This window comes from Hypanus sabinus (assembly GCF_030144855.1).
Source record: "Hypanus sabinus isolate sHypSab1 chromosome X2 unlocalized genomic scaffold, sHypSab1.hap1 SUPER_X2_unloc_17, whole genome shotgun sequence".
Taxonomy (NCBI): domain Eukaryota; kingdom Metazoa; phylum Chordata; class Chondrichthyes; order Myliobatiformes; family Dasyatidae; genus Hypanus; species Hypanus sabinus.
Genome location: NW_026778987.1, coordinates 742 through 72,830, shown reverse-complemented (window position 1 = coordinate 72,830; position 72,089 = coordinate 742). Strand labels below are relative to the sequence as shown.

The window sequence follows — 72,089 nt, the reverse complement described above, 5'->3', positions numbered from 1 at the left end:
CCGCACCACCACGTTAGTGCAAGGGGTTTTATTTAATGCAAGATGGAAAAAGTACAAAAGCTGCCAAAAGGTTGTACTGAAGAAAAGTATTTACAAAGAAACGAATGAAAACATTCTTATGTGGGAAAAAATACAAATATACAGCGGCTTGCACGACAACAAAAACTTTGTTTTTAACTTTCAGATATAACTTTCTCTAGGCTGCAAAGGTGGTCACAGCCGAAGGGTGGTAGCGGGGACGATTTCCCCCGACTAAACAAATGCTCTTCATGACGCGCGTTTCAAACAGCTTTTGACAACCAGATCCGACTTCTGGCCTTCACGTGGCGGAGCTATTCTCACTGACAGGAGAAGAGGCAAAGGAGGGCCACTGGCGCCTTGAAACCAGTTGCCCCGGCGGATGGTAGCTCATCTGGGAGAGGGAAAACTCCGATTTCACTAGCGGGGTTACCTGTGCAAGGTGTGGGTAACCTGACCCCACTAACCCATGTATTATTTCAGGACACCCCATACGGTCCCTCGGAACTTTGGGGCCATTCTACTGTCTACAAACTGCGGTAACCAAGTGAGTGACAATAAATTTTTATCATTTATAGTCCAGTAGAGCAGATTACCTGAAGGCCTGTGTCTCTCATGTCTCTGCTGCGGTGTTTATACCGGGTCATGTCGCCTTCGGACCAGCCTCGGCCTTCTCAGCCGATTCAGCCTGAGAAGTATCGGAGGACAGTGTTGAAGTCACTTCCTGATGATTTTGGCCATTTGGTGGCTGAAAAGGCCAATCGATTGCTCAGATTGGTTCTACCGGCCGCTAATGAAGCTGGAGGACGAAGAATATAGCAAGACGTGCATTCGATGCATACCGGGGAAGAGACTGTCTACTCGGGCAGCTCACTTGTCACATTTGTAGAGTGCGAGGCCTCTGGACCTGGTGTGTATGTATTTCCTGTTGATAGACCCCGATGCAGCAACGCGGCCAATGTATTAGTCATCACGGACCACTACACCAGATATGCACAGGCTTTCGCTACCAAGGATCAGAGGGCGTCCACGGTGGCCGAATTTCATTTATTATGGCCTCCCCAGGCTGATCCATGGTGATCAGGTTGGAATTTTGAGAGTAGGCTTATGAGCTACCAGGACTCGCCATGTTATCTGATGTCGGGCATGATCAGGAACAGTCAACGTGGATTTGTGCGTGGAAGGTCATGTTTGACAAACCTTATTGAACTTTTTGAAGAGGTTACGAGGAAACTTGACGATGGTAAAGCACTGGATGTTGGCTATATGGACTTCAGTAAGGCCTTTGACAAAGTTCCACATGGAAGATTAGTTAGGAAGGTTCAATCGTTAGGTATTAATATTGAAGTAGTAAAATGGATTCAGCAGTGGCTGGATGGGAGGTGCCAGAGAGTAATGGTGGATAACAGTTTGACAGGTTGGAAGCAGGTGACTAGTGGTGTGCCAGAGGGATCTGTACTATTTCCAATGTTGCTTGTCATATACGTTAATTATCTGGATGATGGGGTGGTAAATTGGTTTAGTAAGTATGCAGATGATACTAAGATAGGCGGCGTTGTGGATAATGAAGTAGGTTTTCAAAACTTGCTGAGAGATTTAGGCCAGTTAGTAGAGTGATCTGAACGATGGCAGGTTATCTTCCTGAAATTTGAAATGTCATCTGAAAGATGTCATTGGAGAGAGTCCAGAAGAGGTTCACAAGGTTGATATTGGGAACGAAGAGGTTAAAATGTGAGGAGCACTTTGCAGCTTTGAACCTGCGCTTACTGGAACTCAGAAAAATGCGGGGCATCTCATTGAAACCTACCGAATGTTGAAAGGACTGGATAAGGTGGATGTGGAGAAGGTATTTCCTGTGGTGGGGCACAGCCACAAAGCTGAGGGGCCAAATTTTCAAACAGATGTAACCAGGATTATTATTAGCCAGGCAGCAATGGACCTGTGGAATGCTCTGCCACAGACTGCGGCAGAGGTCAAGCGTGTGGGTATATTCAAGGTGGAATGTGATCGTTTCCTGATCAGTCAAGTCATCAAAGGATATGGCGATAAAGCAGGTGCATGGGTTTTAGTGCGATCGAGGATCAGCCATGATGGAAATGCGGCAGACTCGATGTGCTGAATGGCCTGCGTCTGTTCCTATCACTGAAGATTTCAGGTTACAAGCCCCCTCAGTCATGATGAATCTCCTCTGCTGTCTTCCAGCACAAAACATCCTTCGTACAGAATGCTCAGCAGAACTGAATGCAACTTTTCAAGAATGTTGGCAAGTGAGGCAACATCTGTTGAGGGGAATAGAGTCTATGTTTGGGACAGAACCCCTCCCTTACGCCTTGACACAGGCCCTTCGGCCCAACCTTTTCCAAACTGTCCCGGTGTCTATTTAAACTAATCCCTTTGCCTGCCCTTGATATAGAACATAGAAATGTACAGCACATTACAGGCCCCTCGACCAACAATGTTGGGCCGACCATGTAACCTACTCCAGAAACCGCCTGTGCTCTTCATTTAATATCGAACTCAAACAGTGAACAGACACAACACAGCCTCAGACATGAATTTAAAGGGCAGGTGTTGCAACAGTTTGAGCTTCATACCGGGGCCCACGAAGCAAGCAGGGTGACACAAAGGGAGGAATGTGGGAGTGCTGTATGTCTGAGCCCAGCTGTGTGTGTTTGTGTATCAGAATCAGGTTTAATATCACCGGCATGTGTGGTGGAATTTGTTGTTTGTGACAGCAGTATATTGAAATACATAGAAATAAAAAAATATAAATTACAGTATGTATAAAATTAAATTTAAATGTTAGTGCTAAACGAGATGGAAAATACTGAGGAAGTGTTCATGGGTTCACTGTCCATTCAGAAATCTGATGGAGGGGAAGAAGCTGTTCCTGAGACATTGAGTGTCTCTTCAGGGTCCTGTACGTCCTCCTTGATGGTAGCAACGAGACGAAGGCATGTCCTGGGTGATGGGAGTCCTTAAAGATGGATGCCATCTTTTTGTGGCCTCATCTTTTGAATGTGTCCTGGATGCTGTGGTGCCCATGAAGGAGCTGGCTGAGTTTACAACTTTCTGCAGCATTTTCCGATCCTGTGCAGTGGCCTCTCCACACCAGGCAGTGATGCAACCAGTTAGAATGCTCTCCACAGTACATCTGTAGAAATTTGCAAATGTCTTTACTGACAGACCGATTCCCCTCAATCTCCGAATGAAAATAGCCAATGTTGTGCCTTCATTGTAACTGCATCAATATGTTGGGCCCAGGATAGTTCCTCAGAGGTGTTGAGAGGGAGGAAATGGAAACTGCACACCCTTTTCACTTCTGATCCCACGATGAGGACTGGTGTGTGTTCCCTCGACTTCCCCTTCCTGAATCCACAATCAATTCTTTGTCTTCATGATGTTGAGTGCAAGGTTGTTGCTGCGACACCACTCAACTTGCTGCTCTATCTCACCCCTGTACTCCTCCTCGTCACCATCTGAAATTCCACCAACTATAGTTGTGTCATCTGCAAGTTTATAGATGAGCCTAGACACACAGACGTGGTGTAGAGAGAGTAGAGCAGTGGGCTGAGCACGCATCGTTGAGGTGTGCCAGTGTTGATTGTCAGCAAGGAGGAGATGTTATTTCTGATCCACACAGACTGGGATCTCCTGGTGAGGATCCAGTTGCAGAAGGAGGTACAGAGGCCCAGGTTTTGGAGCTTGTTGATTACAATTGAGGGACCGATTGTGTTGAAGGCTGAGCTGTAATCAGCAGCCTGACTTGTTTATTGCAGTTGTCCGAGAGATCTAAGGCTGAGTTGAGAGCCCTGATGTTCGACGACTCAACCCCTTATTCCGGGCAAACCCCCAAATCCGTCTGCATCCCCCAAAGTCATGTGCCTACAAACCACCAATCCATAGCTCAATCACCAACTCAGTGCGCACCCACACATGCTGATACCCCCCGCAAACATAACCCTCAGAGCAGGAATTATTTCAAAGAGTTCAGGAAATGGCGGTCTCGGTATTAAAAATCCCCACTCCAGATCGGCCGACACATCCAATTCTGGGTGTCACTCTAAATCCCTGTACAGCCACATGTGCACCTCCATATTGGACGACACGGCCCTCAGTTTGCACATTTCGAGAATCAGTGCACAACGTCATATTGGAGAATACACCCTGTGTCCGTGCGCAACCCCAGATCCCTAAATGTGCGCTATCCCCATTTCAGTGTGCACCCCAAATCCGCTGACACCCCAGATGCACTTTAGATTATCACAGAAACAGAATCGTGTGACAGTTCAGAAAATGGCTGCCTCGACAATGAAATTCTAATTCAATCCATATTCGCCATGCCCATCCCCAAATCTTTGTGCATCCCCCAAAGCCGACGCATCCCTACATGCACAACAGTTTATCCCAGGAGAACAATCATTTCAGAGTTCACAAAATATCTTACTCCGCAAGAAACAATAGCAAGAACAAAGCTCAACGTGCAAAGAGCAAAGACATTCCCAAACCAAAATCTGTGGATGCACCATGAGGTATATCGTCTGCTGACGCCTAAATCTGTGGCATTCAAATCCGCCGACACATGACTGTACCGGAAAACCAGGAATGACCTGCGCAGGGCTACTTAGAGCGAGTGAGACTATTTCGAACGAGAATTGAGGCGACATCGGATGTACAACAGCTCTGGCAGGGTTTACTTCCTGCAAAGCGAAACCTAATAGTATGCAAACACGAGGAAAACTGCAGATGCTAGAAAATTAATCAACACACACAAAATGCTGGTGGGACGCAGCAGGTCAGGCAGCATCTATAAGGAGAAGCACTGTCGACGTTTCGGGCCGAGACCACTCATCAGGACTAACTCAAATGGAAGATAGTAAGAGATTTGAAAGTAGGAGGGGAGGGGAAAATGCGAAATGATAGAAGATCGGAGGGGGGGGGGAAGCTGAGAGCCAGACAGGTGATTGGCAAAAGGGATACAGAGCTAGAGAAGGGAAAGGATCATGGAACGGGAGGCCCAGGAATAAAGAAGGGGGGAGGGGAGCACCAGAGAGAGAGGGAGAACAGGCAGAGTGAACAGAGAGATAAAAGAACAACTAAATATATCAGGGATAGGTTAAGAAGGGGAGAAGGGGCATTAACGGAAGTTAGAAAATTCAATGTTCATGCCATCAGGTTGGAGACTACCCAGCCGGTATATAAGGTGATGTTCCTCCAACCTGAGTGTGGCTTCATCTTGACAGTAGAGGAGGCCATGGATAGACATTTCATAATGGGAATGGGACATGGAATTAAAATGTGCGGCCACTGTGAGATCCTGCTTTCACAGGCGGACAGAGCATATGTGTTCAGCGAAATGGTCTCCCAGTCTGCGTCGGGTCTCACCAACATATAAAAAGCCACACCGGGAGTACCGGACACAGTATACCACACCAGCCGACTCACAGGTGATGTGTCGCCTGGAAGGACTGTCTAGGCCCTGATTGGTGGTGAGGGAGGAAGTGTAAGGTTAGGTCTGGAATCCAAAAAGAAGCGAAGAGCTTTGAGACCGTCCGCGTGGAGGATGGAGGTATATAGGGACTGGACGTCCATGCTGAAAATAAGGCGGTGGGGTCCAGGGAACTTAAAATCATTAAAAAAATTCAAAGCGTAAGAAGTGTCACGAACTTAGGTGTGAAGAGATTGACAAAGGGGGATAAGGCAATGTCAACGTATGCAGAAATGAGTTCGGTAGGGCAGGAGGTAGCTGAGACAATAGGTCTACCTGGACAGACAGGTTTCTGGATCTTGGGTAGGAGGTAGAGACGGGAAGTGCGGGGTGTGGGAACTATGAGGTTGGTGGCAGTGGATGGGAGATCCCCAGAGCTGATAAGGTTGGTGATGTGGAGACAGTGGCCTCGTGCTCCTTAGTGGGGCTATGATCAAGGGGTAAAAATTAGGAGGTATCAGACAGTTGTCTCAGTACCTCGGCCAGGTAGAGGTCAGTACGCCAGGCAGCAACAGCTCCCCTCTTATCAGCGGGTCTTATAGTGAGGTTGGGACTGGTGCAGAGGGAGCGGAGAGCAGAGCGTTCGGAAGGAGTTAGGTTGGAAATGGAACAGGGTGTGATGCAGTCAAAACGGTTGATATCCCGTCGGGACTTAGCAATAAAGAGATCCAGAGCAGGCAGAAGACCAGAGCGGGGTGTCCATGAAGAGGAGGAGGGTTGAAGACGGGAGAAGGGGTCATCGGTGGGGGTAGGAGAGTCGTTTCCAAAGAAATAAGCTCAGAGACGGAGCCGGCGGAAGATGAGTTCAGCGTCATGGCGTACGCGGAACTCGCTGAGGTGTGGGCGAAGGCGGACAAAGGTGAAACCCTCACTGAGGACAGAGCGCTGTGCCTCAGAGTGTTGAAGGTCGGAGGGAATGGTAAAGACCCGGCACGGATGAGAGATGGGATCAGATGGGGGAGGGAGGCTGGTAGTGTCAGTAGAGAGGGAAGGGTTGGGGTGAGAGGAAGATGGAGCCTCTGAGGGCCCAAGAGCTGACGATGGGATCTGAGGGAGAGGGGATTGCAGAGTGGTGGTGGGGGAAGGGGAGAACGGCCTTTAATAAAGCCCGTTTGATTCATAGAGATGATTTTAGTTCAAATATTTTCAGAATAAAGTGATCGAAAATTGGCGGAGATGAACAACAATAAAAATAATCCGGGATTCCATTATGGGGGTAAAAAAAGAAGAAAAAAACACCCAATTTACAAGCCCAGAAAGAATGTCGATATCTATCGACGCAAGCCCCAAGAAAAGCATCGATGCTGTCATAGCTCCGCCTACTTGACTACAAAGAAAGTAATCTCTGCCTCCCTCTTCCGGACATAAACCTCATTACAGTCGACATATATCTCAGTCCAGTTAACTTGAAAGGATAGTGTTTTTCCTATGAAAGAAAACGACAAAACGAGGTCAGTTATTTAAAACAGAGTTGAGGAAAAACTTCTTCTCCCAGAGAGTTGTGGAGGTGTGGAATGCACTGCCTTGGAAGACGGTGGAGGCCAATTCTCTGGATACTTTCAAGGAGCTAGATAGATATCTGATGGATAGGGGAATCAAGGGATATGGGGACAAGGCAGTGACTGGGTATTGATAGTGAATGATCAGTCATAATCTCAGAATGGCGGTGTAGACTCGAGGGGCCGAATGGTCTACTTCTGTACCTATTGTCTAATGTCTATTGACCTTCAACTTGAAAGTAACCTTCTCAGCATTAGATAAGGGAAGTAAAACCCATCCAACACAATTCTTGAAATATTTGAACGAAAGAAAAACAATCGCCATCTTTAAAGTATCCAAGCTATCTTTAAAATACAAGAAAAACCAAATAATTACTTAAGAAATCTTCAATAAAGCATACAGAATAAAAAAAACAATTAACTCATTTAAATGCTGCAAAAAGAAAAGAAAATGTTCCAGATAGTACAACCTTAACTACAGCCAATTACCAGTTCTCCCACTATACCTTCTGAGGTTTAAACGGTCCAAACCAGTGTTTTTCAGAAATAAAAATGAATTTGAAGCTAAAAACTTTGTGACCATCAGATCTTCTAGTCTTATCAGTGTTTACACCGCGAGACACTCAAGCCATTATAAATCATTCAAACTTCAGGCTTCAGACTCGTCGTGAACGAAATATTTGCACAAAAGGAAAAACAATCGCCATCGTTGAATTATCCAGTCTTTGTTTAAAATGTAAAGAAATCCAAGCAATTACTTAACTAAATAAGCATACAGAATTAAAAAAAGTTGGTTCATTTAAATGCTGCAGAGAGAAAAAAAAACTAGATGGTTCAGAATTATCTACATTCTTTCAACAGTTCTCCCGCTATATCTTCGAAGGTTAAAACCATCCGAACCAGTCTTTGTCGAAGCTAAGAATACATTTTAAAGTAAAAACTTCTATAACCATCAAATCTTCCAATTTCATCGCTTTACACCATGAGACAGTCGAATTATTATAAATTATTCAAACTTCTGATTCGCCATCGGACTCGTCAGACAAACAGTTAATAAAACGCAATGCTTCGGCTGGATCATCAAAAGTATGAACTCCAGAATTTTTAACAAAAAGCCTTAATTTGACAGGCTGTTGTAATAATGGAAAGAGCTTTTTTTGAAAAGCTAATTTCATAGAAGAGACAAATGCAACACGTTTCTTAACAATTTATCGTGGAAAATCTTGAAAAAAAAACGAACTTCTGAATCTTGAAATTGAAATAATCTTTGATTTCTTGCAAGTTTAATAATGCTGTCCTTGTCTCTGAGACGGAGAAAACACACAACGACATGCCTGTTTTTACCTTCATCCAAAGATTTTAAAGCACCGGTTCCGTGAGCCGATTCAAGCTCCGGGGGTTGCGAACAAACCACCGGAAGTAAAGACTGAAACATTTTAGCAAAATAATCCAGTGAGTCGGCAGATTCTGACTTCTCTTTTAATCCAACAATTCGAATATTATTCCGACGCGATCGAGCTTCCAAATCCACGATCCGTTGTTGAGCCTTTTCCAAACGAAAAGAAAGGTCAGCCGCATTTCGATTCACTTCTTCAAGATCGAGGCTCAGAGAGTCAATTTCTTCTTCAAATGTCTCTTTCAGTTGAGTTATTTCAGGGCAGATACCGGTGATTCGAGATTCCAATCTCTTGACCCAAGGGGCTTCTTCCGAGAACCCGTCGGCTTTCTTCAGATTTTCCGTTAGAGGGGTCGGGATTTCGACTGGTACTCTTCGAAGTAGCCATAATTGTTATTATTGTGATACAAATTCGACTGAATAGAGTTAAAATTTCAAAGTTTAAAACGGAAAAGGGAGAGATTAAAGACGGACAATAAGCAACTAAGGCTTAGATGTTCGTAGCGGGAGGCGGAGTCCGGAAGTACTTTGGATTGAATTATGGAAAGGATGGTTCCCATGGTGGGAGAGATTAGGATAAGCGGGCATAGCCTCAGGAGAGAGGGGCGCCGTTTCAAGACAGAGCAGCGGGGAATCTTTCAGACAAAGGGTGGTGAATTTGTGGAATTTCTTGCCACATGCCGCTGCAGAGCCCACGGCGTTGGGTACATTTAAGGCAGACATTGATAGTTTCTTGATTCGACATGGCATCAACGGTTCAGGGGAGAAGGCCGGTAGCTGGGTTTGAGGAGGACGGAAAGAAACGATCAGCCATGAGTGAGTAGTGTAGCAGACTCGATGGGCCAGATGGCCTGACTCCGCTTCCATGTCTTATGGCATTACGGAAATGAGGATTGAGCAGGAAGCTGCGAGACTTGCTCTGAGTTTTATATTTGGACGGTCCGTGCCGGAACGGGTGGGAACCCACAACGCCGTATTTGTAACCCTTTATAATCTAATGTTATGATTAATGATATTCTCTCTGATAAAATCGCTTCGGTGTGTAAATCTCTATCTGCAGATGATGGAGCTCTATGGCTTAGAGGCAGAAATTGCAGTTACACTGTATATTGGATCCAATTAGCAGCTAATAATTTTGAACAGTCGGCAATTATATGAGAATTTAAGCTTTCAGTCGCTCCTGAACAAGTTCTGTGTTTTATAAATGTGATTAATAGGCATACAGTTGATTTGAAATGATATGGTCAAACTCTTCAAGACGTGACAGCGGTAAGATTTCCAGGCATGTGGATGGATAATCAGCTGGAATGGAAGCGCCGGATCAGAAAATTATAACATTAAATATTCCTGGGGAGCTGCATGAATATCATTGTGGACCATGTTCATTTGTTTAATTGGATCTGTTCTTGATTATGGCTGTTTACTTGTAGATCAGCGTCGTCTTCAATTTTAAAGTGTTCGGAAGTGTTCTGGCGCAATAAGGTGGTCCCCTGTTTCAGCTTTATTGGTTGAAATGAGCCAAGTATAATTGCGGAGATTGCAGTTGATATTAACAAACTGGATTCATTAGAAGGGACAAATAAATTACCATCCTGTTGAAGTTCTGTTCGAGAACGGTTGGAAACATCACACGGGATGTTATCGCGCTGGGAAGATGGGATTGTGGGATTACGCAATGTTCCCCAATGTCACCTTCTCTGAAACCCCATCTTGTTTTGCCTCTGACTAGCTGATTTTAGGTCACAGAGCTTAATAAGTCTAAGAATTCTGCAATATCCGAGAGACTGTTGGTTCATCACTGTATTTTGGAAAACTATAATGATATTTTAGCTGTTGCAGAAGAATCAAAAGATAACGACTAATATGTTCCTCTGGCTGATTCTGTGCCTTAATTACAGGTAACGACAGGGAAACAACTTACTAAGCATTAAATCAGTATATAGAGTAACATTTTTTGACATCATTTTAGGCTTACACTGGGTGGAGGAAATTTGTCCGTGTAAAGCTCTAATTTATTCACATGCCTTTTTGGTTTCGATGATTTTTAAAACAATTTATTCTAGCGGGCGGTCAGATTTCCTGTTCGAAACTCATTGGCCCACTTCTTATGAGTTTTATGGGTCCTCTTATGGGTCTCACCCTGCACGGAGAGGTTGAGTTACAAAAGCTGATACAATTCCAGCCGTGGATAAAGACCTTAAACCCCGCAAATCAGAAGCTCAGAGTTTGGTGGGATTGAGAATTATTGAGATTGGAATTGTCCTGACGAAGGGTCTCGGCCCGAAACGTCGGCTGTGCTTCTCCCTATAGTTCCTGCCTGGCCTGCTGCGCTCCACAAGCATTTAGTGTGTATTACTTATAGCAATACTGTTTGGATACTGAGCATAAAGGAAACACCGCTGCAGAATTCATAATTGTTAGCTTTATGGGGAAACGGAGTAAAACAAGAAGGGAAAGAATTTTATTCAAAAAAGGAGCAGTGAAGGTTTTACTTTCTAATGCTGTGCACCAGTCCAGTTAGTGTCGGGAATCCGTCTTTAATTTGATCTGTCAAAGGCCTTTTAACCAAACCCCGCCCCATTTCGTTACATCAGCAAATCGTTCAAGGGGAAGGCGGAGAGTAGTGTGATTGACATTGGATTACGCAGCCAGTAATCGACTAGATCCCCGCCGTTTTGTGGGCTGTAAGGTCGATGGGCCGCAAAGGGAATAGATGGACATATGCTCAGATCAATGGCTGGACAGCGTTCCGGTGTATGTCTTTGACTGACATCTGGCAGGTCCATTGCGGTACTGAGTCTCCAGGACGGTGCCTTGCCCCTCACAAAACACAAACTATCCTAACCTTCCAGAGCTGCCGGTCGATGCGACAACCTGCCGGGAATAACACCTGGGTGACCAGGGGGTGAATGTGAGGAGCTGGAACCCTCACTGCAACCGCCTTTGGCTTCTGCTCAGGACGCGGCTTTATTAATGAACTGAAACACCGAGCTGACCGGATATTTCACCGCGCTGATCACCTGCTCCCTGAATTTCGACTGAGTCACCGCGTAAATAAATGTGTTCGTGCAGCAGCTGAAATTCCTCAGCAAAACCCCGACGAAGTAGAAGATCCATTCAGAATCATTGAATTCGAATCCTTTTCCTGAAATCTGATAATACATGAAATTTACAACCAGTGTCATCCACAGGAGGATGAAGCTGCCGGAGAGGGTGAAGAGTAAAATCACAGACCTCCTCCTGCTCTCCATCTCCGGGTCACTGCGGTTCTCCCCCTTGCTCTGACCCTTCAGCCCCTTACGGACCCGACTGGCCACTAAAATGTGCCTGACTGTCAGAGTGTTGAGCAGCAAGATCACAGCGAAAGGGAGGAACGGAGTTAAAACCGTATCGAGCCAGTCATATCCTATCCACCCGGGGTCAGTGAAAACATTGTCCCTGAGATTGCAAAACCACGGTATATTGTCGATTATTACCCTGGGTTCCCGTGTGAAGTATCGGGGAACGTTTTCCAGACAGAACAGTACACCGGTTGTTGTCAGAACCACAGCCGCAGTTTTCCCGGTGCAATATTTTCTTTTCAGCTTCTGGCAGCAAATGGCGACAAACCGGTCAAAGGTGAAAGTGACGGTGAACCAGACAGAACAGTGTGTGGCCGTGCAGCTCAGTACATCGATAACACTGCACACAGGGGTGATGTTCAGGAAACTCCTCGGGTAGTAATACACTCTGATTCGAGTCAAAATGACCTCGGTGACAATGGTCAGTAGATCGGCCGCTGCCATGGCCACCAGGTAGCGGGTGGTGCAGGTAGAGAGGCCGCACTTTCCCCGGGACAGGATCACAATCGCCACTACATTCACTGGAGAGACAGAGGGAGAGAAACAGACACTGGGAATTACTTGACACATTCTCCGGGAATTAACACCGGATCGATTTGCAGCTAAAAATGTCTGTGAACGGCTGCTAATCTAGCACCAGACACTGGTCACACTATCTCTGAACTGTTTTCTTCAGTGTGGAGATAAAGCAATATGTGGGCAATCGTCGGCGATATAAACGAGCTGAATGAACAACAACGATCGCTGCTGATCCCGATTCCAGTCGATGATGGGGCCGGTTTCACTGACTTAACCGTGACTGACCAGGACTCTGGAAAATCAGCATTTGATGTTTCCAAGATGAGATACAGAGGGGAGAAACACACTGAAAACACTGAAACAGTATTAGCAAACAGAGACTGAGTGGCTCAGTTGACGGATTAATTCTACACCGCAGATCAATTCGATAACACAAGCGAGCAGATCCCTGGACACCGAATCGGGCGACCAGACCAAATTATTGACCAAAAGGCAGTGGGTTACGATTGTGACAGACTCCACAGGGAGACGCGAAACACAGCACCAGGGGCTCTCTTTGATCAATAACTCAGAAACAGTGAACCTGACAATAAGCACCCCCCAACCCCTTCTAGTCACACCTTCTCGGAGAGCTACCTGTCCTCTGCACTGGGACAAATCTGGACAAGGTATCATTAAAGGGAAGAACAGCGTTTGAGTCGATACCGTGTTAGCAGAGAGACAGAGATTTAGTTCCCTTTGTCATTGATTATGAAAAATCGGAAAGTGGAATTGACAGGATCGATATCTCTGACGGATAGTTGTACAATGATCATCAAGTTGGAAGATTGTAAAATGATCATGAATAGGTTCACACCGGTAACAATCAGAAATTCCAAACATGAATCACTCTGCTCACTCACCGGGAACTCCAACAACGGCAATGAACACGTACGATATTTTCTGCACACAGCTGTACATTTCCAACAATGCAGACATTTTCTCTGTCCAGTGATTTGGCCCCCGTGTGTTACACGCGATCTCTCGGAATGAAATGCTGAGGCAGCACATGCCTCGGGTTTTTAATACAATTCAGTGACTCCACAGGGACAAATTTCAACAGATTTAAAAATAAAGTTTTTAAAATATTGCCAATCGATTACATCAGACACGTGAAATTCCCGCGGTGACGGATGGCGATTTAACTATTCAATTAATATGAAGAGCATTGGGAGCTAATTTGTCCCAATGCAGGTGACTGAACCGTCCGAGTTATCTTAGCAATTAAATGCTCTTCCAGTGTAACTATGTACTTCAAGTAACCATTTATCAGACACAAAATATTGAAGTAAATTATGCCATTGTAGCTCGTGAAATTGTATTGAATCACGAACACTCTGCCTGTAGGTGTTGTCGTGGGATCAGCGCCGGACCTCGGAGCGAAGGTTTCCGAGTTCGATTCCAGCTGGTTCCAAAAAAAACCTTTGTGTGTCTGTGTGTGGGTAGACCGACTGTCTCTGCCTGACCCTGCCGGACTATGTACGTGTCCATCTCCCATTCACTTAATCCCCTTGGTTTAGTCCCTTCTCATTTGTCTCCCCAAACTGCACAGTTCCAACACTTCACAAAATGGCTGCCTGAACAATAAACAAAGACAAGAACAGACGGCAAATTGCATTTATTAGTAGTGTATGTAGAAATGAAATGCAGCTCGAAATCAGGAGGCAACCCTAGATTGTGCCAGAGCATGAATCATTTCAAACAGTTCACAAAAAAGGTTGTCTCCGTTTAAAACATAGGAAGAACAATGGTCAAAGTTGACATTGCATTTTTATTAAAGTATGGACAAACGGAAAAACCTTGAAATCCGACACACCTCCAGATGCCCCGGCTCACCCAGGTTATTGTTCAACCCCAAATCCGCCAACACACCCAGCTTTGTGCAAATCAGTCTGCATCCACAAATCTGTGCTCTCCAGAAAACTCTCAATGAACCTTCAAATCAGTGTCCACCCCAAGGCATCCGACACCACGAAATCCTTGTGCACTCACACATTCGCTGACATACCCCTAAAGCGGAGCACATCCGCAAAGCTGGATGCTCCGCCAAATCCGTCTGCACCACTGGATTCACTGGCAAACCCCGAAATATGCCTGCATCCCCATTTATCTGACCAAACAATAACATGTATCATCCTGTCCTGGTGACGTCTGACCTACCAATCCCCCGCAATATTGTCACAGTATGTCCCCAGAAAATCTTTTTCGCAATCTTTACCATTTTCCTCATCACGGCTTCTGCCCTTTTATACTTAATAAGGTTGCTGGGACACTGATACTTCTTCACTTTCCTAAACGCCTTGTCCCACTCCCTAATCGCCTCTGTACACTCCTCAGTCCACAGTGATATAGCCTTTCTCCTATTAATTCCGTTTGTAATGGGAATCACTTTCATCTCAGTTTGCTGAATAACGTGACATAACATTTCATTGTAAAAATACACATTTTCGTCAACATTCTGCAGCGGTTCTAGAACTACTGCGAATATTGAATCTCCTACCCATTCAGACACACAAGTTGAAAAACTGTTCTTTAATCAAACCATTACCATCATTCAGCAAACAAATCCTCAGTGAACTGCGTTAAAATCTCAGCATCAGACAACTCTTCGTGAGCGAGAACAAAATATACTTTCTCACAACTGAGTAGAAAGATTCCCACAAGCGTTGTAAACCATAATCTGTTTTATACAACTACCTGCTGAATCAAATATTTCTCCAGCAAATGCCGCATACGGTTCATTCATATTCACAACTCTACACCCTGCCTCTTTCCTTATAAACTGTCAGCACTACCTCTCTATCAGATGGCCAATCACGCCAAACGACAATATAATCCTGCACAGTAAAAACTTAACTGTGAAAATAATCTCTTTTCCTGAATTCTCAAAACATTGGGGGATTCTGCCAAATGAGAAACAGGCTTCTTAATGTGTTGACGATGAAAAATCAGTCTGGGACAGACTAGGATGCAGATACTCCACCCATCAGATCTTCATTTACAGCTTCCAACATAACACCGGTTACACCGAGATACCTTTCTGCAGCTTTCACAATCATTTTATGTTTTTGCCAGTAGGACGAGATGTCTGATCAGTGCAATTCACAACATCCATTATAAGCATCACAAACTCTATTGAATCCAACAATACAGAGGTACTCTCTGACTGGGAATACTTTATTAAGTTTAGAAGTCAAAGTCAGGTTTAAATTTTTGCAAGGTCTCTGCATAATACACACCCAACTGTACTTTAACCTGTTGAACTGATCCGCCTCTATTTTCCAAAGGCAACAACGTCGCTGTTTTCATATTCCCACCTCTCTCCAAGACTGAAATTCACATTAACTAATCATCTCATTTGACCGACGCGTTCCTCTGCCAGTGACAGCAGGGGACAGTGAAGGGTCTGAACTACGATAGGCCTGATGGAAATCTGCCCCAAACTCAGACCCTCCTTGTCTGCTCTATCGCTATGGTGGTGTTCAGTGATACTATTGTCGGTGGTCGTCGGCCGCGGCATCTACAGGGACCGGCGTGGCTCTCCGTCCACAGCTCCAAGTGTCTGTCCCGGCGATGTTTGCCAGACCTCCCTCAGTCTCCGCCGATGCAGAGAAAATTGCGCCACCAGCCGGCAGCAGGCACTCTGGGAGTGATGAACTACGATCCTCACACTCCTGGTGAATCTCCTCTGGAGACCTCCTGCACAAAATATACTTTGTTTAGAATGCAACAGTTTAAGAAACATACCAGGTCAGGCACAATCTCCTGAGAGGAATGCTGTCGAAATTTCGGATGCAACCTTTCAGATTCAGCTTTGAGATTGGCCCTTCCAGGCTGCACTGCTGCCCAACAGAATTGTCCCATCTGCCTGCGTGTGAGCCATTTCCTCTGGGCTTGAGTTAGTTTGAATAGTCAAATGGGCACAGGTGCTGAAAGGTTATTTTCCCTGCTCCAGGAGTTTTTGACTAAACCTTTCCTATCCTATACCTAACCACAATGCCTTTTAAATTTGTATCAGTACAGGACCACAAAGGAGGTAGTGTTTATTCACTTATCGGGCAGGAAGGTGGGTTATTTACTCAGAGCCTGGTAGGATATACTGCTGATTATTGAGAGAGGCACGAAATTACATCACTAGTGACTTGACCAATATATTTGTGTTCTCTGTAGCCACGAGTAAGATCTCAGAAAAGCGCTGATCGATCTTATTTTGTTATTTAAGAAGGGGGATGGATAATCCTGGAAAATATAGACTCACGTTAGGGGTAGACACGTTTCTGGAGAAGATTCTTAGGGATTGGATGTAGAGTTATCAAACTCCTCACACATCAACATAACCATCATCTCCTGCAGAGTGTGATAGTCTGTTTCCCGACGGCACTTTCGGCCGGCACCAGGACCATCCCTCCTGTCCATTTACCTGTCCAAGTGTCTCAATGGAACCTCATTTCACCAATTCCACTGGCGTCTCATTCCACACTCACACTGTCCTCTGAGTAAAGAAGTTCCCTCACATTTTACCCTTAAACTCTCTTCCTTTTACCCGGAACTTATGACGTCTTATTCAGGCCTCACCCAACCTGAGGGGGAAAAGCCTCAGTTTAGGTACGACAAAACCCTTTGAATCTTCCTCTCCAACTCGGGCCCTCACCTCCCGGAAACATCATTATAAATGTCCGCTCTAATCGTTCAAGGTTCTTGATGTTTTTTTTCGTGTAGATGGGTGACCCTGGATAGATACACGGAGCTTAAGTAAATAGAGGGCTTTGTGTAAGCCTAGTAGTCTATGGTAAGGTCAGGTTCAGCACCGCAATGTGGGCCGAAGGACCTGTATTATGTTGTCGTTTTTCTATGATCCAAACTACGCACAATACTCCAGGATTGTCCTCAGTAACGTCCTTTACAACTTCAACATAACATTGCAATTCGTGTACTCAGCACTTTGAATCATGAAGGCCAATGTGCCAAAGGCTCTCTTCATGACCCTGCCCTGAACTATGGAACTGTATTCCCGGATCCCTCTGCTCCCCGCAGACCACAATCCCCGAACAGTCACTGTCTGAGTCCGACCCTGTTGTTCCCGGCAAAGCGCAACTCCTCACATCGGTCCTCATTTCATTCCAGCTGCAAAACCGTCAGCCCATTTATCCAGCTGCTAAACCCATCTCCATGTTTCGATAATCTGCCTCACTGCCACTCATGCTCTGTATCCAGGTGTCAGCTGCAAATCCAGTTTACCATATTCCTGTTGAAATCCAATGTTACGTGGAGCTGAGGAGGACGATGGCACCTAACGGCGACTCATTGTTTGCAACTTCGGAAAGAGCTCAGTTCTATTTTAATATCGCTATTTTCCCACTCATGATGCTTTTGAAGACCCCGACCTGGAATTACAAACTGACTTTGGTTCTTTGCGGGAACGGGACCCGTTCTCGGAGTCTGACGACTGGTCGTTATTCGATATACCAAGGACGAGGGCTAAAACACCAGCGCGCCTTCAGTATTCCGGGATTTCGTGACTCTGGAGGCGGGTGGAGACGAGGTCGGTGCCGTTGCAGGAAATCGGTGCGTCGTGGGAGACGGAAGATCGAAAGCAGCGAGCTGGCTGTTGGCCGATTTCCTCGGGCACAGAGCTCGGAACAAGCAACACAACAGTCATTTAACATCCTAAATCAGCGAGCTGTTTGTTCGGTCCCCCCTCTCGCTGTGAAACGGGGACAAACATTTTCCCTTATTAGAGGGGGAGAGAGAGTGGTGGGTGGGGAGGAGGGATATGGTTGCTTTGCTACTGCTTATGGGTGGGTGGGGTGAGCTGGGGGGAATTTGGGGTGCCAGCATTTAACTGTCATTCATTCTTTGGGGCTCTCCTCTGCTTTCGTTGATGGTTGCAAAGAGTAGAATTTCAGGATGTCTATTGTATACATTTCTCTTACATTAACTACACATTTGAAACATTTGATACCTTTGAAATACTTCTATATCCTGTCCCTCAGAATGTCTGACAATATGTTAACCGCTGGTGTCTGGCTCATCCGCCTCTACTTTCCCGGCTCATCGTCAGAGCCTTTCTGGAACAATGGAAGCTAATCTACGGCACCTCACAGGTGTCCAAAGACATTTTAAATACACCTGGAGACAGGCTAAGGCCCTTGCAGTTTCCGTACTCGACTTCCACAAGGGTCGATGCGGTGTCTTGTCACTAATTGGAAATTGATCTGCCCTGACTGAGCCCATTAAACTATAAAATACAAGAGCACAATTAGGCCATTTGTCCCTTCGCTTCTGCTCCGCCATTTCATCATGGCTGATCCATTTACTGTCCGCCACTGGCCCCCATTTCCATCCTTCTCTCCATATCCGTTCATGCCCTGAGCAGTCGAGAATCTGTCAACCTCTCCCTTAAATGTACGTACGGACAGCACTCACTGCTGCCTGTGACGACGAGCGAATTCTACAGATTCGCCACTCTCTAGCTAAAGATATTCCTCGTGCTTTCATTCTAAATGGATGCCCCTCCAATCTGAGTGTCCTCTAGTCTTACATTCTCCCACCAGAGGTATGATCCTCTCCACAACAGCTCTGTCAGAGGCATTCACCATTCGGTAGGTTTCAATCGGGTCAACCCTCATTCTGCAGACCACAAGAACCTTGAATAGCTCCAGACCGTCAAACTCCTGAATTCCCGACAGGCCCGTTGGGATTATTTTTTGGCCGGTGCAGGTTTACCTTTCGTCCGGGAACCAAGAACGGGAAGCCCGATGCTCTCTCCGGTCAATACGTTTCCGAGAAGGACCTTCCCAACCCCGAGACCATTCTTTCATCATCCTGTGTAGTGGCTGCCCTCGCCTGGGAGATCGGGTCCAGAGTCACGGAGGCCCAACGGACTCAACCTGACCCAGGCATCGAATCTCCCAATCGCCTCTTTGTACTCGATTCTGCTCGATCTCAGGTTCTCCAGTTGGGGCGCACTTCTCGTTTCGCCAGTCATCCCGGGACCGATCGGACTCTGACCCTCCTGAAGAGATATTTCTGATGACCCGCCATGGACGCCGACACCCGTTCCTATGTCTCTGCATGTTCCGTCTGCGCCCGGGGAAAAGCCTCGGTCAAAGCCCAAATACAAGGTGCCGAAAGATCTGGGAAGACACACGCACGACCCTGCTTCGCTCAGCCAACCGTAAACGAAAAATTGCCCACCGCCATCGTACCCCTGCTCCTGAGTATCGACCTGGGCAGATGGTGTGGCTCTCGGCTGGAGACATTCCTCTCAAGAACGAGCCCAAGAATCTCGCCCCCCCGCTTCCTGGGACCCTTCGAGTTTGAGAGCATTATCAATCCCACGGCAATCCAGCTCAAACTGCCTACGTCAATGCAGATCCACCCTACAGTTCACGTCTCCCAGTTTAAACCGGTTTCTGACAGCCCCTTGTGCCCTCCGACCGAACTCCCTCTACCCCTCCCCCCTCCCCCCGTATCGTCGACGACCATCCGGCGTACACCTTCCGGTGGTTATTGAATGTTCGCCGTAGAGGCAGCGTCTCCAGAACCTGGTCGACCGGGAGGGGTACGGCCCGGAAGAACGATCCTGGATTCCCCTCTCCTTCATTCTGGACCCTTCTCTCATCTCGGATCCCAATTGGGACCATGCAAACGAACATGGGGGGGGGGGGTCGCCTGGAGTCTCCCTTTGAGGGAGGGGTACTATCATGGTTCCGTTTGGTTATTCACCTTTTACCCTCCTTTATCCCTGACATATACCCTGATTTCAGTCATTAGATTTCCAATCGCTGCTCGTTTACTTAATTACAGTACACCTGGTTTTCATCAGCGACTGTGAAATAAGTACGATGGCGTTACTATCATAGGCTGCCAGTTTGGTGGTCTGTTCTCTCTCGTGTGAGACTTCGGTCCCTTGTCTGATTAGAACCGTTAGTTCTAAGTTCAGCTCTCGTTTCAAGATAGTCCCTGTTAACCCCGTCTCCTTGTCAAGATTCTTCCGGTTTGCTGTTCTACGTTCATGTCTACGCCAGCATCCCCAACTCAGTTGACGTGCCTGTGTCCCTCAGTAGCCCCATGCAACAGTGAATTGTACTGATCAAACACCTCGTCCTACTGGGGTAATTGAAATTATTGTGACAGCTGCAGAAAGATATCTTGGTGTAACTGGTGTTACCAGCTTTTCTTAGGAAAAGGGCAGCGAACAGAGTTGTGAATGTGAGTTAAACTTATGTGGCATATGTAGTAGAAATATATCATTCAACAGGTGGGGTATTTAAGGGGTTCATTTTTACAACTTGTGTAAAATGACAGTAGTATTGCCTATTCTAAACCCGGAGCTCCCTGTCTGATCCTTCCAGTTTTGGACCAATATGGTTAACCTCTCATTTATGTAAACTTATGGACGGAGAGTACTGGAACGGTTGAATTATATTTTTGAAGAGAGAGGCAATTTATCATTTTATCAGAGTATATTTTGGAAGGGGAGAATGACGTTGGATTCAGTTTTATATTTTGAATACGATATTAGGAAAGCACAGTTAAATTAAGCTGTTGCAATGACAGACTTTTGACATTGAAAAGGCATTTAATATTTATGGAAGGAAGGACTTTTGGAAATTAGGAGAGGGGAGATTGCAGCATTTCTTTCTGTTTCTTTTGTCATTTGGAAGGTTCCTGCAAGTAAGGGTGAGAAAAATATATCCTGGTGTGTATGAGATAGCGACTGGGAGCGTACAAGACTGTACTTGTAATCCTTTATTATTTAATAATATGATTAATGATATTTTCCGAGATAGCGTCGGTAAATTACTATGTACAGATGAAGGAGCTTTCTGGATTAGAGGCAGAAATTTGAATATTAGTGTATGGAGTTGTAATTATTTATTAATATCTTTGAAAAAAGTAAATAGATGACAATTTAAGCTTTCAGTAGCTAAACATAAGTTATGTGTTTTACAAATAAGATTGATTGATCTGCAGATGATTTGAACATACGATCAAACTCTTGAAGACCTGCCAGTACAAAGATTTTCAGGCATATGGGTGGATAATAAGCGGACATGGAAGCGCTACGTCGTTATAATAACTGATCAATAAAAAGGAACATTAAATATTCCCAGCTGTCTATGTGGATATTCTTGGGTGTTACACGAAAATCTTTGTTAATCATTTAGAATTGTTTAATTAGAGCTGTTCTGGATTCTGACTGTGTGGCTTATGTATCAGCTTCATCTTCAACTTTTAAATGCTTGGATGTGATGTAAGCATAGATTTTAAGATTGTGTTGTTATGCTGTAAAGTCACTGGGTGAACTGGGATAATTACCCTCACAATTGCGGCAGCTGAACTTGATATTAACATACCTGATTAATTTTAGGGGGCAGAGACATTATCATGTTGTTGAAAGTGTGTTAGAGGACGGGTGGGAAAACTCAGGAAGAGAGTTTTTGGTTTTGGATATCTGGACTCCTATCACGCTTGGAGTATGGACTTGTTGGATTATGCAATATGTCCCAGTGTCGCACTCTCAGTAACTCTACTTTGTTTTCTTTTCCCAATCACATTAGTCGATTTTAGGTTGAACAGTTTAATACAATGTAAATACCTACACAGGACTGCATAAAGTGCACAAAAACAGTGCAGGCATTACAGTAAATAATAAACAGGACAATAGGGCAAGGTGTCAGTCCAGGCTTTGGGTGTTGAGGAGACTGATGGCTTGGAGGAAGAAACTGTTACATAGTCTGGTCGTGAGAGCCCGAATGCTTCGGAGCCTTTTCCCAGACGGCGGGAAGGAGAAGAGTTTGTATAAGGGGGGCATGGGGTCCTTCATAATGCTGTTTGCTTTGCGGATGCAGCGTGTAGTGTAAATGTCGGTGATGGAGGGAAGAGACACCCCGATGATCCTCTCAGCTGATCTCACTATCTGCTGCAGGGTCTTGCGATCCGAAATGGTGCAATTTCCGAACCAGGCAGTGATGCAGCTGCTCGGGATGCTCTCAATACAACCCCTGTAGAATGTGATGAGGATGGGGGTGGGAGATGGTCTTTACTCAGCCTTCGCAGAACGTAGAGACGTTGCCGGACTTCCTTGCTATGGAGCTGGTGTTGAGGGATCCGGTGAGATTCTCCGTCAGGTGAACACCAAGTAATTTGGTGCTCTTTACGATCTCTACCGAGGAGCCGTCAGTGTTCAGTGGGGAGTGGTCGCTCCGTGCCCTCCTGAAGTCAACGACCATCTCTTTGGTTCTGTTCACATTAAGAGACAGGTTGTTGGCTCTGCACCAGTCCATTAGCCGGTGCACCTCCTCTCTGTAAGCTGATTCGTTGTTCTTGCTGATGAGACCCACCACGGTTGTGTCATCGGCGAACTTGATGATGTGGTTCGAGCTGTGTGTTGCAGCACAGTCGTGGGTCAGCAGAGTGAACAGCAGTGGACTGAGCACACAGCCCTGGGGCGCCCCCGTGCTCGGTGTCATGCTGTTGGAGATGCTGTACCTGATCCGGACTGACTGAGGTTTCCCAGTCAGGAAGTCTAGGATCCAGTTGCAGAGGGAGGTGTTCAGGCCCAGTGGACTCAGCTTTCTAATCAGTTTCTGAGGGATGATTGTGTTGAATGCTGAACTGATGTCTATGAACAGCATGTGACCTTTTTGTCCAGGTGGAGGGAAATGGCAATGGCAGCATCTGTTGAGCGTTGGGGACGGCACGCCAACTGCAGGGGTCCAGTGAGCGGGGCAGCAGTGTCTTGATATGCCTCATGATGAGCCTCTTGAAACACTTCATGATGATGGATGTAAGTGCAAAGAGACGGTAGTCATTCAGGCAGGACACTGAAGACTTCTTCGGTACGGGGACGATGGTGGCGGCCTTGAAGCACGTTGGAACGGTGACGCTGCTCAGGGAGATGTTGAGGATGTCGGTGAGAACATCTGCTAGCTGGTCTGCAGGAGATGTTGTCCCGTAATTGGTGATGTCCTGGATGCCCTTCCACATGCGCCTCGTGTCGCTGCTGTCCTGGAAGTGGCTGTGGATTAGCTGGGCGTGTGCACGCTTTGCAGCTGCTTTCTGGAAATCAGAGTGCCAGCAAGATTGTAATAATGTATTAACCATTCAACCATTCCCTCCTTGCCCAGGCGTGTACAATTATGTACATAATCTATCACAATAGGTAAGAACACAGAGGGAACACAGACCTGACCTGCAGAGGTCACCCAAAAATTGGTCCGAGGTTCAAGGTGGCAAACCATGTGGGACCTCGCTCTCCTTCAGGGTCGTCCTCCTGAAACTTACGTATCTCCCCCATGTCTGGCATGTCCGTCCTTCGATTTTGTCTGATAGGAGCTTGCTGGGTTCCCGAGGTGTCTAAACGTGTGGGATTCGAGGCTGTCTGTCTAGCTGCTGAATCAGCCCTGGTATTATCAATAGATATCTCAACAGATTCCCCAGTATGGGCTGCACATTCCATAATAGACATAACTCGAGGGAGCTGTAGAGTGCGGAGAAAGTTGTTGGCAAAGGTAGGTTAAAACGGGGTAGCCAAAACAAGTCAGGAAACCCTCAAAGCTCCGTAGTCTGTGCATAACGGGAGACTGTGTAAAAGTTCTCATTTAAATCTGTTGCTAGGCTACAGGCACAAGTCAGAGTGAGCAGCTCAGCCTTCTGGTCGGACACAGCTGTTTCGAAAGAGGCTTACGTCACTGTTCGTCATTATCACACAGCCAGAACATCGATTCCGTGCTGGATTACCAGAGACCTTCCATCCTCATAAAACGTTGCCTCGGGCTTGAGGGGGTAATGCGGAAGGGGTGGGAGAGTCTGTCCTTCTTTCACGTTGATCCAAACAGTGGTGGGGGGGGGCTGAACTTCGTGCAGCTGACTTCATGGACTGAAATTGTCCAGAGATGTGGTACAACGTCTTGGGTTTGGTCAATATCAAAAGAGTGTCTTACCAGATGTCCCGTCTTCACCTTTGACTCCTTCCAGTATCGGAGGTGGCCCGTGGCCAAGTCTTGCAAGTCCCCCTTGGTGCTAGAGGCTTGTTTCGTCAGGGAGTAGGAAGGAAACCCACGCTCTTTAGCTTGAACCAAGGGCAAATCCTAATGGTGGTCTGGGGAAGCACGAATCCTGTCTGTCACCAAAGGAAACCTGGAACTTCGGCCAGTAATGCACTGCCCACTTTTCCTTCAGCCTCACCAGTCACGGTGACTTTGAAATTCTGTCCCTCGAGGGGTGCATAATATCGGTTTCCTCAGTTTAGCACCACATAGGGGTCACATGAGGGTCGGCCTCCGGCAGAGAGGGTTCAGACGAAGTGGAGACCAGATTCAGTGCCCACCACTGGAGGGGGATTCGGTAACTGGGGAAGCTGTTGGTTGTTCGCTAGTCTGTGTATAGAATCTCCACTTGCAACGGACACAGCAAGTCTCAGTCTGCTAGATTACACCCCAGACTGGCGGTGGCTGTAAATTAAACCTCACACTGGGTCCCCCTGTAATTCCATATGCGTTCCGTACCAGTATTAGAGGTTTTGTCCCCTGCAAAAGTGCGTAGCCGGCCACAATTCTCTCCGATAGTCTGGTCCTAATTCCCCAGGGTTACGTTTGGACTCAAGCACTTTAGTGACGTTTACAGGTTGTTGGAGATCCCTCTCCAAGGCTTGAATAATCTGGTCCGTCTGTTCATTCTCATCATGGATTCCCGCCTGGAACTCCTGATAGGTTTGGTATCTTAATTCTGCCTTCCATTTCCGCCCCTCATCAGCTGAGAGAATCATGCAGCAGAGACTGAATGAACCTTGTGGGGTCACATTATACATTTGTATAGAACTGCGGACACACTGAGCAATCTGTGCTGGGTTTTCTTTTCTATCGGGGGCCGGATTCATGATCATTGTCATTTCTTGAGGCTTCCAGGGTGCATACACAGGAATTACTGAGAGCTGTCCCTCCTCCGCTGCTCATGGATTAGGCAGCATTCGGGTGGGTAATTGTCTCTGTGGAGCCATTAACTTTGGGCTTTTATTGGATTCTCCCCTCCCTGTCTCGGAATAATCCTCGGTATTCCCCTTCTGGATCTGAGGGTATAGAGAGCCTCCCCTTCCCCGCTGCCGCTGCTTTACCCGAGTGGCCACCGTATCTGAGTACTGGGCGGATTGGGGCTCGGGTGCACTCGGCCCCTGGTATGGTGGGGGGAGTACGGTGGGTGCTCATTCCTAATCATGGTCACCATCCTCAAACAGGATCGGTATCCCAAACATGGGATCAGGATCCCTTGTTTCCCTGTCAGTTCGAACTTTAGACTGACGTTCCTGCCCTTCTCTCCTATCTAGGCCGGCCTTGGTTTGCTTACGTTGTTTTTCCTGCTCTCGTTTTCGGCGCCCATTCACCCATTCACACTCCGCCTTTAGCGTCTCCCAACCTTCTGCAGTACGTACCTCTCTCCCTTTGTCACACGCATTATCCCTCCAACTTGCTCATCATGTACTGTTCAACTTTGCATCTGCCTTATCCTTCCATTGCCTTTTCAACAATTTCCACTTCTTCCCACAGTTCATCTTCCAGATCAGATTTACTGCGTGTTCTCAAGAGGTGATATCGCCGGCTCCCGCCCAGTGGCCACATTCTTTTCCCCAATCTTTTCATTCAGCGCTGCAGTCAAAATTCACAAATCTTTTTTCTTGTCTGGAAAACTCTCACACACGTTGTGTAGGGCTGCTCTTGGCCCACTCGTATCACTTGACTCCGTGCTCTCTAAGTAATTTACCCGGCACAAAGCCTCCTGCTCAATTAACAATAAGATAAATTTACCCAGCAGGCACCAGGTGCTGAGTTGATAAATTTATCCAGCACGTCCGTCTCCTGCCCAGTTAGTAAAATTCACCCGGTACCGCCTCCTACTCAATTAATAAAATTTGCCTACCTTATACAAGTCTTCCGACAGAGACATTCCCGATCCCGTCAAGATATGCAAGCAGCCTTCGGCGAGGAACCGTGCCTCCACAGGAACTGACGGTGAGCGACAAAAGGTGAAATACCCGTTGGGCACCTGGTCGGTCTCCACAGTCCCCGGAGTGGTCCGGCCGCTTACTCCGTCTGTCTGCTTCGCACTCTCTGTATTGGGATCCTGTTCGTGACACCCAATGTTAAACTCGGGAGACCAGTTTCCTCTCGGCACCACAGTTTATTGCATTCTCTTGCAAGAGTCTGAGACCCAGTTATCAGAGGGAAGGCATGTCAGTGCTGCCAACCATCTGACAAGTGGACTCTCTCAGTCAGGTTACAGCAGTATATTCATACATAGTAAGTCCCATACATCACTGTTGCAAGCTGCTATTAGAACTGGTACGCCCACCAAGTCTGTTGGTGCAAAACTTAATGTCTTAGATAACAGAGTGCACTAACTCAAGGCTTGAATATAGATGGATATACAGTCCAGTCCTTATCAGCTATTCCCTTTGCAAGGTCCTGACTTCATTCCAGACCGATGTTCATTGCTGACCTTATCGATGAGTCCTGACTCAAACACGAGTACAATATATATTATCAAATTCTCAATGTCCCTCTGACAATTAAAAGGAAACCAGTATAAGCCATTGAGTTTCTTAACTGCTGAAGACAGAGTTTACTTTAGTTCAAAAATTCCTGTTCAGTCCCAATTATTCTTTTATCTAGAGGTTACTTAGGTTCAAAATAATTTTTTATATATCCGCATTTCCTCAGAATGGTTTCTCCCCAGTGTGAATTTGCTGATGCCTCGAGAGCTGAGATGAACGACTGAATCTTTTCCCACAGTCTGAGCAGGTGAATGGCCTCTCCCCAGTGTGAACAAACTGATGTTCTTTCAGCTGAGCTGAATCGGTGAATCCCTTCCCACACTCTGGGCAGATGAATGGTTTCTCCCCAGTGTGAATTCGCTGGTGTCTCAGGAGTTGAGAAGAACGACTGAATCCTTTCCCACATTCAGAGCAGTTGAATGGCCTCTCCCCAGTGTGGACTCGCTGATGTAACTTCAGTTGAGATGACTGAGCAAATCCCTTCCCACATTCAGAGCAGATGAACGGCTTCTCCCCAGTGTGGACTCGCTGATGCTCCTTCAGTTGAGATGACTGTGTGAATCCTTTCCCACATTCAGAGCATATGAATGGTTTCTCCTCACTGTGATCTAACTGGTGCGTTAATAGACTAAAACGCCGAGTGAATCCTTTCCCACAGTCTGAGCAGGTGAACGGCCTCTCCACAGTGTGAACAAACTGATGTTCTTTCAGATGAACTGAATCGGTGAATCCCTTCCCACATTCTGAGCAGATGAATGGTTTCTCCCCAGTATGAATTTGCTGGTGTCTCAGGAGTTGAGATGAACGAATGAATCCTTTCCCACATTCTGAGCAGCTGAACGGCCTCTCACCAGTGTGAACTCGCTGATGTACCTTCAGTTCAGATGACTGAGCAAATCCCTTCCCACATTCAGAGCAAGTGAACGGCCTCTCCCCAGTGTGGACTCGCTGATGTAACTTCAGTTGAGCTGTCTGGGCAAATCGTTTCCCACATTCAGAGCATATGAATGGCTTCTCTCCAGTGTGGACTCGCTGGTGTCTGTGTAGATTGGACGAGTGAGTGAATCCCTTCCCACAGTCAGAGCAGGTGAACGGCCTCTCACTAGTGTGAACTCGTTGATGTAACTTCAGTTCAAATGACCGAGCAAATCCTTTCCCACAGTCAGAGCAGGTGAATGGCTTCTCTCCCGTATGAACTCGCTGATGTGACTTCAGTTCAGATGACTGAGCGAATCCTTTCCCACATTCAGAGCATGTGAATGGCTTCTCCCCAGTGTGAACTCGCTGATGTCTCTGTAGATTGGACGAGTGAGTGAATCCCTTCCCACAGTCTGCGCAGGTGAATGGCATCGCCCGAGTGTGAACTCGCTGATGTGACTTCAGTACAGATGACCGAGCGAATCCTTTCCCACATTCTGAGCAAGTGAATGGCTTCTCCCCAGTGTGGACTCGCTGATGGGACTTCAGTTCAGATGACTGAGCAAATACCTTCCCACATTCAGAGCAGATAAATGGCTTCTCCCCAGTGTGAACTCGCTGGTGTCTGTGCAGGTTGGACGAGTGAGTGAATCCCTTCCCACAGTCTGAGCAGGTGAATGGCCTCTCCCCAGTGTGAACTCGCTGATGTACCTTCAGTTCAGATGACCGAGCAAATCCTTTCCCACATTCAGAGCAAGTGAATGGCTTCTCCTCAGTGTGGACTCGCTGATGCTCCTTCAGTTGAGATGACTGGGTGAATCCTTTCCCACAGTCTGAGCATGTGAATGGCATCTCCCTAGTGTGAACTAACTGATGTTGCAGCAGGTGATTTGACTCCTTTCAGGAGCAGGAGAATGGCCTCTCCCCAGTGTGAACTCGCTGGTGTCTATGTAGTGTGGACGAATGAGTGAATATCTTCCCCTATTCAGAGCAGGTGAATGGCTTCTCCCCGGTGTGAACTCATTGGTGTCACTGTGGTCTGGTTGAGCGTGTGAATGTCTTCCCACCATCCGAGCAGGTCAATGTCCTCTCACTGGTGAACTTTAGGATATATCTTCAGCATCGATGACAGAATGTATTGCTTCCCGCTGTCAGAACAGGTGGAGCATCTCACTGTGGTGTGAACTTGCTGATGTATCTTCAGGCTGGATGATTGAGTAGTTCCCCTCCCTCACACAGAGCAGGTGAATGGCCTCTCCCTAATGTGAACTCACCAGCGTGTCTGCGGGTAGGCTGTGAGAGAATCCCCTCCCACACTGAGAGAAGGAGAATGATATCTCACTGCGATCAATTCTCTGCAATTCAGACAGTCAGACGTTTGAATCCCGTCTACAATCAATGCAGTAGAAGAACTGATCTCCAGTGAACAAATGCTGGTGTGTTCTCAGCACCCCGGTTCAAGTGGATTTCACTGAGTTACAACAGAATGCTTGATTTCAGTGACAGAACACATTACCAGATGTTATGAGATAATTCTTCATCTCCGTGGATCGACAACAGAGGTGTTGGTGTTGCAAAGAAAATATTTGGTCACTCCTTAAATATCCAGTCATTCAGCAAAACTGATGTGTTGTTGTGTTTGAGATTCCCATGCGCAAGTGTTCTGCCATTTCAAACCTGTAAAAAATATTTGCAAAAGACATCAATGGGAGAAGGAGAGTATTTCAGGAGAGATTATAGTCTGTGGTGAGAAAATAAGAAATAGGAGCAGGAGTCGGCCGTCCGGCCCGTCGAGCCTGCTCCAACATTTAATAAGGACATGCCTGATCTGGCGATGGGCATCTCCACCTACCTGCCTTTTCCCCATAACCCTTAATTCCCCTACTATGCCAAAATCTATCCAACCTGATTTGGAATACAATATTATGTTAGGACTCTTGGCAGTGTGGAGGATCAGCGAGATATTGGGGTCCATGTCAATTTTACAATTAAAGCTGCAGCGCTGATTGTCATTGTTGTTAATAAGGCCTTCATCAACCATGGAACTGAATTCACGAGTGGTGAGGTAATGTTGCAGCTGTACAAGACCTGATTTATACCCCACTTCGAGTATTCTGTTCAGTTTCCTCATTACAGGAAGGATGTGGATACTATAGAAAGAGTGCAGAGGAGATTTACAAGGATGTTGCATGGATTGGAGAACATGCCTTATGACAATAGGTTGAGTGAACTTTGTAGCGAAGGAGGATGAGAGGTGACCTGATAGATGTGTAAAAGATGATGAGAGGCATTGATCGTGTGGACAGCCAGAGGCTTTTTCCTGGGGCTGAATTGGCAAACACAAGGGGCATTGTTTTAAGGTGCTTGGTCGATTGGAATGTCATAGATAGGTTTCTCACACAGAGTAGCAGGTGTATGGAATACACAGTCAGCGATGACTGTACAGACAGATACTATGCAGTCTTTTGAGAGATTCAGATAACTTCATGGAGCTTAGAATACACAGAGTGCAATGCAGTTGGGAAATAGGAGGCAGTTTCTGGAACAGGTTACATGGACGGCACACTGTGTATTATATTGTAGATTTCCATGTTTCCATAAGCACTCATCTTCTAACAAGGCTCGGATCAGACACTCTGACTGACCATCAAATTATCTGACTATATCCCTGTCTTTATGAGAATGGGCTGTTTCTGACTACAATCAACCTGTGACTTGGCCCAATTTGTCTCTCTCCTTTGGGATTATTTCAAGTTCTGGTCATGTTCCACAATACTACAAAGATCACGTGTTACTGCATGTACGATCCTGGAGATTTACTAATTACTTGGATCGCCCCCCCCCCCCACCTGCTGATTGACAGTGATGAACCCATCGATGGCAATGCCAATGAATATATAGTGGAGGGCAGTGGTTATTCTCATTGGAGTGCGGCACCTTTGTGATCTGAAAGCCAGAAGTCACTTGTCATCGAGGCAAAGGTGTTTCATATCGTTATTGACCCAGAGAGAACTAAATCTGATGGAAGGTTTTATTTCCGTACAGCACTAATTGACATTATCACTGACTGGAAGGTAAACTCTTCAACCGAGCTTAACTGGGAACTATATTTTCGTTCGGCGTTCATAATCCTCGGATTTACATAGTGGAGCACGGCAACGTTCAGGAGATACATCCGCTCGCACTTCCTTCGAACGTACGGACCTCTTTACCCAGAAACCCTCACGAAGAGAAACCTCCCGGTGTTGTTGGGTTGGTTGTGGGCGGGGCTGAGAGGTTGGAAGGTGGTGGTGCATGTGTGAATGTGGTTTGGAACTTGTTGAGGGTAAGAGAGTGGGGAAGGAGTGGGAATTGCTGGGAGCGGGTTGCCTGGGTCTGGTAAAGGCAGACAAGGTGAGAGGAGGGGCTGAGGGAAAGAGAGTGGAGAAGGAGTGGGATAGGGATTTGGGAGCAGAGGTAGGCAGCTGGGGAGAAATGGATTATTGTGAAGGGAGAAACAAAAAGGAATAAGGAGATAGTGAGGGGATGGATGAATGAAAACCAAGACAAAGGGAATAAAAGAATAAGAAATGACAGTGGAGAGAGTTCTGAAAGTAAGGAAGATGAACAAGTTGAGAGGGGAGGTGTTGTCATAAATGGGTTTAATGAGAAGGCGCAAGGACACATGAAGGAAATGAACCCGTTTGTGCTAACAACAACTCTGGCAAGTAAGATAGAGGAAATAGTATTTGCAAAAGTCCTTAATGATGGCAATCTATTGGTAAGATGTGCGAATGAGGAACAACTTGAGAAAGCACTCAAGCTAAAAGAGATAGGAAAATGCAAGGTGGAATATACAGGGAGGGTGGGAGCATGAAATGGTGGTTGTAAGGGAGTGATCACGGGTGTACCAATGAGTATAAACATGGAAGAGTTGAAGAGGAATATCAAAGGGGGGAAAGTAATTAATGTTCGAAGACTGAAAACAACAAAGGAGGGAATGAAAAAGGAAAGTGAAACAGTATTGATTGAATCTGAAGAAGCAAGAGTGCCAAGTAAAGTTTTCCTGGGTTTCATGAGTTACCCAGTAAGGGTATATGTGCCAAACCCATTGAGGTGCTATAATTGTCAAAGGTTTGGACACATAGCTAAAAACTGTAAAAGGCAGAGGAGATGTGCTAGATGTGGGGATGTTCATGAATATGGAAAGTGCGGAACAGGAGTGCAACCAAAATGCTGTAATTGTGGAGGAGCTCATAATGTGGCATATAGTGGGTGTGAGGTTATGAGACGGGAGATTAAAATTCAAGAAATAAGAGTGAAAAGAAAGATCACTTATGCAGGAGCTGTAAGAATGTCCAGAGAACAGAATAATGCTCCTAATGACCAGAGAGCAATTGGGATGCAAGAGATGCAGCAAAGAGTTTATGCAGACAGGATTTATGTGTGGGAAAAAAAGCTCTGGTAACATTCATTGCAGGAGTCATTAATTGTACGGCAGAGGTAAAGTCAAAAAGTGACAAAATTCTGCTGGTGGTCAAGGCAGCAGTAAACCATTTAGTGTTAGTAGGACTGACATGGGAAGAAGTCAGGGAGAACCTCACTAATCAGTCAAGCCAGGACGTGTCATAGTTTGGTTAGTACTCATTATGGTGATTCTTTTGAATGGAATGCAGGGAGTTTACTGGCCAATGGCCAGGAATTTAAGGAATTTATTAAGGAAATGGTTGTAAAATCAGATGTAGTGTGTATTCAGGAAACTTGGTTGAAACCAGCTTTAGACTTTGTGGTACATGGGTATACAATGATAAGAAAAGATAAAAATCTAGGGGGAGGAGGAGGTTGTGCTATGTTAATCAAGCAAGGTACACCGTATAGAGTACTGGAAAAAGGAAACGATCAGGAATACATAGTGGTGAAAATATGGGAGAGAGGGGAGGGAGTGGTTATAATTAACTACTACAATCCATGTAAAAGGTTGGATTTGGACAGCCTACTAAGGATACAAGGACAAAATAGACATAAAGTAGTGCGGTGTTCAGATTTCAATGCTCACACCACAATATGGGGGGATCCGATTACAGATTCAAATGGAACTGTAATTGAAAATTTGATGGAAGAAAGGGATTTGGTGTGTATGAATGATGGGAGAGGAACAAGGATAAACATAACAACAAGAACTGAGTCGGTATTAGATATTACGTTAGTGTCTTATGTCTTGGCTGTCATCAGTAACTGGGGCGTTTGGACTGCTTCAACAGTAGGTAGTGATCACTACCCAGTTTTATGTTCAGTGGGTGAAAGAGGTGAAATAAGACCAGGTGGGGTAGTCCCAAAGTGGGTGTTTGGAAAAGCAGATTGGGGTAAGTTCCAGAAGTTAACTGAAGAAGCATTGACAAGGATTGACATTTCTGGAGATATAGATGAATTAAACAGTCAGGTGACTTCAGCAATTATTATGACAGCAGAAGGATTTATACCCAGGACTGAAAATAGGATGAATAGAAAAATAGTGCCATGGTGGGCAGAGGAATGTGGTCAGGCTGTAAAAAACAGAAACAGAGCATTCAGGCTAGTTAAAAGAACCCACATTATGCAGCATTTGCTTCAATATAAGAAGGCACAGGCAGTGGTGAGAAGTATACGTCAGGCTAAAAGGGCAAGTTGGAGGAGTTTTTGCAACAAAATAGAAAGAACAACGCCTGTGGGAGAGGAATGGGGAATGATTAAGAGGATGGGGGGCAATAGAAGGGATTGGGAGCATCCAGTAATGATATCTGAGGAGGAAACAGCAGTCTCCAGCAGGGATAAGGCTGAGATCATGGCCAAGTCATTTGTAAAGATACACAGTTCAGAAGATTTCTCTGAAGAAGTGAGAAGGAGAAGGGAAAGAACAATGAGTCAATACCCAGGTGCGTTAAACAGGAGGGAAGAAACAGATGATATAACTGATGATCCATTTACTTTGGCAGAAATGGTGAGAGCAATAAAGAGATCGAGACCAACCTCCCCAGGGAAAGATCTAATACGCTACATTATGCTAAAAAATCTAGGAGAAGGAGCGCTCTTGAAGTTACTGCATTGTTACAACAGAGTGTGGGAGGAGGGAAGATTGCCAAGTGCATGGAAAGAAGCAGTAGTAATTCCAATAAGGAAACCTGGCAAGGATCCGTCAAAACCCACTAGCTACAGGCCAAAAGCACTAACATCAAGTATATGTAAGGTAATGGAAAGGATGATAACTGAAAGGTTATCATATGATCTTGAGAAGAGAGGAATGCTGGAAAGTTATCAGAGTGGTTTTAGGAAGGGAAGGAATTCCATGGACTCAGAGATAAGGTTAGAGACTGAAATAAGAAAGGCCCAGGCAAGTAAAGAATCAGTAGTTGCAGTGTTTTTTGACATTGAAAAAGCCTATGATTATGACGTGAAAGGAAGGATTATTAATTAAACTGCACAAGATGGGGGTTGGAGGGAGAGTTTTTAATTGGATTAAAGATTTTTTGTTTGGTAGAAAAATTCAAGTTCGGATTGCATCAGAATTGTCAATACAGTCCACAGTGGGAAATGGCACACCTCAGGGTAGTGTGATTAGCCCGTTACTTTTCATCATCATGATCAATGATGTCTTCACAAAGATACCAGTGGATATTGGTAGGTCACTGTTTGCAGATGATGGGGCTTGTGGAAAAGAGGCAGGAACACGGAGCATATAATCAGGAAACTACAAGGAGCAATTGATTAATTGGTAGAGTGTGGTTATGATTGGGGATGTAGATTTTCAGTGGAAAAAACTCAAACTGTATTTTTCACTAGGAAAAGAATTGAAGTAGGGAAGAAGTTAAGGATGTATGGGATTGAATTAGAAAGGGTTGGATCATTTAAATTTCTGGGAGTTATATTTGATTCACGATTAACATGGGCAGACCATATCAGAAAAGTTGACGAGAATTGTAAAAAAGTAATAAACGTGATGAGATGTTTGACTGCTAGGGAATGGGGAGCAAGTTGTTCAGCATTGAAGAGAATGTATGTGGCTTTAGTAAGATCTGTGTTGGATTATGGAAGTGTAGCATATGGATCAGCAGCCAGGTCTCTTATAATGAAACTGGATGTGATTCAGGCTCAGGTTTTGAAAGTGTGCAGTGGGTCTTTTAAAACATCACCAGTATCAGCCCTGCAGTTAGAAATGGGAACAATGCCTTTGTAATTGAGAAGGACGCAATTGATGGGAAACTACTGGGTTAATTTGCAGGGACACAATGATTCTCACCCTTCTTAATGAGTGTTAAATGGGTAGTTACAGAGGGAAAACTTTAGTCGTGTAGGGAATGATATTGCTAGATCATGTGGTGTTCGATTTAAGGATAAGTCCTTCAGGAGTTTATCCAGTTGTAGCTCCATGGAAGCTGGTATGGCCTGACGTAGACTGGCATTTGTTAGAGGGAAAAAGGAAAGGAAAGTATAAAACTGATTTGGTAAGTGCATTTAACTGTTATGTGATGGAAAAGTACAGTGATTATACTCAGGTCTATACAGATGGTGCGAAGGAACCTGAGACCAGAGTGACAGGGTTTGGGGTGGCTATACCAGCAAAAGCAATTGCAATCAGCAGAAGAATATCTGATAAGTTAGCGGTGTGTCCAGTGGAGATGATGGCAGTGTTGGTTGCATTGTGATGGGTGGAGAAATCTAAACTAGTCAAAGCATTGATATGCTCAGATTCATCTTCAGTACTGGCGAGTTTAAGGTCTTCTCACTCAAACAGCCGGCAAGATGTACCTCATGAAGTCCTTCAGTCAGTCACAAGAGTTGCAAATCAGGGAGGTCAGGTTAAATTTCTATGGGTTCCAGCTCATGTAGGGGTTAAAGGGCAACAAAAGGGTGGATGAGTTGGCAAAGAGGGCAATAAAGAAAGAAAATATGGAAATGCACATTAGTATTAGTAAAGCAGAGGTTAAGTGTGTAATCGGGGAAAAAATTAACCGAATGTGGCAAGAAAGATGGGACAGGGAGGGGAAAGGGAGGCATTTATATCAAATACATAAAAGTGTTGCAGGTTCTAGGGTAGGAAGTAGATACAGAAGAGAGGAAATTGTGTGGACAAGGTTAAGGTTGGGGCACCGTGCACTAAACCAAACACTGAAATTGGTAGGAAAACACCAGACAGGACTGTGTGAGCAATGTCAGGAAGAGGAGTCAGTAGAACATGTAGTTCTGAGTTGCAGGAAGTATGGGATACAGAGAGAGATGATGAGAATTAATCTAAGGGAATTGGGGGTGCAGGAATTCACATTAAAAGGGTTGCTGGCCATGGGTGGGAGAACACAGGTCAGGGTATTTTTAGCTTTCTTAAGGGGTACAGGGTTTTTTATAGGATGTGATGGATAAACAGAAATAGGGTACCAGGATGGGGAGGATAAAGTGTAGGTTAGGGTATGTGTATGTGTGCGATTGGGTGAAGGGATTTAGAATGTGAGTCCATCGCATACTCCGCAGCAGAAGGTGGCGGTCATGCCCCATTAAGCTGGGGAGGGGGAGGGGAATGGGGAGAGGGAGAGAGAGGGTGAGAGAGGGTGGGAGAGAGTGGGTGAGAGCGGGAGGGAGGGTGAGAGAGTGAGGGAGGGTGAGAGAGGGAGGGAGGGAGAGAGAGGGAGGGAGGGAGAGAGAGGGGGAGGGAGAGAGGGGGAGGGAGAGAGAGGGGGAGGGAGAGAGAGGGGGAGGGAGAGAGGGGGGGAGGGAGGGAGAGAGGGGGGGAGGGAGAGAGAGGGGGAGGGAGAGAGGGGGGGAGGGAGAGAGGGGGGGAGGGAGGGAGAGAGGGGGGAGGGAGGGAGGGAGAGAGGGGGGAGGGAGGGAGAGGAGGAGGGAGAGAGGGGGGAGGGAGGGAGGGAGAGGGAGGGAGGGAGGGAGGGAGAGAGGGAGGGAGAGGGAGGGAGGGAGGGAGAGAGGGGGAGGGAGGGGGGAGAGAGAGGGGGAGAGAGGGAGGGAGAGAGAGGGGGAGGGAGGGAGAGAGAGGGTGAGAGAGGGAGGGAGGGAGGGAGAGAGGTGGGAGGGAGGGAGAGAGAGGGGGAGGGAGGGAGGGAGAGAGGGTGAGAGAGGGAGGGAGGGAGAGGGGGGAGGGAGGGAGAGAGAGGGGGAGGGAGGGAGAGAGAGGGGGAGAGAGGGAGGGAGAGAGGGTGAGAGAGGGAGGGAGGGTGAGAGAGGGAGGGAGAGAGAGGGAGGGAGGGAGAGAGAGGGGGAGGGAGAGAGGGGGAGGGAGAGAGAGGGGGAGGGAGAGGGGGAGGGAGAGAGAGGGAGGGAGGGAGAGAGGGGGGGAGGGAGGGAGAGAGGGGGAGAGGGAGAGAGGGGGAGAGGGAGAGAGGGAAAGAGGGGGGAGGGAGGGAGGGAGAGAGAGGGAGGGAGGGAGGGAGAGGGGGGGAGGGAGGGGGGAGAGAGGGGGGGAGAGAGGGGGGGAGGGAGGGGGGAGAGAGGGGGGGAGGGAGGGGGGAGAGAGGGGGGGAGGGAGGGGGGAGAGAGGGGGGGAGGGAGGGGGGAGAGAGAGGGGGAGGGAGAGAGGGAGGGAGAGAGAGGGGGAGTGAGGGAGAGAGAGGGAGGGAGGGAGAGAGGTGGGAGGGAGGGAGAGAGGTGGGAGGGAGGGAGAGAGAGGGGGAGGGAGGGAGGGAGAGAGGGTGAGAGAGGGAGGGAGGGAGAGAGGGGGGAGGGAGGGAGAGAGAGGGGGAGGGAGGGAGGGAGAGAGGGTGAGAGAGGGAGGGAGGGAGAGAGGGGGAGGGAGGTAGAGAGGGGGGAGGGAGGGAGGTAGAGAGGGGGGAGGGAGGGAGGGAGAGAGAGGGGGAGGGAGGGAGGGAGAGAGGGTGAGAGAGGGAGAGAGGGTGAGAGAGGGAGGGAGGGAGAGAGGGGGGAGGGAGGGAGAGAGAGGGGAGGGAGGGAGGGAGAGAGAGGGGGTGGGAGAGAGAGGGGGAGGGAGGGAGAGAGAGAGGGTGAGAGAGGGAGGGAGGGAGAGAGGGGGAGGGAGGGAGGGAGAGAGAGTGGGTGGGAGGGAGGGAGAGAGAGGGGGAGGGAGCGAGGGAGAGAGGGTGAGAGAGGGAGGGAGGGAGAGAGGGGGAGGGAGGGAGAGAGAGGGGGAGGGAGAGAGAAACCTCCCTGGCCGCATCGAATGCGCATGCGCCGCAAAATAAGCGGCGGCGGCACCAACGCCGGGGAGTCGAAATCTCTCCGGGCAGGTTACGGATCATGGGGCTGAGAGAGAGGGAGAGGACCAGGAGCATCGCGGGGTGCAGCACCGGTGTTGCTGGAAATCACAGTAACTGTCCTTCGGTCGCGTTTCAGACGCCGGTGAATCAGAACCCGGCCGGAACCCGCTCTTACCTTTGTCCGGTCGTTGTCAGACTCTGCTACTCAGCGCATGCGCGATAGTCGGGATTGGTGGCGACGACCACGCATGCGCAATTTTTTTTCAGGCGAGAATCTGCAGATCCTGAACCCAAAGCAACAGACACAAAATGCTGGAGGAACTCAGGGGGGCAGGCGGCGACGATGGAGAGGAGTGAACAGTCGGTGTTTCAGACCGAGACCCTTCAGGACTGGAAAGGAAGGACGGGAGTCAGATAGTGGGGCTACGTGAGGTGATAGGTGAAAACGGGAAAGGGGGAGGCGTAAAGTCAAGAGCGGTGAAGTCGGTGAAAGAGATATAGGGCTGGAGAATAATAATAATAAATACTTTCGTTACAGCAGCAATATTTAAAATCGGACTTAACAGTGTGAAGACTTTACAAAAAATAGAGAATAATAACATACACAGTAATACTGTACCAATGTGCAATAATAATGCATGAAACAATATTGCAGAGACTATTGAACTATGATCTGTCGCAGAAAGATGTATTAAATTAACTTTACTTTTTTACATCCTTCACATACATGTGGAGTAAAACTGTTACTCCGTCTAAATGTGTAAGGTGCAATCATAGTAATTCATAATAATTTATGATAAACAGAACAGTCAAGGTGACATAGAAATGCACTCAAATCAGAGTGAGTTAAGCAGTCTGATTCCTGGTGGAAGAAGCTGTCCCGGAGCCTTGGTCCTGGCTTTTCCGCTGCGGTAGCTTTGCCCCGACGGTAGCATGTGGAATATATTGTGATTGACGGGACTCAGGTTCCCAATGATCCTACGGACCCTTTTTACACACCTGTCTCTGTAAATTTCCTGAATCATCGGAAGTTCACAACTACAGATGCGCAGGGCTGCCCGCACCACTCTCTGCTGAACCCTTCCATTAAGGGAGGTAAAGTTCCCATACCAGGCTGTGGTGCAGCCGGTCAGGATGCTCTCAATTATGCCCCTGTAGAAAGTCCTTAGGATTTGGGGGGCCATACCAAACTTCCTCAACCGTCTGAGGTGGAAGAGACGCTGTTGTGCCTTTTTCACCGCACAGCTTGTGTGTACAGACCACGCGAGGTCCTCAGTGATGAGGGTCCCGAGGAGCTTAAAGCTGTTTGCCCTCTCCACCCCAGATCCACTGATGTCTCTAGGGGTTTGCTCGTCTCCATTCCTCCTGTAATCCACAACCAGCTCCCTCGATTTTTTGACATTGAAGGAGAGGTTGTTTTCTCGACACCAGTGTGTCAGAGAGATGACTTCTTCCTTGCAGGCCACCTCATTATTGTTTGAGATTGGGCCAATCAATGTGGTGCTGTCGGCAAATTTAATGAACAGATTGGAGCTGTGGGTGGCCGGTTAGCAGATGAACTGTTGTATATGGTTATTACATCTGATAGGAAAGAGCTTCTGTAACGGTCCTTGTGACAGCGGTGCTGAGTGAGTCTGTTCGAAAGGGTGCTCCGCTGCCTGTGCAGTCGGTCATGGAGAGGATGTGCCCGATTGTCCGTAATGGATGGCCATTTGTTTAGTGACACCACTCCTCTCCACCACTCACTCGTAAGAGCCCCGGTTGTGGCCAAGGATGGTTCCAACTTTTCTGATGAGTTTATTTTGCACCGATGCTGCTCCCCCTACGTAAAGCGGCAAAGAAAACTGCAGTTACATCAACAGACTGGTAAAACATCTCCAGCATCCTGCCTGACACATTCAAGGATCTCGGCTTCTTTAGAAAACGGAGACCGCTCATCCCCTTCTTGTAAACAGCCTTACTTCTGTTACTTGTGTTCTCAGCGCCCGGTTCCAGTGGATTTCACTGAGTTACATCGAAAATATTTCAGTCACGTCTCCGGCTGAGATGAGACACTACTTCAAGGATCAACAACAGATATATCGGTGTTTCAATGGAAATATCTGGTCACTCCTTAAATATCCGGACATAGATGTGTCCGGAATTTGAGAATTCCCGGACACAAATTGCTGTTCCTTTCCTGTAGAAAGATTTACAGAGGACATCAATGGATGAAGGACTGAATTTCGGGGACGGCATGGTCGTGTACTTTGGTAGAAGAAATAAAAGGGCAGACAGTTTTGTAACTGGAAAAAATATTAAAAAACATAAAAAATTAAAGGGACTTCTGAATCCTCGTGTAGGATTCCCTGAAGGATAATTTGCAGGTTGAGTCGATGTTGAGGAAGTTCTCTGTGATGTTGACATTCACTTCGAGAGGAAAAGCAAGGATGCATTGGTGAGGCTTTACTAAGAGGCCTCACTTGGAGCATTGTGAGCAGTTTCCGGCCCCATGTCTAAGAAAAGATGTGCTGACCTCGGAAGGGGCATAAAGAAGCCACAGGAATTTGAACAGGGCCCCACTAAGTCTGTTGACGGGACATTAACCGTCTGGACTTCAACGTCCTCTCTCCAATTCCAGCCTCACTCCGTCTGAACGTTGGACTCTCCACCCCCACTTCACTGATCCTAAACTCACCATCAAACCTGCAGATAGCGGAGATGCTGTAGTAGTCTGTCGGACTGACCCCTACCTTGCAGAGGCCCATCGCCAACTCTCAGACACCTCCACTTACTTACCCCTCGAACAGGACCCCAGTAAGGAACACCAGGACATTGTCTCCCACACCATCACCAACCATCTTGACTCTGGGGATCTCCCAGCACCCACCACCAACCTCATACAGTAGCTGAGCCTGCTGGGCCTGAACACCTCCCTGTGCAACTGGATCCTAGATTTCCTGACTGGGAGACCTCAGTCAGTCCGAATCGGGAGGCAGCATCACCAACACCATCACTCTGAGCACGGGGTTCTGAGCACAGTGGACTGTGTGCTCAGTCCACTGCTGTTCAGTCTGCTGACCCACAACTGTGCTGCAACACACAGCTCGAACCACATCATCAAGTTCGCCGATGACACCACCGTGGTGGGTCTCATCAGCAAGAACAACGAGTCAGCTTACAGAGAGGAGGTGCAGCGGCTAACGGACTGGTGCAGAGCCAACAACCTGCCTCTGAATGTGAGCAAAGCGAAAGAGATGGTTGTTGTCTTCAGGAGGGCACGGAGCGACCACTCCCCGCTGAGTATCGATCTCAGAGGAGATCGTTAAGAGCACCAAATTTCTTGGTGTTCACCTGACGGAGAATCTCACCTGGACCCTCAACAGCAGTTCCATAGCAAAGAAAGCCCAGCAGCGTCTCTACTTTCTCCGGATGCTGAGGAAAGTCCATCTCACACCCCCCTCCCCCCAATCCTCATCATATTCTACAGAGGTTGTATTGAGAGCATCCCGAGCAGCTGCATCACTGCCTGGTTCGGCAATTGCACCATCTCGGATCGCAAGACCCGGCAGCGGATAGTGAGGTCAGCTGAGAAGATCATCGGGGTCTCTCTTCCTGTCATTACAGACATTTATACTACACGCTACATCCGCAAAGCAAACAGCATTATGAAGGACCCCATGCACCCCTCATACAAACTCTTCTCCTTCCTGCCGTCTGGGAAAAGGCTCCGAAGCATTTGGGCTCTCACGACCAGACGATGTAACAGTTTCTTCCCTCAAGCTATCAGACTCCTCAATAGCCAGAGCCTGGACTGACCCCTTGCCCTACTGTCCTGTTTATTATTTATTGTAATGCCTGCACTGTAAACAGTCCTGGGTAGGTAATGGTAAGGAGTGAAAGTGAGCTTTGTAGGCAAGAGAGTGGGGAGGGCGGAGGGACAGAAATGGATGGGTATGTAGTGGGAGGTGCCTCATCTCATCTTGCCTTGATGACAGATGCTGCTTTTCCTTTTGCTAAGGCAGACGTTGATGGACTTTCGATCGGTCAGGGCATGAAAGGATACGCGGCGAAGGCAGGAAATTGGGGCTGGGAGGAAAAATGGATTTACCATGACGAAGCGGCAGAGCAGTTTTGATGGGCCAAATGGCCTAATTCTGCTTCTGTCCCTCATGGTCTTATGGTCCAAGAGTAGCCTCTCATTCAATGAGAGCAAGAGCAAAGAACTGGTTATGGACATTGGAGGAGGAAACAGGAAGCCATGAGGCAATCCTCATCGGGGCTCAAAGGTGGAGACGTTCAGCAACTTTAAATTCCACAGTGTTAACATTTCAGAGGATCTGTCCCGAGCCCGGGACACAACTGCAATTACAAGAAAGCGGGAACTCTCTGTCCTCAGTAGTACGGCCCAGCACATCATAGTGGATATGGCCCAGCACATCACAGGTAAAACTCTGCTCACGACTGAGCACATCTCTGTGGAGTGCTGTCGCAGGAAATCAGCATCCATCATCAAGGACCCCCACCACCCAGGCCATGCTCTCTTCTCAATGCTGCCATCAGGAAGAAGGTGCATGAGTCTCAGGAGCATCAACCCCAGGTTCAGGAACAGTTATTACACTCAACCAACAGGTCCTGCTTTCTTTTTACAATATTTTTATTCAGAAGAAAAAAAATTATATATATAAAAAGATATATATATATAAAAAGTCAACCACCTACCAACTACCAAAGAAAAAAGCTGATGGATGACAATGGATTAGAAAAAAAAACATATTCACTTAAGAAGAGAAGATAAAAATATACATCAAAGTCTGTGCACTGTTAAACTTTATAAATTGGAAACGTTATTTAGGAAAGGTCCCAAAATATCATAAAAAGATTGTTTCGAATTTAAGACTGAGCAGCGGATCTTTTCTAAATTTAAATACGACATAATATTACGTAGCCTTTGAAGATGTGTAGGACGGGTTGACTCCTTCCATTTAAGGAAGATTACTCTTCTTGCTAAAAGAGAGGTAAAAACTAAAACCTGTAGGTTAGGAGTATTTAAAGTTATGTCTTCATTTGCAATAATACCAAACAAGGAAGTAAGGGGATTTGGGTCAAATTGGATCCTAAAAAGTTGGGAGAAGGTATGAAATACTTCCCGCCAAATCTTTTCAATTGTAAGGCAAAACCAAAACATATGAATTAAAGAGGCATCAGCAGAGTTGCATTTATTAGAAAGTGGAGAAACATTCGGGTAAAAACTGGACAGCTTCTGTTTAGAAATGTAAGCTCTATGAACCACTTTAAATTGTAGAAGAGAATGACGAGCATGTGTGTAGATGATTTATTAACCTGTTTAAAAATTTTATTCCATCTATCATCAGAAATCTGACAATTTAGGTCATCCTCCCAAGCGTTTTTTTTATTTTATCTAAAAAGTCTTGTCTAGAATCAATCAACAAGTTATAGATACTGGTAATAGAACCATTAACAAAAGGTGTTAAATTTAAAAGACCTTCCAGTAAATTTTTATCTGGACCTATAGGATAAGTAGCTAATTGGAAACGTAGAAAATCTCTAATTTGAAGGTATCTGGAAAAATGTGATTTTGGGAGTGCAAATTGATTTGACAATTGGTCAAATGATGCAAGAGATCCTGAGATAAACAAGTCCCAAAAACACTTAATACCTAGTTCATCCCAATCCTTAAAGACTTTGTCAGTCATGGAAGGGATTAAAAAAAATAATTAAGGAGATTGGGAGATGATAATGAAAAATTCGCTAAACCAAAAAAATTTCTAAATTGAGACCAGATCCCTAAACTTTGCTATTCCCACAATGAATGGACACAATCAACAGCTCTTCATCTCATGTTCTTGATGTTTATTTCTGGGTTATTTTTTGGTTTTATTTCTTTTGTATTTGAATTTTGTTGTCTTCTGCACATGGTTATTTTGTTTGTCCTGTTGGGGGCGATCTTTCATTCATTTTATAATGGTTCCCGAGTTTACTGAATTTACAACATAATCAAATCCCAGGATTATACATGGTGATGTGCCTATACTTTGATAATAAATTTACTTTGCGCAATTTAAATTGTACATTTCAATTTGTAAATAACTCTGAAACACAAGAGCGGGTTGTGAGCTCAGTCTGCTGGGTAAATGATTTTGTTCTGATCTGAATAGTCGGCCCAACACTGTGACCCGTCTTTCAAGGCACACCAATTACTGGAAATATTCCTGCATCGAACTGGAAAGCCTCAAGTACTCTGTCTCTCTGCTCAAGCATGCAAACACACGTAGACATACACACACACACACACACACACGCGCGTTTCAGAACGTCAACAATTATACCAGTGCCCAAAAATACCTGGGTGACCTGCCTCAACAACCATCGCCCAGTGACGCTCACTACTGTGATGAAGTGCTTTGAGGGGTTGGTCATGGTCAATCAACTCCTGTCTGTGTGCAGGGATCCACTGCAATTTGCCAATCGCTACAATCGGTCAACAATTCTCACAATCAGCATCAGATCACCCGGACAATAGCAATACACAAGATAGGCTGATGATTACAGCTCAGCATTCAACACAGTCAGACCCTCAATTGTAATCAATAAGCTCCAAAACTTGGGCCTCTGTACCTCCTTCTGCCACTGGATCCTCACCAGGAGGACTTTGTGGAGTTTGTGGAGTGTCTAAGGGATGTATTTTTGGAACAGCTTGTGCTTGAGCCAAGAAGGAACGAGGCTATTTTGGACTTGGTGATGTGTAATGAACAGGAATTGATAAGTGATCTTGAAGTAAAGGAGACATTAGGAAGTAGTGATCATAACATGATAAGTTTTTATCTACAATTTGAGAGGGATAAGGGCAGATCAGAGGTGTCAGTGTTGCAAGTAAATAAAGGAGACTACGGAGCCATGAGGGAAGAGCTGGCCAAAGTTAAATGGGCGGATGCCCTGGCAGGAAAGACAGTGGATCAGCAGTGGCAGATATTCTTGGGGATAATACAAAAGATGCAAAAGCAGTTCATTCCAAAGAGAAGGAAGGATTCAAAGAGGTGCAAGGGGCCACAGTGGTTAAGAAAGGAAGTCAGAGATTGTATAGCATTAAAGAAAAAGAAGTATGACAGGGCTAAATGAGTGGGAATACAGATGATTGGGAAAGTTTTAAGGAACAGCAGATCTTAAATAAAAAAGCAATACGGAGAGAAAAGATCAGGTATGAGCTCAGTCTAGCCAGGAATATAAAAGGGGATAGCAAAAGCTTTTTTAGCTATGTAAAGAGAAAGAAGATAGTTAAGAGCAATGTTGGCCCATTGAAGAATGAATTGGGAGAAATTGTTATGGGAAACAGGGAAATGGCAACAGAATTTAATGCGTACTTTAGATCTGTCTTCATCAGGGAGGACACAAGCAATCTCCCAGATGTACGGATGGGCCAGGGTCATAAGTTATCAGAGGAATTGAGATAGATTGACATTAGGAAAGAAACTGTGATGAGTAGACTGGTAGGACTGAAGGCTAATAAATCCCCTGGTCCAGATGGTCTGCATCCGAGGGCTCTAAAAGAGGTGGCTCAGGAAATTGCAGATGCATTGGTAATCATTTTCCAATGTTCCTTAGATTCAGGATCAGTTCCTGAAGATTGGAGAATGTTAATGTTATCCAACTTTTCAAGAAGGTAGGTAAGGAGAAAACGGAGAACTATCGCCCTGTTAGCCTAACGTCAGTCGTGGGGAAGATGCTTGAGTCCATTATTAAGGACAAAATAGTGGCACATCTTGATGGCAGTAATAGGATTAGGCCGAGCCAGCATGGATTTACCAAGGGCAAATCATGCTTGACTAATCTGTTGGAGTTTTTTGAGGGTGTAACAGGGATGTTAGATGAGGGTAAGCCAGTGGATGTTGTGTACCTAGATTTTCAGAAGGCATTCGATAAGGTGCCACATAGGAGATTGGTGAGTAAAATCAGAGCTCATGGCATTGGGGGCAGGGTTTCAACATGGATAGAAAACTGGTTGGCAGATAGAAAGCAAAGGGTAGCAGTGAATGGGTGTTTCTCGGACTGACTGGAGGTGACTAGTGGGGTACCACAGGGCTCTGTATTGGGACCACAGCTCTTTATGATTTATGTCAACGATTTAGATGAGAGCATTGAAAACTATATCAGCAAGTTTGCGTGGCAGTGTGACAGGAGAAGAGGACGTTAGGAGAATACAGGGAGACTTGGATAGGCTGGGTGAGTGGGCAGATACTTGGCAGATGTCATTCAATGTGAATAAATGTGAAGTTATCCACTTCGGAAGCAGGAACAAGAGGGCAGAGTATTGTCTGAACGGTGTCGAGTTAGGTAAGGGAGAAATGCAAAGAGACCTAGGAGTCCTAGTTCATCAGTCAATGAAGGTGAATGAGCAAGTGCAACAGGCAGTGAAGAGGGCAAATGGAATGTTGGCCTTTATTACAAGGGGAATTGAGTACAAGAGCAAGGATGTCCTTTTGCATTTGTACAGGGCCCTGGTGAGACCACACCTGGAATATTGTGTACAGTTTTGGTCTCCAAGTTTAAGGAAGGACATTCTGGCAATTGAGGAAGTGCAGCGTTGATTCACTAGGTTGATTCCTGGGATGGCAGGGCTGTCTTACGCAGAGAGATTGGAGAGATCGGGCTTGTACACGCTGGAATTGAGGAGATTGAGAGGGGATCTGATTGAAACATTTAAGATAATTAAAGGATTTGATAGGATTGAGGCAGGAAATATGTTCCAGATGTTGGGAGAATCCAGTACCAGAGGGCATGGATTGAGAATAAGAGGTCAGTTATTTAAAACAGAGTTGAGGAAGAGCTTCTTCTCCCAGAGAGTTGTGGAGGTGTGGAATGCACTGCCTCGGAAGACGGTGGAGGCCAATTCTCTGGATGCTTTCAAGAAGGAGCTAGATAGATATCTGATGGATAGATTGAATCAAGGGATATGGGGACAAGGCAGGGACTGGGTATTGATAGTGAATGATCAGCCATGATCTCAGAATGGCGGTGCAGACTCGAGGGGCCGAATGGTCTACTTCTGCACCTATTGTCTATTGTCTATTGAGACCCCAGACTGTGTGAATCAGAAATAACATCTCCTCCTTGCTGACAATCAACACGGGCACACCTCAACGATGCGTGCTCAGCCCACTGCTCTACTCTCTCTGCACTCACGTCTGTGTGTCTAGGCTCATCTATAAACTTGCTGATGACACAACTATTGTTGCTGGAATTTCAGACGGTGACGAGGAGGAGTACAGGAGTGAGATAGATCAGCAAGTTGAGTGGTGTCACAGCAACAACCTTGCACTCAGCATCATGAAGACAAAGGAATTGATTGTGGATCCAGGAAGGGGAAGTTGAGGGAACACACACCAGTCCTCATCGAGGGATCAGAAGTGAAAAGGGTGAGCAGTTTCCATTTCCTGCCTGTCAACATCTCTGAGGAACTATCCTGGGCCCAACATATTGATGCAGTTACAATGAAGGCACAATATCGGCTATATTTCATTCGGAGACTGAGGGGAATCGGTCTGTCACTAAAGACACTTGCACATTTCTACAGATGTACTGTGGAGAGCATTCTAACTGGTTGCATCACTGCTTGGTGTGGAGAAGCCACTGCACAGGATCGGAAAATGCTGCAGAAAGTTGTAAACTTAGCCAGCTCCTTCATGGGCACTGGACTCCACAGCATCCAGGACACATTCAAAAGATGATGCCACAAAAAGGTGACATCCATCATTAAGGACCCCAATCACCCAGGACATGACCTCTTTTCATTTCTACTATCAAGGAGTATGTACAGGACCCTGAAGACACACTCCCCGGTTGAGGAACAGCTTCTTCCCCACCATCAGATTTCTGAATGGACAATGAGCCGATAAACACTTCCTCAGGATTTTCCCTCGCTTTTTGCACTACACTTTAAATATAATTTTATACATACTTATTGTAATCCGTAGGTTTTACTATTAAATAATGCAATCTGCTGCTGACAAATTTCACCACATACGCCGCTGATATTAAACCTGATTCTGATACACAAACACACACGGCTGGGCTCAGACATACAACGCTCCCACATTCCTCCATTTGTGACACCCTGTTTGCTCCGTGGCCCCTGGTATGCAGCTCAAACTGTTGCAACACCTGCCCTTTAAATTCATGGCTGAGGCTGTGTTGTGTCTGCTCACTGTTTGAGTTCGATATTAAATGAAGAACATTGAATGGGAAGGAAGGTTTGAATACAAGAATAAAGATCTCCTCTGAAGGTATTCGGGGTCCTGGTGAGAGCGTACGTAGAACACTGTGCACAGGTCTGGTCTCCCTCCCAGAGTCAGCCTGTGGAATGAAGGGAATGAAGAGATTTCCCAGATTGATTTAGGAGGTGAGGTAATGTCCTCGGAGAGATTATACTGACCGGGTCTCTCTCACTATTGGAGAAATAAAAGGCCGTCTGACTGAGACAGACACAGTCTCGCAGTGTATTGACAGGGTAGAGGCAGGAATGATGTTTCCTTTGGCTGTGTTGAGGAACCGGTGTCACAGAATCCGAGCGCTGGTTCCACACCTTATGGGAAACTTAATTCCAGCTCTTCCGCTGTAAATATCCTGTGAGATTCTATTTCTCTAATTCTGAGACAGGAATGTGATCTGTCTCAGTAAAACCACCTCCAATTTCACTCATTTTGATACAGTCCCAGTACGATGATTTGTTGTAGGAGCCTCTCTATGGACCAGTGAGTGCAGTTATCCTGTGTTGTTCCACAGCCCGATGGTTGAGGTGTAGTAACCTGGTGTAGCCTGGTGTAGCCTGGTGGGGCGAGTCCTGAGGGTCTTGTACCTTCTACCTGATTGCAGCAGTGAGGAAAGAGCCTGTCTGTGTGGTGAGCCAGATCACAGCCGCCTGTATCACCGTCCCCTCTGGCCTGCCCTATCCGGGACCTAAGGGATTGTGGAGAGTAAATGTGGTACTCTGTCGAGTATCACTGTGATCCGTCCCCTCTGGCCTGACCTATCCGGGACCAAAGGGATTGTGGAGAGTAAATGTGGTACTCTGTCGAGTATCACTGTGATCCATCCCCTCTGGCCTGCCCTATCAGGTACCAAAGGGATTGTGCAGAGTAAATGTGGTACTCTGCAGAGTATCACTGTGAACCGTCCCCTCTGGCCTGACCTATCCGGGACCAAAGGGATTGTGGAGAGTAAATGTGGTACTCTGTCGAGTATCACTGTGATCCGTCCCCTCTGGCCTGCCCTATCCGGGACCAATGGGATTGTGGAGAGTAAATGTGGTACTCTGTCGAGTATCACTGTGAACCGTCCCCTCTGGCCTGCCCTATCCGGGACCAATGGGATTGTGGAGAGTAAATGTGGTACTCTGTCGAGTATCACTGTCATCCAGGCTCTCTTCCTGCCGCTTATTATTCCTGTCTGTGAATGCAGTGCGACAATCTCTGGCCCAATGTCCCCTCTTTCTACAAACCCCGTTTCTGTCCTTAGCCAAGTGTCCTCTTCATCTGCACCGTCCGCACGATCCTGACACCCGTTCTGGGTTCTTCGCCGGTACCCGAACTCCATCTCCTCTCTACCGGATCTCTGTGCACACTCTCGCTTTTCCACAGACCCTTTAAAGAGTCAATTGCGCTCCATATTCATCAGGATTTATGTCACTCTGGGGCCAGGTCTGACACAGCGAATTGAGATTAGTTAATATAAAGGAGTGGGCAGGCTTGGGCCTGAGACAGTGTAGAAAAGTCTGCACTGCCAGCTGGACACACTGATCTGTCCAGGGGTTTGCCGGCATTGGACTCTCACATATCCTTAAAACGAGCTATAAAGTACGCAAGGGATTCTCCTTTTTTCTGTAGCTATCGGATAAATTCTCAAAATCCGCATGCAGTCGGGCTGTCATTCAAATGGGTTCCCTTACCTCAGCGACCCACCATGACATGGCTTGTATTACATCAGCCCCTCTGGTGGCTCCCGGTCACCTTCAGGCATCTGCCTGGGAAAGGGGAACCCACTCCCTGTCTGTGTCAGAAAGGTTCCATATATACCCCTGAGGAGTGGCGGAAGTTCCTGGGCAGGGTCTGGAAAGGGGAACCCACTCCCTGTCTCTGCCCAAGAGCTTCCATATATAACCCTGAGGAGTGGCACGAGTTCCTGGGTAGGGTCTAGAAAGGGGAACCCAGTCCCTGTCCCTGTCCGAGAGGTTCAAAATATAACCCTGAGGAGAGGCACAAGTCCCCGGGCAGGGTCTGGAAAAGGGAACCCACTCCCTTTTTCAATGAATTCAGTTAAAGCCACTGGTCCGTACTGTTATACTGCTGAATTTTTTAAATCCTTTTCTTCTATACTCACTCCTTGGCTTTGTAAAATTTTTAAAGATGCGTTAACTGTAAGTAAATAACCACAATCTCTTTATGATGCCTCCATTTCTCCAATTCTTAAAAAAAAGTTGAAGACCCCACTGAATGTGCATCCTATCGGCCAATATCCTTGCTGAATACGGATTCTACGATTTTTTCCAAAATTTTGGCCACTACATGGGAAAATGTATTACCTCAAATTATCTCTGAAGATCAGACCGGATTTATTAAAACCTGTTATTCATCTTTTAACATTAGAAAATAAATTAATATAATTTATACTTCTTCATCTAAAATACCAGAATGTCATTTCCGTAGATGCTGAAAAAGCGTTTGATAGAGTTGAATGATTATATTTATTTAATATGTTGCAGAATTTTAATTTCAGCTTGAAATTTATATCATTGATTATATTAATGTATTATAAACCTTTCGCTTCGGTTCTTACCAGTAATCAAAGATCTTTTTATCAGTTGTCCTGTGGTATGAGGCAAGGCTGCCCTTTAAGTCCTCTATTATTTGACATTGCTTTGGAACCTTTAGCCGTTGCCATTTATGAATCACCTAATATTTTTGGTATTACCCGTGGGTAAGGGACTTATAAGTTATCATTATATGCTGATGATTTGTTACTATACATATCTGACCCTGAGAGATCTATTCCTGCTATTTCATCCTTGCTTGCTCAGTTTAGTAGCTTTTCTGGCTATAAACTGAATTTTAATAAGAGTGAATTATTTCCATTAAATATGCTAGTTCCAATTTATAAACACTTACCATTTAAAGTTGTCACAGATCATTTTACTTATTTGGGTATTAAAATTACCAAGAAACATAAGGGTTTATTTAAAGTTTTTTTTTTTACCTTTAATTGACCAAATCAAGCAACTTGTTACCAGGTGGTCCCCATTATCTCTGTCATTGGTTGGTCAAATTAATACTAACAAGATGATAGTATTACCCAATTTTTTATATTTAATCCATGCATTACCAATTTTTATTCCTAAAACTTTTTTTGATATTATTGATTGCAAAATATCTTAGTACATGTGGCAGAATAAAATCCTACATTAAGTAAGAAATATTTACAGAAGCCTAAGTAGGAAGGTGGTTTGGCTTTGCCAAACCTAAGATTTTACTACTGGGCAGTTAACATCTGATAGTTAATATTTTGGACACGAGAATTGGTCGTAGTACCTTACCCACAATGGGTAAATTTGGAGTGTAAATCTGTACAAGGCTTCTCATTGTTTTCTATTTTAGGATCTTTGCCTCCTTTTGCTTTATCTAAACAAAATAAACAAATAACTAATCCTATAGTTAAACATACACTAAGAATATGGTTTCAGTTTCATAAATTCTTTGGCTTGAATAATCAAGCCCTCTTATATCTAACTTTTTGTCCAGCCCTCTTTTATGGACCAAGCCTTTGTGTTATGGAAAACAAAAGGTATAACATGTTTTCGTGATCTATTTTTAGATAACAGTTTTATGTCCTTTGAACAGCTATCCAGCCTAAAACTCTTTTTTTTTAGATACTTGCAAGTTAGAAATTTCTTGAATGTTAGTCTTTTCTGAAATTATGTCCAATGGACATTACAGAAAAAAATCTGGCTCTGAATCCTTGCCAGAAGGGTTTAGTAGCCATCATTTATAATACGATCATGAAAATACAGCCAGGACTATGAGAAAAAATTAAGAAGGAATGGGAAAAAGAACTTCATTTTCTTATACCCACAGGGCAGTGGGAGAACATTTTACAATTAATCAATTCTTCTTCTATTTGTGCTAAACATGCCTAACACAATTTAAGGTTGTTCATAGGGCTCACATGTCCAAGGATAAACTCGCTCGATTTTATTCTTATGTTAATCCAGCCTGTCACAGATGTCATTCTGAAGTTGCTTCATTGACCCACATGTTCTAGTCTTGCCCCTGTTTGGAAAATTATTGGAAAGATGTTTTTGGTATTATTTCAACAGTTCTGAATATCAAATTGCAACCGCATCCTATTTCTGCAACTTTCAGTTTACCAATGGTGGATAATAGTCATTTATTCCCCCCTCAGCCCGGCAGATGATTGCATTTTTTACATTAATGGCTAGACGATCTATCCTATTTAACTGGAAAGAAATTAATCCTCCAGCTATATTTCAGTGGTTTTCTCAAACTATTTCTTGTTTGAGTTTAGAAAAAAATTCGAAGTGTTGTCTTTGACCCTTCAGTTAATTTTCAAGAAATTTGGAGACCATTTATTCAATATTTTCATATGAGCTAAATTTACTTTTCCAAAACCTTACTTTTAATATCCTTAATTATTTGGTTGGAGGTGCGGAGTTATTGACGTTACTGTGTATAATTGATATAATGCAATGGCCCATGTCGGTTAGGATTTGTTTCATTTATTTTCTCCATTTTTTTGTAACACCTATGAGTTTGGGAGGTTATAATCATCTATTTGTATTTATACCTTAACCTATTAATTATGTACTCTCAAGCTCTTTGGATTCATGTTTCATTTATGTTTGTTAAAATCAATAAAAAGATTTAAAAAGAAAGGACTATTCTGAGGAAAGGATGGAATAGGCGCGACGGGCCGAGTGGCCAGACACACTCCTGTTACTTATTTTCTAAAGCACGAGTCCTGGGCTTTGGCTAAGTGGGCTTCAGCGTAAGGGGACTTCGGTAAGCTTGTGTGATTGCTCGCTGAGGGGAAGAAGGTAAGGTCGCTAGGTGCTTTTTAAACTTATTCTATTAATCCAGTTCAGGTATGGGGGAGACAGTCAGAGCAGTGGTGTGCTCCGTATGCAGTATGTGGGAGGTCAGGGTCAACACAGTTGTCCCTGATGACCACACCTGCAAAAGGTGTGTCCAGCTGCAGCTGCTATCAGACCGAGTTAGGGAGTTGGATGAACGACGGATCATTCGGGAGGTGGAGGCAGAGATAGATAGGAGTTATCAGGAGGTAGTCACACCAAAAAACCAAGAAGTAGGCAGATGGGTAACGGTCCAGAGAGGCAGGGGGAGCAGGCAGAGAGAGCAGAGCACCCCTGCGGCTATTCCCATTAACAATAAGTATACCGTACTGGATGCTGTTGATGGGGATGACCTACCAGGAATGATTTGTAGTGGTCCTGCCTCTGCACAAAGGTTGAACCCTCAACTAGAAAGGGGAGGAGGGAAGAGAAGAGAGCGATAGTTTTAGGGGACTCTATAGTTAGAGGGGCAGATAGGAGATTTTGTGGGGCAGATCGGGAGTCTCGGATGGTATGTTGCCTCCCTGGTGCCAGGGTCCGGGACATCTCAGATCGGGTGCAGGCTGTTCTTGAGAACGAGGGCATGAACCCAGATGTAGTGGTCCATGTAGGGACCAATGATGTAGGTAAGGTGAGTGAGGGGGTCCTGCTTAGAGAGTTCAGGAAGTTAGGAGTGAAGCTGAAAGGCAGGACCTCCAGGGTGACAATCTCGGGATTGCTACCTGTGCCACGTGCGAGTGAGGCGAAAAATAGAATGATTATGCGCTTTAATACGAGGCTGAGAGCATGGTGCAGGAAGGAGGGGTTCAGGTTTTTGGATAATTGGTCTTTGTTCCAGGGACATTGGGATCTGTTTCGAAGGGATGGTCTACATCTGAACTGGAGGAGTACTAACATTCTTGCAGGAGTATTTGCCAGTGCTGCTCGGGGGGGTTTAAACTAGATGTGCAGGGGGCAGGGTGATACTAGGTGATTCACGAATAGCAATGGCTAAAGGTTCTAGTGCAATATTAAATAATAGAGGACTTAAAGGACAACCTTGTCTCGTACCGCGAGATAATTGAAAAAAAGAGGATCTATGATTATTAGTAAGAACAGATGCAACAGGTTTATAATATATTAGTTTAATCCATGATATAAATTTAGAACTGAAATTAGTTTTTTTAACGCATTAAATAAGTATGTCCATTCAACTCTATCAAAAGCTTTTTCAGCATCTAATGAAATGACATATTCTGGGGTTCTGGGTGAAGAGGTATAAATTATATTAATCAATTTTCTAATATTGAAAAAGGAGTACCCGTTCTTAATAAACCCAGTTTCATCTTCTGAAATAATCTGTGACAGTTCCTTTTCAAACCTGATAGCTAAAATTTTTGTAAGAATCTTAGAATCTGCATTTAATAGCGATAGAGGGCGATAGGATGCACATATGGTAGGATCCTTACCTTTTTTAAGAATTATAGAGATAGTAGCATCATAGAAAGACAGAGGTAATCTCTTCTTAATAAATGCATCATTGAAAATTTCACATAACCATGGGGAGAGCAAAGAAGAAAAAGTTTTTAAAAATTCCAGAAATAGGAGCATCAAACAAACGCCGATCTCCGATCTTCATCTGTCCGTTTGGGAATATTCAAATTATTTAAAAAAATCATCCATCATGGACAGATCGCCATCAGATTCTGATTGATATAAAGATTTATAAAAATCTTGAAAGTTTTATTAATTTCTTTATGATCAGTAGTCAAATTACCATCTTGTTTACGAATTTTAATAATTTGTCGCTTAGTCGAAATAGCTTTTAATTGGTTAGCTAATAATTTGCCAGTTCGATCACTATGAATATAAATTTGAGCCCCGGTCTTAATTAATTGATTCTCAATTGAAGAAGATAATAATAAGCTATGTTCCATTTGAAGCTCAACTCTCTTCTTATAAAGTTCTTTGGTAGGAGTCACGGAATAAATCTTATCAATTTCCTTAATTTTATCCACCAACATAGCTATATCAAGATACCTTTGTTTTCTTTTACCAGTGGAATATGAGATAATTTGTCCGCGAATAAAAGCCTTAAAAGAGTCCCAGAGTATTCCTCTGTCAATCTCTTCGATATAATTTGTTGAAAAATACAAATCAATTTGCTTTTCTATGAAGGTGATAAATTCTGGATCTTGAAGCAAAGCAACGTTGAGTCTCCACGATCTAGTGTTAATGGAGGAATCCGATACCTTAATAAACAACTTCAAAGGCGCATGATCCGAAATGGCAATAGAATCATATTTACAATAAATAACATCTGTTAATAAACGGTGATCAATAAGAAAATAATCAGTTCTAGAATAACTATGATATACATGTGAATAAAAACGAAAACTCTTTATCTTTAGGATACAAAAAACGCCATATTTCAGTAATTCCCGAATCAACCAGAAAGGAATTAATAAGTGAGGCTGATCTCTTCGGAAGAGTTCGAATAGGTTTAGATCTATCCATCAAGAGATTTAAACGACACTTGAAATCTCCACCCATTATCAACATATGTTCATTTAAATTAGGAAGAGAAGTAAATAAACGTTTAAATAATTCAGGGCAGTCAAAGTTTGGAAAATAAATATTAACTAAAGCCACTTTTCGATTAAAAAGTGAACCAGCAATCAAAAAAATCTGTCCTGTGGATCTGAGATAGTTTCATGATGTGTGAACGAAATTGAAGGGTCTATAAAAATATACACACCCCTAATTTTGGCAGTAAAATTCGAGTGATATTGTTGGCCCTCCAGAACCTAAAAAAGCGTTGATTATCCTCCCTCCTAATATGGGTCTCTTGTACGAAAATAATATTAGCATTTAGTCTGTGGAATACTTTAAATATTGTTTTACGTTTAATCGGATGGTTTAAACCACTAGTATTCCAGGAGATAAAATTAATAGACTTGTCCATCATGCCAATATTAATTGTATATATCGTAAAAGGTTAAAAAGACACATAACCCATAACTCAGGAAGAAGGGGAAATGATTCAGGAGCAACCGGAGGACATGACACTTCAACAATATTAATAATTTAAAGTTGGCCCATAAACTAAAAGCAAAAAAATAAAAAGCAAAAGCGTGAGAAAAGACCCCTACCCCCTCCCCCGAAACCTCGAAAGAAAGCCAAGCAGCAGGCGCACAAACTAATACTAATAGTACCCCCATATCAAGATGGCAACTCCACGAAAAGGTAAGAAAAGACTACACAACAACCAGGTTTAGATAAAGGGTTGATAAAAAAGATATATCAATCAAAAAGAGAAAAAAAGTAATATAATAAAACAAAAAAATCATTAATAATAAAAGAATAAACATTAAAGTTTAAAAAATAGTGTGATATGCCTTTAAGAAAAATGTCATATTCAGATACGAGTAGATGACATGTTCCAAAGGCAAAGACTTATGGGAAGAAGAAACGACATTTTGAAAAAAAAACATATTACAAAATATAAATGTAAATTCACCAATCGATCAAAAAAAGTAAAAAAAAAGTCATCAAAATAGAATAGAAAGAGGATTCAATGATCACTACAATACAAAAAAGGTATAAAATTCCGAAACATTCATCCCATATTCAAGGACAAGCAAACAAATAAACGAGCTCGGAAAGCAAAGTCTTATGGGAAGAAGAAACGACATCTTAAAAAAATAAATCTTATTACAAAGAATCGTAATACACAATTCAGAGAGAGAGAATTAAAAAAAAAGATCATTATAGTAAAATTGAAAGAGCATCTATAACCGTGATAAAAAAAAAACAAACCAGGTGTACAAATCAAAGTAAAAAGCTAGAACGCGGCTTCGTGGATTAAAGCACAAAACGAAATGGCGTCTTCTCTCCAAAAATTCTTCAACATTTGCGGGCATTTTTTAAGGAAAAAAAGCCAAATTTTCTTAAAGTAAAAAAAACCATTGAGGAGACTCAACAAAGATATAACACATAGTTCAACTTATGGTAGAAGATCGATATTCCTCGAGGAATTTCTTCGCGTCTGTTGGAGTTTTAAAGAAGAGCAGGTTACCGTCGCCCAATGTAACTCTAAGACTCGCTGGATATCTTAAAGCTTGTTTAAGTCCGATCTGATGAATCTCTGCCATCACTGGTTTAAAAGCGATTCTTCCTCTCATCACATCAAACGAATAATCTTCAACAATACGAAACTTATTGTTTCTGTGAGAAAGCATACCTTTCTGACGAGCTAAACGAATTAAGAGCTCTTTCTCCCGAGGATAATGGAGGCGAACAATCACAGCCCGTGGCTTGTCGCTCGAGGCCGAGAATCTCGAAACTCTGTGGGCGCGATCAATAGTGGGTTTAACTTTCAAAGCATCAGCGCCAAAAACTTCCCACAGTAAGTTAGAGAAAAAATCAATTAAGTCACCAGACTCAACATTTTCTGGAAGTCCAATGATTCGCAAGTTCTGTCTGCGAGATCGGTTTTCAAGATCGGTGACTTTAAACTTATAATGCTCTACTGTTTGAGCAGTCGACAGTACCTTTTTCTCCAGTGTTTCAATTGTATGTATTTGTTGACGAATTAACTCTTGAAGAATATCGATTTTGTCTTCATGCCGTTGAATATCTGATGCCTGCGATTGAAGCTTGGTATCAAGCGATCTAACAACTTCTTCAAGCTCAGACATTTTCGAGGTAAGTTTACTTTCCAAACTTACCAGTTTACTTTCCAAACTTGCTACTTTAGTATCCAGTTTAATATCCAGAAGATTAGAAATTGCCTCGAGGGATGCAGGCTCCTCAGACGATTTCTTAGCTGTAACCATTTTAAGTTTGAAAAGATTAAATCAAGGATAGTTTAAAAAAAATGAATCGTAAGTATCAACCCATATGATTAAATACGAAAAGATTTGATTAAAGGGTGATATTTCTTATATATTATAAACCATTATATTTGATTACACCGTTTCTAAGCATACGGACGGGAATGAATCTCACCCATTTGGAAGAGTATTTGATTTGAGTTTTAAGCGATTGCTATTTCAGAATCTCACTATACAGTCAATCAGCGGGTATTAAGGAACAGTGATTAACTTATTACTATCTTATAACCATATAACACTTCCAGCACGGAAACAGACCATCTCGCCCGTTCTAGTCCATAACAAACGCTTACCCTCAGCTAGTCCCACTGACCCGCACTCAGCCTACAACCCTCCATTCCTTTCCTGTCCATATACCTATCCAATTTTACTTTAAATGACAAAACCGACCATGTCTCTACCACTTCTACTGGAAGCTCGTTCTACACAGCTACCACTCTCTGAGTAAGGAAATCCCCCTCGTGTTAGCCGTAAACTTTTGCCGCCTAACTCCCAACTCATGTCCCCTTGTTTGAAACTCCGCTACTCTCAATGGAAAATGCCTATCCACGTCATCTCTAACTATCCCCCCGCTAATTTTAAATACCTCTATCAAGTCCCCCCTCAACCTTCTGCACTCCAAAGAATAAATGCCTAACTTGTTCAACCTCCCTCTAACGTAGCTACTGAAACCCAGGTAAAATTCTAGTATAGCTTCTCTGTACTCTCTCTATTTTGTTGATATCTTACCTATAATTCGGTGAACGGAACTGTACTCAATACTACAAATTCGGCTTTACCAATGCCTTGTACAATTTTTAGTTTACATCCCAACTCCTATACTCAATGTTCTGATTTATAAAAGCCAACATACTAAAAGCTTTCTTCACCACCCTATCCATGGCCCATATCGTCATGGAAAGACTTCTGACTGGATGTCGTAAAACTTCAATAAACTGTGGCTGATTATAAAGTATCTGAGCATTTGAACAGGAATTAATCTGATTCGTGCAGTGGGCAAACTGTTGACAAAATCTCAGAATGGTATTAAAACACAATATATGGAAATAAATTATTCTATAATCCGCTATTCATCATTATTGCCTTCGCTTTTACGGCAGTTATGTTTCATATTATTGTGTCTGAATATCAGCATCGGATGGTAAATGCAATATAATCATTGTGTAATAATTTAGATGCTCACCCCATCTCAGTAACATTTCCGTGCCAGAACAGTCTGGAATCGCGACGTAACAAGGATGCCTTTATACTTACCAGTCAGGAATGTGACGTGATCTTTGTAAAATTGGTCTTGGCCTTGGTCTTTGTACTTACGTAATGCTGACGCTTTGTAATACATTAATGCGAGCTGCTTGACAATGTTCATGCCTTAGTCATTGCGGAGGCGTTAACAGTTGATATGCTTTGGTCGTTTGGAGATTGCGGAGGGATTACTGATGATTTTTCAAGAATCGATGGATTCTGGCATTGTATCGGATTTCTGGAAAATTGCAAACGTTACTCCACCAGTTAAGAAGGGTGGGAGGCAGCAGAAAGACATCTATGGACTGGTTAGCCTGACATCAGTGTTGGGGAAGATTTTGGAATCGGTTGTTAGGGATGAGGTTATGGAATATCGAGAGGAAAACAAGAGAGGCCAAAGCCAGCATGGTTTTCTGAAAGAAAAATCTTTCCTGACTAACCTACTGCAATTGCTTTGAGGAGATTACAAGCAGGGTGGACAGAGGAGATGTAGTAGATGTAGTGTACTTGAATTTTCAGAAGGCCTTTGACAAAGAGCAGCACATGAGTCTGCTTATCAAGATTGGAGCACATGGTATTAGTAGCGAGTAACTAGCATAAATGGAGCATCGGCTGATCAGCATACAACAGAGCGTGGGAATAAATGAATCCTCTTCTGGCTGGCTGCCGGTTACTAGTGGATTTTCACAGAGACCAGTTTTGGGGCCGTTGCTTTTTACGACGTATGTCAATGATTTGGACTATGCGATTAATGGACTTGTGGCTAAATTTTCCGATGATACAGAGATAGCTGGAGGAGCAGGTAGTGTTGTGGAAGTAGAAAGTTTGCAGAGAGATTTAGATGTTTTCGGAAAATGGGCAAAGAGGTGGCAAATTAAATACAATCTTCGAAAGTGCATAGCTTTACACTTCGTTGGAAGAAATAAACAGCCGGACTGTTATTTTGATGAGGAGAGACGTCAAATTTCAGAGATTTAAAGGGTATTGGGAGTCCTTGTGCAGGATACTCTAAAGGTTAACCTCCAGATTGAGTCGGTTGTGAAGAAGGCGAGTGGAATGTTAGCTTTTATTTTCAGAGGTAGAGGATATAAGAGCAGGGATGTCATGCTGAGGCACTATAATGTACTGGTGTGACCACACTTGGCGTATTGTGTGCGGTTTTGGGCTCCGTATTTCGGAAAGGATATATTGACATTGGAGAGGATTCAGAGAAGATTCACGAGAATGATTCCAGGAATGAAAGGGTTACCATATGGGTGACGTCTGGCAGCTCTGGGGTGTATTCCCTGGAATTCAGGAGAATGAAGGGTATCTCAAAGAAATTTTACGAATGCTAAACAGCTTGAAAAGATTAGATATGGCAAAATTATTACTCATGGCAGGGTAGTCTAGGACAAGAGGGCACGGCTTCAGGATTGAAGGACGTCCATTTAGAACAGAGATGTGGAGAGAGTACTTCAGTCAGAGGTGGAGGGGTAAATCAGTAGAATTTATTGTAGAGGGTATGTAATTGGGTACATTTAAGGTAGAAATAGATAGGTTGTTAATTAGCCAGGGCATCGAAGGGAATGGTGTGAAGGCAGTGAAGTGGGGATGACTGGAAGAATTGGATCAGCCCATGATTGAATGGCGGAGCAGACTCGATGGTCCGAATAGCCTCCTTCTCGTCGTATATCATGTGGTCTTATGGTCATAAAAACTTGAAACATGCTTATCGTTTGGACCATAAGACTGTAAGATATAGGGGAAGAAGTAGGTCCTTTTGCCCGTCGAGTCTGCTCCGCCATTTTATCATGGTTGGTGCCATGATATCTTGCGACCAAAATTCTATTGCCTTCTCACCATAACATTCTTGTCCCTTACAAACTAAGAATATATCATTCTGCCTTAAATATGTATAAAAACTAGTCCTCACAGCTGCCTGTGACAAAGAATTTCACAGATTCACCACTCTCAGGCTGAAGAAATTCTTCCCTATCTCCATTCAAAAAAGAAACCCTTCCATTCTAATACTGTGTCTTCTGACCATAGACTCGACCACCATAAGAAACATCTTATGTTTAAGTAGTATGCTAAGTAGTAGCCAAGATGGCGGCCCGACGCAGCTTGCAGCCGCCACTCTGGAGCTGATATGTTATTTGTTAAGCGGGGTGCCGTGCGCAATCCTAATCTGATGAAAAACGGACGTGGGAGCACTGAGGAACATCTGGAAATCTTCAGGAAGTCCTTCTTACTTGCTGCTGCTGCTGTGAGGTCCGGGTCCCCGCTGAGAAGAACAGGCCCCCAGTCCTCGGGGTTGCGTCGCCGGTGGCCATTGGCGGGGACGTCTTAATACGCCCGGCAGAGGATGGTGCGCAGAAAAGCTGTGCCCGAGGGGATGGTCGGAGGTTTGGAGGTTCGACGGACTCGAAGTCCGCTGCGGTCGTGACGCTTTCACTGTGTGCTGTGTCTCCGAGGCTGGGTTTGAAGGAGCTTTCACTGCCTGCTGCGTCTGCGAAGCTGAGTCCGGCGGCGCCGTGGAAGTCCATAGCGGGGGTATTCCCTTCTGCCGCCGGCGTGGCATGACGAGTCTATCGGGACCCTGAGGTGGAAGTTGTGTGGTGGTTTCTTTCGAACTTATAGTCTTTCAACATCTTTGGAATATTTTTACTGTGGCGATGGTCTGTTGTTTTTTTTTTATCAATTATGCTATTGTAGCACTGTTGTAACTATGTTGTTTTGAGCAGGTCCTGTAGCTTTAGTTTTTGGTCTTGTTTTGTCTGGTGGATTTGGAGCTCCTTTCCGGGGAACGCGCTAAGATGGTAGCGCGATATTAATACGCAGCAGCCTCTAAAGACTCTGGATTGGGGATTGCCAAACGTTATGTGGATTTTGTGGTGTAGCCTGTTTTGTCGAACGTTTTTGTGATATCATTCTGGAGGAACGTTGTCTCATTTTTTTTAACTGCATTGCATTTGTGGTTTCTAAATGACAATAAACTGAATCTGAACTGATCTGATCTGATCCTCTCCACATCCACTCTATTGAGCCCTATCACCACTCAATAGGTTTCCTTTAGGTCAGTATTGATTCTTCTGAATTCCACTGATTAGAGATCATTTTTGGGAACGTCCTTTGAGCCCTCTCCAGTTCAGCACATTCTTTCCAATATAGTGTACCGGGAACCTCTCACTTACAGGAAGTGAGGCCTCACTGGTGTTTTCTGAATTCTCAGCATTTCATCCTTTATTTTATATTCCAGTGTTCCTGAAACGTAGGTTAACATCCCGTTTGCCTACTTCAGCACAGGCACAAACGGCATATTAACCCTGACGAAATCATGCACACGGGCTGCCAGGTCCCTTTGTGACTCGGTAATTTTGCATTTTCTCTCCCTTTAGGAAAGGAACATGCTTTTCATTTCTTCTAACAAAGTGCATGACCATAACCTTCCCGATATGTATTCCGCCTGTCATTTCTTTGTCTGTTCTCCTAATCTGTCTATGTCCTTCTTCAGCCTGTCTACATCCTCAAAACTACCTGCCCTTCGATATATCTTCATACCGTCTGCAACCTTTGCAACAAAACCATCAATTCGATCATCCAAATCTTTGACATGCAACGTAAAATGAATTGACCCGCCACAGACCCCTATGAACACAACTGGAAACTTGCAGCGAACGAGAACAGGCTTCCTTTATTCTCCAGCTTTGCCTCCGGCCAGTCAGCCGATGTCTTATCCAAGCTCGAATCTTTCCTACATCACCGCGATCGCATGGCTTGTTAAGAGGCCACACGCGTGACACTTTGCCGTAGACATTCTGAGCATCAAGCGCACATTCACCGACTCACCTCGGTCTGTGCTGCTTGTCGTTTCTGCAGCAAATTCCAAAAGATTTTCAGGTTAGGTTTTCCCTTGAGAAAACTCTGCTGTCTACGGTCTATTTTATCATGCACCTTCAAGTAATCTGAGACCTCACCCTGCATAATCGTCCCCAACAGCATTCCAAACACTGAGGTCAGACTAACTAGCCTATGTCTCATTTCTCCTGCCCCTGTCCCTTCCTGAAGAGTGGAATGACATTTGTAATGTTTCTGTCTTCCAGAGACATTGCAGTCTCCAGAGATCCTGAAAAGAACATTATTAATGTTTCCACGATCTCTTCAGCCGCCTCTTTCATTCCCCTGGTTTGTGCACCATCCGGTCCAGGTGGCGTTCCTGCCTTCCGCAAATCTCTTTTCTTGTCTATACCGAAGGAGGGAACGCAAGACTAATTAAGCAACCCCCGTGAATACTGACAACATTATGAACCGGAAGCCAATGGGACTGGGCGATCTGATATCCGGGTACAGGAAAACTCACAGGATCACTCCGAAGTTTGCTGGTTGACTGAAACCGACGCTCAGTCGACAGAAACTTCTTCCTCCATCAACAGAGATGTTCCGAGATGCCTTTTCGCTTCGTCTACTCCTTGCGTCAAGCACTGGCTGGAGGAGACTCACTCATTTTGCTCTCAGTTTCTGGAAGTTTGGAGGTCAAGGAGGAGGAAGTATCGGTTCTCTTAATTAGTATAAAGTTTAATAGCATCCTGGGGCCTGAAGGTGTTTACGCCATGTTTTTGAGTGAAACAGGATACGAGATTTCTGTGGTTTTGAGTAGCATCGTATCATTCCCAGGCACAGACGTGGACCCAGAGGACGGATGAGTGGCGAATGTTATACCTATATGTACGAAGGGTACAAGGAAAAATCCGGGGTAGGTCTCACGTCAGTTGATACTACCACAAACACTTCTTCAAGATAGTACATATGAGCTTTTGCAAGCCAGGGCCGAATTAATGAGAACCATTATGTCTTCGTGAGGTAGGTCCTGACTTAACAACTTGACTGAGTTTTCTAATAAATTGACGAAAGAGATTAATGACTGTAGAGCAGAGAATATCGACTACATGGACTTCACTAAAGCATTTAACAAAGTCCCTCTTGATAAAAGCCCAAGAGATGTATTTGAAGTGACTTATTCGAGCTGAAGGTCTGTGATTAGTGGTGTTCTGCGGGGATCTGTGTTGGAGCCTCTGAAGTTCGTGAAATATTAAAATGACCGGGATGAAAATGTAGAGGAGTGGTTTAATAAGTTTTTGAATGATACCAAGAGTGGTGCAGTTGTGGATTGTGAAGAAGACTGGTAAAGAGTATAGCGCAATGTAGAGCAGTCGCTGATAAGGAGAGTGAAATGGAGAAGGAGCTGATCACAGGTAAATGTGAGGTTTTTCACCTTGGTAGGCCAAAGGCAAGTCGGTAAAGTTTAGGGGGAAGACACTTCACAGTGTTGCTGAGCAGAGGTTTGAGGTGGAGGTTTATAGCTCCTTCAGAGTGACTCCACAATTCAATCTGTGGTTAAGATGCTGATCAAATGATTCCTTTTATTAGCTGAGGTTTTGAGCTCAAAGTTCAAGAGGTGATGTTGCAGCTTTAAAAAGACTCAGGTTAGGCCTCATTTGGGGCATTGCATAACGTTCTGACTGACCCAGTATACGAAGGATTTTGAGGCATTGCAGGAGGAGCAGAAGAAGTTTACCAGGATGCTGTCTGGTTTAAAGGGCATGTGCTAAGATAAGTGGCCTGACAAACTGGGGTTGTTTTCTTTGGAGCAGCAGAGGCTGAGGAGAGATCAGATAGAGGTTTGTAACATTATGCGAAGCAGAGATCGAGCAGACATGCACTGTTTTTATCCCACGGTGGAAATATCTGATACACTGAAGGTGAGAGGGGGCAATTTGAAAGGAGGTGTGAGGGGTTTGGTTTTTACTCAGAGAGTGCTGGATGCTGAGTATGGTGGTGGAGGTAAATCACTAGGAGTATTTACGGGACGTTGAGATTGGTATATGAATATGAGGGATATGGAGTGAGGTAGACTTTGTGTAGGTCAGAAGGATTACGTTTCAGGTTTACTCATTTCCTTTTCAGATTGTTTGCTACAATATTATGTACCAAACAACACACACACACACACACAATGCTGGTGGAACACCAGGCAGGCCAGGCAGGATTATTAACGACGAAGGGTCTCGGCCCGAAACGTCGACAGTGCTTCTCCTTATAGATGTTGTCTGGCCAGCGTTTTGTGTATGTTGTTCGAATTTCTAGCATCTACAGATTGCCTCGTATTTGCTCGTATGTACCAAACGGTCTGTTCCTTCGCTGCACTGTTCTCTGAATTGTTCCATTTACTGGGAACCAGCATGACAGAGCCGAGCATAATCCAGCAGGGTTACAAGTAGAAGGTCCCGATGGAGCACATGGTAAGGCTCTGAAAACCTGTGCCAACAAACTGCCGGGAGCATTCAAGGACATCTCCAACCTCTCATTGCTACGGGCATAAACTTCCACTTGTTTCAAAAAGCCAACATTTATACCAGTGCCTAGATAGAATGAAGTGAGTTGCCTTAATGACTATCGCCCGGTAGCATTATCATCTGCAGTCATGAAATGCCTTAAGAAGTTGCTCATGACTAGACTGAGCTCCTACCTCAGCAAAGTCCTCGATCTGTTGCAATTTCCATTGCCACAATAATTCAGCAACAGATGCAACCTCAATGGCTCATCACACAGCTTTAGACCACGCAGACAACAGAAACACCCATGTCAGGATGTTGCTCATTAATTCTCATAATCCCGATTGAGCAATTCGGGCTTTGTTCCTACGTCTGCAATTGGATCCCTGACTTTATAGACGGAAGACCGGATTGGTTATAACATCTCCTCCTCGCTGACATTTAACATTGGCGCATCTCAAAGGTTTGTGCTCAGCCCACTGCTCTACTCTGTATATGCCCATGACTGTGTGGTTTGGAACAGCTCAAATACCATCTTTTATTTGCTGATGATACAACTATTGTTGATGAAATATCAGGCGTTGATGAGAAGGCATACAGGAGTGAGATATGCCAACTAGAGGAGTGGTGTCACAGTAACAACTTTGCCCTCAACGTCAGTACGATGAAAAACTGATTGTAACCTTCGGAATGGTAATATGAAGGAACACATATCAATACCAATAGAGGGAGCAGAAGTGGGTGTCAAGAGGATCCTGGTCCAACATAACGATGCAGTTTCAAAGAAGGCAATACACAGGCTATACTTCATTAGCAATTTGAAGATATTTGGTATATCAACAAATAACTTCTATAGGTGTACCGTGGACAGCATTCCAACAGGCTGCATCACTGTCTGGTATGGGGAGGGGGGTGGTCTGCTGCACAGGAACGAAAGAAGTTGCAGAGGGTTACAAATTTAGTCGGCTCCATCTTCAGTGCTAGCCTACAATGTATCCAGGACATCTTCAAGGAGCGGTGTCTCAGAAAGGCAATGTCACTATTAAAGAACTCCAGCGCCCAGGGCATGACGATTTCTGACTGTTAACATCAATTAGGAGGTACAGAAGCCTGATGGCACACACTCAGCGATTCAAACATACATTCTTCCCCTCTGCTATCTGATTCCTAAATGGACATTGAACCCTTGGTTACTACCTCACTTCATATATTGCGCGATTTTAATCTATTCAATATACGTATAATTTAAATGATTTACTCATTTATTTAAATTATTATTTTATTTATTTTTTCTATATTATGTATTACATTGAAATTCTGTTGCTAAGTTAACAAATTTCACTTCACATGCTGATGATAATAAACCTAATTCTCATTCTAATAATAAGGGTACTAACACCATTGTAATTCGGGGCTTCAATATACAAAGGGTTCGGGATAATCAGGTTGGTGTTGAATCACAAGTGAGGGAATCTGCTGAATGCGTACAAGATGGAATTTTAGAGCTGCTTTGCTTGAGCCTGCTCGCGGAAAATCCCGATGTCATAAGGGAGATTAATATAAATGAACTTTTAGTAGGCAGTGATCATAATATGATCATAATATGATTGAATTCATACTGCGTAACTCACACATACAGTATCAGTATTGCAATGGAATATAGCAATTTACAGAGGCATGAGAAAGGACATCCCCAGGTGGACTATTGCGGGATACTGACAGGGATTACAGCAGAGCTGAGATGGCTGAATAAGTGGGAATAGTTCACAAGGCGTATAAAGCAGGATAACAAAAGTTGTTTTGATTATATAAAGCATAACAAGGAGGTGAGAGCTGATATTGAACCACTGGCAAATGATGCTGGTGAGATAGTAATGGCGGACAAAAAATAGCAGATGAATGTAATGTGTGCTTTGCATCTGCCCTCACTGTAGAAGATAGTAGCTATGTTTCCGGAGGTCTGTGAGTGTCAAGGAGCCATTGTGTGAGTGTGAGTGCCATTGCGAATAGAATGGATAAAGTTCTTGGCAAACTCAGAGGTCCTGAGGTGGATAAGCTACGGGGACTAGTGGGACGACATCTCAGATTCCTGAGGGAGGTTACTGAAGAGATACCGGATGCATTGGTCATGATCTTTCAAGAATCTCTTGATTCTGGCACGGCCCTAGAGAACTGGAGGATTGCTAATGTCACTCCACTGTTTAAGAAGGGACAAATTCAAAAGAACGGGAAGGAGAGGTCAGTTATCCTGACCACAACGGTTGGGGAAGAATTGGAATCTTATTAAGGATTATCTTTCGACGTACTGGGAGACGGATGATAAAATGTCAAAGTGAGCATGGATTCCGTCAGAATCTTCCTTGATTAACCTGCTCGAATTCTTTGAGGAAGTAACAGGCTGTGTGGATAAAGGAGAGGAAGAGGTTGTCACTCACTTGGTTTTTCAGAAGTCATTTGATGAGGGGCCGCACATCAGACTACGTAACAAGATGAAATCCAATGGCGTTACGGGAAAGATACTGACGTGGACAGCGGAATGGCTAACAGGCAGGAGGCAAGTGTGGGAATTAAAGGGGCCTTTCCTGGTTGGTTGCCAGAGACGAGTGGTGTTCCTCAGGGGTCTGTATTGGGACAGCTGCTTTTCATATTCTTTATCAACGATTTAGACAATTGAATTGAAGGGTTCGTTGCAAAGTTTGCGGATGACATAAAGATAGGTGGAGGGGTAGGTAGTGGTGAGGAAGAAAGGTGTTTGTAGCAGGACTTAGAGAAAGTGGAAGAATAGGCAAAAAAAAGTGGCAGATGAAAGACAGTGTTGAGAAATGCATGATTATGCATTTGGTAAAGGGAACGATAGTGCGGACTATTATCTAAACAGGGAGAAGGTTCAACCATCAGAGGTGCAGAGGGACGTAGGACTCCTCGTGCAAGACATCCAGAAGGTTATTTTATCAGCTGAGTCTGTGGTAAAAAGGTAAACGCAATGTTGGCATTTATCTCAAGGGGAAGGTTTTTCACACTCAGATTGCTGGCTACGTGGAATGCACTGCTACAGCATTGTGGTGGTACAACATTGTGGGCCGAAGGGCTGTAGATTTCTATGTTCTCTGTTCGATGATACTGCTCCGCCATTCCTGGCCTTCTTGCATCTGGCAAGTCCAGCTGCTGTTGAGACAGTGTCCTGGCAAAAGCTGCATCATGAAGACATAGGAACACTCCAAGCAACTCAGTGAAAAAGGTTATTGCAAAGGAAGAAAATTGGCGCAGCACAAGGACAACAGCAGTTCTCAGTGCAGTCTGGCTCCTCTCAGTCACTGAGGCATTTAACTCTCCCCGAGGTGTCATATATCTCTTGGTGGCCTCGATCGCATGTACCTTTCCAGCACGATCTCTCACTCATTGAGGACGGCCTGCTCTTGGCAGATTTACAGCTGTGTCATATTCTTTCCAACAACTGATATCCCTGAACTGAACCCTGTGACGCGTCACAAAACATATCCGTCCAGTCTGAGAAACAAAGTATCCGGTTATTTCTCTTGGTGTTCATTTCATATAATTTGCCATCAGGTGTGCGGTGGCTTATCTACATAGAATCCAGACCAGATACACTTTAACAATTTGCAGTCTTTTGGCATTAGGGAAATGAAATCAAATGGAGCAGTAATGTACAGCATTTATAGGTGCCTTTGAGCTCGATCATCGTTATCAGCTGACTACGGGCAACTCTCATTTGATAATCCTCACATTGAGTTCCACGCAGAGAGGAGCAATTGAAAATATGGATGACTGTAGACCGGTGGTTCTCAACCGTATTTTGGCCACGGCCCCCTCAGGAGTTCTTCTCAGGTTCCAGGCCCCCCTTCAAACAGGGATACAACACGAACAGATAGACAGAAAAACATTTAATATTGAACACCAAGAAAACTTGAACATTCTGACATACTGGACAAAACTTTAAAAACGACTGTATGAAATTAAACATCTATCAGGCCTAATGCGATCCTTGAGCTTGGTGTTTTTCTGCAAGTTTCATGATATCGGGCTCCAAATTCGACAATGACAGTCGGAGGTCACCTCTTGTTGCGATATCAATTCCGTTCCTGGATTTTGTCAAGGAAGCCACCTTGCAGAATCCGTTCTCAACCAAATATGTTAAGGGAAAGGCAATTAAAAAATGTGGGCTTTTTCCTACAGTGTTGTAAATTTATTCGGCAGATCATTCTTGATTCAAAAATATTTTTCAAACTGGATGATGAAATTACACAGCCAATTTCCCAAATTACCGTGAAAATTTACAATTTTAACTATTTAGCTAATAACATAGTATAAATACATAATAATACAATATTTTTCATTTTCCTTGTCATATGCATTCGCTAAAAGTACCAAAAATGAAACAAAAATTATTTTGTTTTTTTTTTCTAGCTAAAAGGACAACATTGACTGGGAAGTGGTTTCAGAAGGCTGCCTAAACGTTTTTGATTTCGGAATGAGCGAGCGAACAGATACATCACTGACAAAAAATGCTCTCACCCGGAGCCAGGGATATTCTTATTCGGTGACGTCATATGCAGTATTAAACAAATTTCACTAGCTACATTGACGTATGATATATCCAAACACAAATACTTTAAAGTTACCAGGCACAAAAAAAGGCCTAGCAAGACATGCTGATCTTCAGAGAATGAATTATGGCGATAATGAATGCGACAACCCTTGATTGAATATGTTGACCCGGTGCAGTCTGAATCGCGACTGACTCTGAAGTGAGGCTGTGTGGGAGAAGCTTGAACAATGAATGTACCAGTTGTGCCGAATTCAAACGGTGTTTTGGAAAGATATTATAAATAGGAGGGAATCTATTGTCTCCAATGAAGGTTGCTGTTTCGGTATTTCATCGGTTCAGTTACCAGGGCCCCCATAAACACTCTGTGCTCCCCTTCTCACAGTTCTCAGTCGGTGGCTCCATTCAAATGTGCCAGGGCCCCCAAGGGAGCCATATGGATCCCAATGAAAATAGATGATGTACACCATTTATAGCTGCCTTTGAACTAGATAATTGCGATCAGCTGACTGCAGGGAACTCTCATTGGATAATTCTCAAATTGAATTTTACGCAGAGAGGAGGCATTTCAAACATGGCAGTCTTTGGAATGACCAGGCCAGACAGTAACGTTACCACTGTGGTCAGTGTGAAGGCTCCAGAGGCAACATTATCATCATGGTCAAAGGTGCGCGTGGGATAGTAATGACTTCGGCAGCTTGGCCTGCAGTGATATCATCATCTCAGTTCAGTGAGCTGAGATCCAGAGAAACAATGACAACATCAGAGTGGTCAGTGACGTGCTCAGAAAGTACAGACCATTTTGCATATTGAATACAAGAGCCCGTAACCGTTCTGACGTTCCCGCTTCGCACTCAATGTGTCTGTTCATGTCCACTGTCTTGCAGCTCCAATCCAGGAAGTGGTTCTCCAGGAGGTCAGAGAGAAGAGTCTGAGTTTGACTAGTGGAGATTTTGGGCAGATTCATCAAGTCTGTGTTTCACATCCTTCCCCTTCTGTAGAGAAATCTTCGTTGGAATGTTTACCCCTATCAGAGCAACAAATATAATTATTACAAAACCTTTAATAATAACGTGTCCTATTTTCATTTTATACCGATATGTGGTGTATCCCGTATTTCTGCATGTGCTGAACTACAACGGGTTAACAACATCTATTTCTGACTGTAATTAATCTGATTTGTGATGCGCAATAATTCTCTTTGTTGTGCACAGCCTGTTTGGAACAGCATCAACTCGAACGTTTATTTGCAGCACTATTCAGAATATTGTTGAGTGTTTAACTACGTTATACGTATGTTTACCTCCATGCGCGATGTTTTAACAATTATATTTATTTATTCTGTTCTTGGCAGTATGTTAGATCAGAAAAAGAAGCAGCTGTGTAAAGCTGTAAGTGATGGGGACTCGATATTTTATGTTCCCCAGCGTGCTTCATTATCTGCATCATTGAACACAAGCTGAACCTCTTTTCATATTTTAGGTTCTTTTTCCACTCCTCCACGAACAATGTCCGGAATTATGTTTGTGTAGGTAGACCTAATAGAATAGACGTAAGGCGCTCCCTCCCACCACTCGCCTGCAGGTTACACCTGAGCATGCTGTAGCCCCTGCTTACTGATTTACACCGGATATGGCGGAAGAACTTGTAGCAGAGTCACCGACTGACTGTGTTGCCTGCCTCTCCCCGGGTTCGGGTCGCCTTATCTACCCTGTAGAGGAACTTGCAGTGGGAGGTGCACGTGGACACCGACAACATAGGCAGAACGAGGAAAGATGATCTTTGCATGACCACCTGAGCGGCATGCAAATTGGCATAGGGTCCGGGAGATTACAGAGTTAAACACCAGTTCATGAAGACTACTATAGATTACAGGGATACCCTGACCATTTGGGGAAGAGGGCCACAGATTGATAAATGGATTACAATGCAGATACGCACTTTCTGATGAGGCTGATGAGAGCTGGACTGTGCACATCTCTACTCACATCATTCTACAGGGACACAGTCGGGTACTC

General features: G+C 44.7%; 1 protein-coding gene across 2 annotated transcripts; it reads right to left on the bottom strand.

Annotated features, from left to right (window-relative positions):
- Positions 1-14,778: 14,778 nt before the first annotated feature.
- Positions 14,779-38,302, bottom strand: LOC132385754 (zinc finger protein 420-like). 2 transcript variants are annotated; one of them, XM_059957981.1, is made up of 3 exons: positions 38,117-38,302; positions 26,221-29,449; positions 14,779-15,999 (listed from the first exon to the last, which is right to left on the bottom strand). In XM_059957981.1, the coding sequence occupies exon 2, from the start codon at positions 28,622-28,624 to the stop codon at positions 27,017-27,019; it is 1,608 nt and encodes a 535-aa protein (XP_059813964.1). In that variant the 5' UTR covers positions 28,625-29,449; positions 38,117-38,302; the 3' UTR covers positions 14,779-15,999; positions 26,221-27,016. The 2 variants fall into 2 exon arrangements, with proteins under 2 accessions (XP_059813964.1, XP_059813962.1); XM_059957979.1 differs by lacking the exon at positions 14,779-15,999 and adding an exon at positions 23,239-23,367.
- Positions 38,303-72,089: the final 33,787 nt, after the last annotated feature.

Coding starts and splice junctions, on each gene's coding strand:
- LOC132385754 (XM_059957981.1), bottom strand. CDS start 28,624: ATGCCATTCACATGCTCAGACTGTGGGAAAGGATTCACCCAGTCATCT.